Below are 72,089 nucleotides of genomic sequence, written 5' to 3' on the forward strand. Positions count from 1 at the left end.
CCCTTATGTTGTGATTTCATGTACTCACACGTTCCATGACCTTGGAGACTTGCTCCTAAATTTGGTCCTACGGAATTTTACGTGTAAATGAAAATTAAATATAAAATAGACTAGGGAGCCAGATGCGGTTTCCTAACGACCTCAGGGGGGCCAGGCCGGCCAACATGATTTGTACACTGACATAATTTTTTCGAAAGGATACACTTCTATGGTGCATATGCAATTCAAATGCATAGAGAAACACATTTACAATAGATAAATAGATCAGATTGAGTTATTCACAACAGATAGTAATATACGATTATAATATAGACTGTTCATCTTTTTACCGAATTTTATCAATTGGAAAGGCTTTGACATTCTTTTTGACATACAAATTATCTCATTTTATACAAATTCAGACAAAGGTGAAGTCCGTTCTATGTATGGAGAATACACTGCTAACGAACAGAAGTTGGGAATAATTGAGTTCACATGAAAATCACATGTCATTAAGCTTCGTTTTTTCGTGCGGATATTACCAAGAATATTATACAGGGTGGTCCATTGATAGTGACCGGACCTAATATCTAACGAAATATGCATCAAACGAAAAAACTACAAAGAATCAAACTCGTCTAGCTTGAAGGGGGAAATCAGATGGCGCTATGGTTGGCCCGCTAGATGGCGCTGCCATAGGTGAAACAGATATCAACTGGTTTTTTGTAATAGGAACCCTCATTATTATTACATATTCGTGTCGTACGTAAAGAAATATGAATGTTTTAGTTGGACCACTTTTTTCGCTTTGTGATAAATGGCGCTGTAACAGTCACAAACGTGTACGTACAAGGTATCACGTAACATTCTGTCGGTGTCGACGGAATTTGCTTCGTTATACATTACCCACATTAAAATGAAACATCGACCACGACCTGCAACAAGTGATGTTGCCCAAGTATTTGTTTTAGCTGCTGTCGCGGCTAATCTGCACATCAGTAGCAGACAAATTGCGAGAGAATCGGGAATCTCAAAAATGTCGGTGTTGAGAATGCTATATCAACATCGACTGCACCCGTACCATATTTCTATGCACCAGGAATTGCATGGCGACGACTATGAACGTCGTGTAAGAGAAATTACGGAACGATGACAGATTTTTTATACTCGTTTTATTTAGCGACGCGGCGACATTCACCAGCAGTGGTAACATAAACCAGCATAATATGCACAGTTGGGACACGGAAAATCCACGATGGCTGCGACAAGTGGAACATCAGCGACATTGGTGGGTTAATGTATGGTCCGGGATTATGGGAGGAAGGATAATTGGCCCCCATTTTATCGATGGCAATCTGAATAGTGCAATATATGGTCATTTCCTACATAATGTTCTACCGATGTCACTACAAGATGTTTCACTGCATGACAGAATGGCGATATACTTCCAACATGTATGTCCGGCACATAGGTCGCGTGCGGTTGAAGCGGTATTGAGTAGCATATTTCATGACAGGTGGATGGGTCATCGAAGCGCCATACCATGACCCGCACGTTCACCGGATCTGACCGGATTACTTTCTGTGGGGAAACTTGAAGAATATTTGCTATCGTGATCCACCGACAACGCCTGACGACATGCGTCAGCGCACTGTCAATGAATGTGCGAACATTACGGTAGGCGAACTACTCGATGTTAAGAGGAATGTCGATACACGTATTGCCAATTGCACTGAGGTTGATTGACATTATTTTGAGCATTTATTGCATTAATGTGGTATTTCAGGTAATAACGCTGTAACAGCATGCGTTCTCAGAAGTGATATGTTGACAAAGGTACATGTGTCAAATTGTAACAACCTAAATAAAATGTTCAAACGTACCTACGTTCTGTATTTTAATTTAAAAAACCTACCTGTCACCAACTGCTCGCCTAAAATTGTGATCCATATGTTTGTGACTATTGTAGCGCCATCCACCAGAAAGCGAAGAAAGTGGTCCATGTAAAACATTCATATTTCTTGACGTACTACACGAATATGCACTAAAAAGTGGGGTTCCTATTTAAAAAACGCAGTTGGTACCCGTTTTACCTATGGCAACGCCATCTAGCGGGCCAGTCAAAGTGCCATCCGGTTTCCCCTTTCAAGCTAGACAAGTTTCGTTCTTTGTAGTTCTTTCATTTTACGCTTATCTCGTGAGATATTTGGCCCGGTCACGATCAATGGACCACCGTTTATATTACCAAAAATGCGCAGTGTTCAGAAGTGCGGTGAGAATTTCATTTTGCCCTTGCGGCTTCATTCAATAGCCAGCGTTACCAGTTTAGTGGTTTTCCAACCGTATCTAGTATTTTCGAAATGGCGTCTGACTAGAAAATTTTAAGATCAGATTGCTAGTGGGAAATTAATCTTCTTAAAATATTGTCTCGGTAAATTCTAATGTTTTTAATATTATATTAATCTACAAGTTTATTTTGTTCATTCATTAATTTTAGTGTTACATTTTAGTATCTTCATTTTGCTTTTATCATGTTATAGAAAACTTTACTTTCTTACAACTAGTAATACTACAAAATCTGTTAAGGATCATAAGCTTAACAGTGTAAATAACGAGTGCAACAAATTCATAAGTACTTAATTATTATACTTTAATTTTTATTATTTGAACTTGTAAGCGTAATATTCAAATACCTGGAACAAAATGTTAAATCAAAGCCGGCCCGTGTGGCCGAGCGGTTCTAGGAGCTACAGTCTGGAACTGCGCGACCGCTACGATCGCAGGTTCGAATTCTGCCTGGGGCATGGATGTGTGTGATGTCCTTAGGTTAGTTAGGTTTAAGTAGTTCGAAATTCTAGGGGACTGATGACCTCAGAAGTTGAGTCCCATAGTGCTCCGAGCCATTTGAACCATTTGTTAAACCAATTTACAAGTTTGAAACGATGAAATGGTGATTCGACTAACTTTAATAACGGATGATACGCTATAATATTTCCATTATAATCATTTTATTTCCATTGGCGACGATCGAGCAGCTGAACCAAACGCAAATTCGTGAATGCTGCTTGTTATTCATTTTATTTAGTAATTGTTGAGTTCGTCTTAGTAGTAGCCGTATTTGTGCTTCTAATCATTGTGATTGAATATAGTTTTGTGAAGTTAAACCTCAAAACAGTCCTTTTAATGCATTTTAGTATATTTTACTCTCAATCTTGTTGGTAAAAGTCATATACTATTGGCAACACTCTCTGCAGTGACCGTTAGATACGGCACACATCATTTACGTGATGTGCAGCGTTCTCAGTGACGATTGATGTTGGAGATATATTTTGAAGATTTTGTGCATGGGAATCCACCGACAGCATTTCGGTAGCACATCGCCTTCAAGGAAGCGGTTTCATTTTGTTCCCGAAGTAAGTGCACACTATATATCCGGTAGGAATGCTGTTTACATGTCCTAATGTTCGTTTAGCATCTTCCAGGAATCGCGATTGCACACGAAGCACTCATTCTCTATCTCAAACACGATTGGTCACTGTTTATCACACTCTCATCACTCGCTTGTCCTTCGCTATAATAAAACTCCACGTATGACCGTACCTAATTTCTTATTTACAATGGGCTTTCATAATCACAGTGTCTCTGTTCAAGTCATTTTTCTACCAACTTTATTTTAACTACTCCTTCACAGTTCTGAGATATTTTCAGCATTTTAGAGTACGCTTTAGAATCTGGGTTCGGTATTCACATGTTGTGAAATTAGTATTTCAAATAATTATGTAGACATAAGCCAGGTTGACAAAAGTCACGACACCACGTCACCACCTACAGTACGTGAGTGCAAAATAGCAAAGTACCTACATCAAGAAACGATACAATTACGAAACAAACGAATGCCCATAACAAAGGAGCAGAGGAAATAACGTCATTACAAGTTTCACGCCGCCGTCATACATGCCGCTTACCTGTATCTTATTTACGTGTGCTACTAACATCAACTCTGTGTGTAGAGTAGTACACTACGTTCAGTTTTAAACAAAAGAATTAATCGCCTGCTGGCCGCGGCAGGGGTCAAGTACGAGTCGTTCACTTAAGGTGGCCAATAAAATCGATTGGCCCTCAAAATTCTGAGTCCCTCGATACGCACGTTCTGGCAACACTGTGGCACGTGGAAATGTGTGGAGGAAGACTTGTACTTTTCTCAAGAAGCTGCAAGGTGGTGACTGCTCGTTGTCTACTGGTAAACTCGAAATCGCGACATCGTATCCTCTCCATTTCATTTTTTTAATATCATTCCGATTGTCTGTGAAAGTTGTCAGTCTGATAAAAAAATAATTTCCTTCACATTGTAACCCACGTGTAATATCAGAAATCTCCACAATAATTCCGCAAAGCAGGTGACGGTTGTGTCAAGACCAAGTTTACGCTCGGTAATTCGCCCGCCCTACAGCGGCCTCCAGAAGCCGATTACCGGCAGTACGCCACTTGCCAGCTTCGTAAGGCGTCTTACGACGAGGTGAACGCGGCGCTTTGTGAGCCGTTGCGCCATTAAGTGAGTAGACTGTTGTGTCTGGCGCCACCACCTCAAGGGTAGTATCGACTATCCCTCTTGCGATCCCGTTACCAATATCAAATGGTTCAAACGGCTCTGAGCACTATGGGACTTAACTTCTGAGGCCATCAGTCGCATAGAACTTAGAGCTACTCAAACCTAACTAACCTTAGGACATCCATGCCTGAGGCAGGATTCGAACCTGCGATCGTAGCGGTCACGCGTTTCCAGACCGTAGCGCCTAGAACCGCTCGGCCACTCCGGCCGGCGTTGCCAATATCTACGAGGAAGAGTTAGTATCTGTAGGTTGTGTCCTCAGAAGGTCTACGCTTGCCGATATATACATATGGGTTCGCTGGCCCGAGGAGAGAGGACCAAGTTTGGGGATTGGCAGTAGCGTTGCGACGAGTGACGCTCAAGAGGTCCGAGCGGCCGAAGCCATCGGCTACGCAAGGAGGACCTGCGCATCGTAAAGATACTGGAGTACTTCACCGGGGTCACCGTCGACTACAAGCAGCAGGCCGACATCCCGTCGGTTGCTTGGCAACATTTGTGTTGGACGAGCGCTCGTGGTCTGGCTGCCCCTTCTACCTAGCTGTCATCGGTATCACTCAGTAACCGCCTCGACGCACCATGGAAATGCTTGTAATCGGTGATTGGCGTCATTGTCTTCACAACCTCCTTCTTATTTTCTGGTTTGTACCCGACCCTTAGAGTTTCACTCGGTCGGCTCGTTGGCTGTAAATATAGCCCGTAGTATTTTACTAGACCCTAGCTGTCGTTTGAAAATTTGTTCTGGCACTATATTGCCTTTCCTTTATAGTTTATACAATGTCATTAATGTTTCAATGAATCAGCTCCTGTTCGGAAATACAGTTGGAACAGTTGTACCAAGGCACAGGTTGCCGTTAAACAAACCAGAGTCTTGTGGTTAGATTTAGACGTTAACCGGTTCAATTCCTTGACTATAGTTGCGTTAGTTATAATCTGAACTACCTCTTGTACTGAGCTGTGCCTTGCTGTCTTTGAAAGACCGGATTGTTATTGGTGTATTTTTAACTGGATCTTGTGGTTTTGCCGAGTGAGTTCTCTTGTAATAAGTGTTTATAAGTAATGTTTTGAAACGTTCCTTCCGAGCGGCCTTCATAATTGACAAGCAGTGTAACTTTTGAAATATTAATAGCCAATTGTCACCAGGGCTTTATGCAGAATAAGATCGTCAAAAGAGACGGGTTTGGATCCAGTCTCACCTTGGTTGCTGATTAAAAGTAAGAGGTTGCTTGCTTTGAAGCAAGCATTTTCATTGTCATAATTGTATCCGAATCTTTTTAACTTTTAAGCACAGGTGCGCACCTTAACCCCGACATAGAGTTTCCAAATTTAAAATAATTACATCATCTGTTTGACTAATTGAAACACTCTTGTCATCAGTATTCCTTTTATGTTTTCATGTGTTGGAGTAGGGGATTTAATAAGAGAAACTGCGTAAGCGCGGTAGTAAACACCGCTGTTTGGCCAGATAACGGGCGGCCTGCAGGTCCGGTCACTTAGTAATTATTGTCATGTTGTTCTTGTTTTGATTTCTCTTGCAAAAGCTTGTTCATTTCACAAATCTGTTAATTTGTAAAGAAACCAAATTTATGATTATATAATGTTAAATATACTCGTTGTGTGTGAAGGAAGTTACATTGGCGGGTCCTCCCTTCCACGTTTTCCTTAATTCCAGTAAATACCACGTCTCAGTGTGACTGTGTTGATAAACTGTGATTTTATAATCTGAAGTTCTTTTATTTTACAGTTACATATTCCATTCTGGATGCTAAAAACTTATAAACGTTGTTCAGGAGCTGTAGAAGAGAGGTGCGAGTGGGAAAGTCTAACATTTGCCACATACTGTTTACTCCGGGTTTAACAGGATATGAAGGCAGCAGTGCAGGGATTGTGCTGCTGCAGTGGCATCAATCCTTGCAGATAATGCTTTATCACTCTTGATTCATGAGATACGATAGGAACTGAACGGGTAGAGACTGCCCACACACGCAATGTACTCTAATGACGTATGTCTCTGCTTCTCCCTCGGATTTGAAAGATTTACAAAATTCTGGATGATTCATAGACGAGCCAGCGGATGGCATAGTGGAAGAGTACGAGTGGTTTGCAGCATGTGTACCTTTAAAACTGCAGATAGGATACTTTGGAGACGACGAGATGGTGGAGAAGAAGGAGTAGATGCTGCGGCATCGGATCAGTGTGAGCAGCATAGTTGGACCGATGGGGGCCCATGGACGCCAGAGCAGAGCTGGTGTAATGGTGGCAGCAAAGGTGGCGGCGTGGGCGGCGGCGGGGGCGACTAGCGGCGCTCACCAGACCCCCACTAGACTGTTGTTTCTTCACCACCCGCGGCATACGCGCCACGCTTTATTGTGGAAATGGTACCCCTGATGCAGCCACTGTAGAAGAGAGAGAGAATAACGAAAAGTAAGTACATCGTTCCAGACATCGCAGCTGCTGCTGCTGTTACGAAAGAAAACACTGATTATTTGTAAGCAGAATGAATGTGTATTATGCGCCCCGCTCTGGCTCCTTGCCATCTCCCTTACGTCGTCTGGCATCTGCTTATACCGACGAAGCTCTTCCTCCATCTCCTCTACCTTCTGTGACCTTACGTCCATATCACTTATGTCACCTACAACCATATATTACTTTTTATTAAATAAAATAAGCTTATTCACACGTGGAAAACTAAGATTTCTTTTTTTTGTGTACAGAATATGCACCTATAGTAGAGCGGCGACAGTTCCTGCTTATCCCCAACACATGCCCTTCCCTGTTAGTTTTCTTCTACCACAAATGATGTGCACCACATTAAATGTATGATGAAATTTTTGCCAAACAACATATTACATATAGACATACAATGAAGAAGAAGAAAAATACTTATACTACTTACAATGCTGATGTTGCTGCTGCTGCTGCTATTGCTAGCTTCCAGCAGCCAGCTCATCAATTACACATCTGCCATATACTCAAAGAATAAGAGGACTTGTAGTTAATACTACGAAATTCTTAGTGACAAAGCTCTGATTATTTATTTCACTACCTCAGAATCATGTACAATAGCAATGACCCACTGACTGATTGCTAACTAGCATATTATATATATCTTTGCAAACACACACACACGCGGGCCAAATATCTTAAGCGTCAAACGAAAAAACTACATAGAACGAAATTTGTCTAGCTTGAAGGGGGAAGCAAGAGGGCGCTTTGGTTGGCCCGCTAGATGGTGCTGCCATAGGTCACACGGATATGAACTGAAATTTTTTTAATCGGAACCTACATTTTTATTACATATTCGTGTAGTACGTAAAGAAGTGTGAATGTTTTAGCTGGACCACTTTTTTTGCTTTGTGATAAATGCGCTGTAAAAGTCACAAACATATGGATCACAATTTTAGACGAACAGTTGGTAACAGGTAGGTTTTTTAAATTAAAATACGGAACGTAGGTTCGTTAGAACATTTTATTTCGGTTGTACCTTTGTGAACTTATCATTTCTTAGAGCGTATGCTGTTACAGCGTGATTACCTGTAGATACCACATTAATGCAACAAATGCTCAAAATTACGTGTGTCGACCTCAATGCATTTGGCAATACGTGTAACGACATTCCTCTCAACAGCGAGTAGTTCGCCATCCGTAATGTTGGCACATGCGTTGACAGTGCGCTGACACATGTTGCCAGGCGTTGTCGGTGGATCACGATAGCAAATATCGTTCCATTTTCCCCACAGAAAGAAAACCATGGACGTCAGAGCCGGTGAACGTGCGGGCCATGGTATGGTGTTTCGACGACCAATCCACCTGTCATGAAATATGCTGTTCAAAACCGCTTCAACCGCACGCGAGCTATGTGCCGGACATACATCATGTTGGAAGTATATCGCCACTCGGTCATGCAGTGAAACATCTTGTAGAAACATCAGTGGAACATTACGTAGGAAATCAGCATACATTGCACCATTTAGATTGCCATCGATAAAATGGGGATTAATTATCCTTTCTCCCATAACGCCGCACCATATATTAACCCGCCAAGGTAGCTGATGTTCTACTTGTCGCATCCATCGTGGATTTTCCGTTGCCCAGTAATGCATATTATGCCGCTGTACGTTACCGCTGTTGGTAAATGGCCCTTCGTCGCTAAATAGAACTACGTGCAGGAAATCTATCATCGTCCCGTAATTTCTCTTGTGCCCAGTGACAGAAGTGTACACGGCGTTCTAAGTCGTCGCCATGCAATTCCTGGTGCATAGAAATAAGGTACGCGTGCAATCGATGTTGATGTAACATTCTCAACACCGACGTTTTTGAGGGTTCTCGCGTAATTTGTCTGCTACAGATATGAGGATTAGCCGCGACAGAGTCTAAAACAACTATTTGGGCATCATCATTTGTTGCAGGTCTTGGTTGACGTTTTACATGTGGCTGAACATTTCCTGTTTCCTTAAATAAAGTAACTATCCGGCAAACGGACCGGACACTTCGATGATGTCGTGCTGGATACCGAGCAGCATATATAGCACATTCCCGTAGGGCATTTAGCTGACAATAGCCATACCTCAACACGATATCAGCCTTTTCCGCAGGTAGTAAACGATCAATTTTAACACGGGTAATGTATCACGAAGCAAATACCGTGATACCACGTACTTATACGTTTGTGACTATTACAGCGCCATCTATCACAAAGCGAAAAAAGTGGTTCCACTGAAACATTCATATTTCTTTACGTACTGTACGAATATGCAATAAAAATGGGGGTTCCTATCTAAAAAAACGCAGTTGATATCCGTTTGACTTATGGCTGCGTCATCTAGCGGGCCAAGCATAGCGCCATCTGGTTTCTCCCTTCAAACTAGACGAGTTTTGTTCTTTGTAGTTTTTTCGTTTAATACTTATATCGTGAGATATTTGGCGATGCCACTATCAATGGATCACCCTGTATATATGTGATGTTGCTACTGCTGTTGGCGCTCATACATCCCAGCATTAATTTCATCGACAATTTATTTCTCCTGTCCTTGCCGCTACTGTTTGATGCCGCTTATTGCTTCATTTTTCCATATAAACTTGTAGCAAACACACGAGTAAGAAGGTGACCTGAGACACTGGCGAACGATGGCCGAATGATGCCAGGGAGAGAGGATGTAGGATTTCTATATACACAAATTCTGATTACTGATTTTGTGGGAATCAACCAGACTGCAGTATTCTGAGGAGGGATGAAAACCTACGTCTTTGTATTTGCAAAAGTTGGTTCATGCGTAAACAGGAACTTGAAAGATAGCAGCGTGCGTGTCACACAAGTCAGCCCTGTGTGTTGGAATACAGGAGGAAGCTGGCGTAACGTGTTCCCCACTGGACGGCAGATGGCGCGTGCTTCCAGATTGAAGGACTTTTAACAGTTTAATTACGTGTGCTGAGATATGTTGAAGGTATTCCTTGTTCAGTCAGAAGAAAGTGGTCGATTTAGTTACTGCTTTTTGATGTATTTTACAAGACCTGCATCTTCCAAAACAGCAGAGAGTTTCAACTCCAGGAAACTGAATTTTAGAAATAAAAAATACGTCACGGAATTTCCTGTGGGGGAATGCTTCCCCTCCAGCATACTCCCACCAATTTCCATGTGGAGGAGGGAATATCCTAGAAGGGGAAAGGGTTAGTTCATTTATTGATTTAAATAATTAGTCAGTCAAACTGATGGTGTGGGAGGGGGCTACTCGAATAACGAAGGCCTGAACGAGCGATTCTATTGGCGATGATTGAGGGAAAGGGGTAGGGGAAGAGGAGGGGGGAATGGGAGCGGCGGGATTCTCAGAAGGATACATTATATTCAGAGAGTCATAAATCAATAACAGAACAACAACCACTTAGCAGAACAGTATGTGAAGACAATAAGTCAATCAGCTGTCACAGTTTATTTAATTTCCATATCAATTTGATATGAAAAGTGTGCCAGAACATAGTTTATCCCACTACCATGAATTCTTCCTGCCTGTACTATAACTGAAACTTGGCAGCAATGTAGAATGTGTTTGGTAAGGCGTTACTGCCGAGTTACTCCCTGGATGACATATAAATATGCTGAATTATTCACTGGATATTTCTTTTCACTTTGATTGAGTAATCTCACTTACAAACTTCAAAGGTGTGACACTGATGTATCACTTCATGCTTAAAGTCCAGTGGTGGCAACTAATCTCGTCTTTTACGTTGCAGTATATCAGTTGTAGCCATCGTTTAGACAATAAGGAAGTAACGATTGCAGCAGCGCTTCAGTGGCACTGGGGTAACGTCTTTGCTTCTGAAGGATCGGCTGCTATAGATCACAGTTCCTGTCTAGATGATGGCTAGATATTTAGTCGTTTCGCGACAGAACTACAGGCAGTAAATGCATTGCAACTATGAAATGACAGATTTGCAAAGTGTTTCAGTTTCACATAGGACAGAAAATAAATACAGACCCTTTCGAAGTCCAGAGCGACTAATATTTTATTCATTCGTGGTGTTATACGGAGCCTGTTGTTGCAGTACTTTACACTTTATTAAAATACACTTTCGTCAAAAGGTTACCATGGTAAGCTGAATTCTTAGTCGTTGGCGACAAACTCCAGTTGCAATACAAACGACCCTGAGGAGGGTTTCCTAGTGCACAACATCCTTATTAAATCACCAGCTGCAAAATATTATGTTCACTCTGCCCTTTGCTCCAGGGCATGTCTCGTCTTACGGCTCAGCCATTAATTTCGTCTTAAGACGTCATAACTAGACACCAGGAACACTGCTGGATAGGAATTCTCAGCAAAAGAATTAATTATGCTCAAGCTAAAATGCAGTAATAGTCATCCCTTTGACTTTCGTTGCCTTCAGTTATAGCCTATTGTACTCGTTCACCTGTCTTATTAACCTCGTCCACTGAATGCAAATGCCATACTATGGTTCAGCACATATTTCGCTTATCGATACTACCTGAATGTTAAAAGTAACTCATAACAGAAAGGAGAACTTTTCTTGAAACAGTAAAATTCTTTTCTGACATGTTTTCCCAAGCACTCCCTCCACACAGAGTGCCAATGAGCCTAGATTTCAAGCGTTCCGAGCGGCCTTGCTGCCTTTCCACTTGGGACTCTGTTTGCAACTCATGAACAACTTCTGTGTGTTGACTATGCAAAATCCAATATTTAACTGCAGTATAGGAGAACTTCAAATTAGAAAGTGACAGTCGATGGTTTTAATTTATTTATTTACATGACGTCGTTCTCAGGCTTTTACTATTTTCGCAGTTCTTTTATGTTCATGACCATCCCTCACCTCCTATACAAGGTACCTGATACAGCATTTAAATTCGCTAAGCATATGTAGCATTCAGCAACGTGTAACTCTGAGGTGCACCTTCCCACAAAGAAAGAATAGTCCCATACCAATATTGGTGAAAAATAATTGACATTGTAACATACATAGACAATCATACATAAATTCGGGTTGGTGCTACCGGATGAACATGTTATCGATACCTAAGGGAGTCACAGATTTAATGCTTGTTCTAAATCGAAGCCAGGATACGTGACGTTTCATGCTTTTCAGTTTATTTGGTGCTCAGCACGACGAATACTCTCGTTGTTAGTTCTTACTTTTTATATTATTTTTTTATTGATTTTGTGTAAGTGGATACTTATTCAAGTCCTTGTGAGGCTACAGACCTCGAATCTTGTTGGTTCTAAGATTTTTTGAGTAAATAACAACCTGCGTGTGGAATGCTTGTGATAACATATGGTTCTTCATAAAGTAGTGTACATTTGCAGAATTTTTGGCTTGAGTATTATTTACACACTGTCGACAAGTTTTACTGCTAGTATGTGTTCGTCTGTGTGTTAATGGCTGTAGCATTACTACCTTCATTATGACACTTCAGATAACCGGCGAATGGTCGACCAGACGGGAGATCCTAGTCACACGACATTTACATTTTTATTGACACTGCGAGTGATTCCGGCAGTTATTTCTTTCTTTCCAGAATGAGATTTTCACTCTGCAGCGGAGTGTGCGCTGATATGAAACTTCCTGGCAGATTAAAACTGTGTGCCCGACCGAGACTCGAACTCGGGACCTTTGCCTTTCGCGGGAAAGTGCTCTACCAACTGAGCTACCGAAGCACGACTCACGGCCGGTACTCACAGCTTTACTTCTGCCAGTACCTCGTCTCCTACCTTCCAAACTTTACAGAAGCTCTCCTGCGGAACTTTCAGAACTAGCACGCCTGAAAGAAAGGATATTGCGGAGACATGGCTTAGCCACAGCCTGGGGGATGTTTCCAGAATGAGAAGCTGTGAGTACCGGGCGTGAGTCGTGCTTCGGTAGCTCAGTTGGTAGAGCACTTGTCCGCGAAAGGCAAAGGTCCCGAGTTTGAGTCTCGGTAGGGCACACAGTTTTAATCTGCCAGTAAGTTTCACAACAGCGCACACTCCGCTGCAGAGTGAAAATCTCTCAAAGTCCGTCAACTGCACATACGGTTCACGTCCACGCTGTCGCGGCATGCTACCAGTGTTAAAGACTGCGATGGAGCTCCGTATGCCACGGCAAACTGGCTGACACTGACGGCGGCGGTGCAGAAATGCTGCGCAGCTAGCGCCATTCGACGGCCAACACCGCGGTTCCTGGTGTGTCCGCTGTGCCGTGCGTGTGATCATTGCTTGTACAGCCCTCTCGCAGTGTCCGGAGCAAGTATGGTGGGTCTGACACACCTGTGTCAATGTGTTCTTTTTTCCATTTCCAGGAGTGTATTTGCAACGCGTCAACTAATTTTCCCACATTACAGTAGTAATTTAACTTACACAATTTTAATATGACAATTAAAATAATTAAGTTCACTTTAATCATGTCAGCTAACGTCTAAACTAACGCTGATATCGCAACTGTTGTTCATTTATGAAAAGTCGCTCCCTTTGCTTAATCACAACTTTATTAACTCCACACGACCGGTTTCGCCTTTTATATTAGGACATTATCAAGTGTATGAGAAAGTCATACGGCAGCACAACTTTTTGGTACACCCGAAAATGGTCTAATACAAAGGTAGAAAATGGAAAAAATTCTGATTAAGCAACTAGAACGACTTTTCATAATGTTCTTCAGTGCCTCTGTGAAATTAGTGCTTCTGTCATTTATAACTTAATGCATAATTCGTACAGGAAAGTTATTTTCGGTTACAGGTCATTCAATATTTTCTTTAAATTCTATCTCTGTGTTTCATCATCCTGAACAGTATGAAAACAAGAAAATTTTCCTATTTAAGGTAGCTACAACCACTTCGATAAAGTGTAAAGTACTTAATTTTCGTAACGGAATGGCAAATGATTTCAAATTTCAGATACAAAAAGGTTCCTATGTAATTTTAGAATGTGAGTTATGTGCGCGTTGACTCAGTTCTAAATGGTGATTCTGGATTGTTGAGAAAAAAATATGTAATTGAAGAAAAACATCCTTACGCAGCGGGAAGCATTAATGTGCTTTACAAAGGTCCATATATATGTGTATTAGATGTAGTTTTTCAGGCCACTATTAGCTAATGAAGCTTATAGCTTTAAAAAAAAATGATTATCCTAAATTTGCATTTTTAAACTTGTTGCACAGAAATATAGTGCGTGATGTTACACAGTGATGTGCCATTGCATCGTCGCTGTCCACTTGTAGGCCTACTTTAACGTTAACGTCTTCCTATTCTGTTCAGCGGTACATAAATTTAAACTATGCATTTAACTTTATGCAGTAAGTATGTAGTAACTGTTGTGATTAAAAGTGATTGTGTTAGACCAGATTATACATACAAACTTCAGCATTAAACCTTATGACTGTACAACATTGCTAATAAAAAATACTTGTAATTTTCAAAATGTCGAACTGGACTGGAAAGATATGAAGAAAACATTTGTCAAGTCCTATTAAATAAAGGATTCCGATGTAAAGGCCTACAGTTCTCCTACCAAACAATCAATGTATGAAAACGTAACGTCGGTATGAGTTATCGTCGTATACAAGTGAATCAACTCCAGCGATAATAAGTTTTTCGTTACGAAAGCCTGGAATAACAATGACGCAAGTCAATGCATATAAATTGAAATGTAAATGTTCGTTTGTTCGAAATCGTATATTTCCGGAAGTTCTTCACCGAATTACTTTAGAATTTTGACACAAAACGTATTTGTTTCTTCACACGTTGTCAGCAAAAACTTCTTGTTGATGTATTCAGAATCTTAAATCTCCGAAATTGCTTCACTAATGCCTTTGAAAGTTCGAAACGACGTTTCATTCGAACATGCGCGTTTTTGTGTGCAAATATATTCATAATTGTACCATTTGACGGTCTGCTATGTGTTTAAGGACACGAGCAATACGAATGCAGTATTACGTCATAATTTCAAAGTATCAGTTAAGAAACTTCAGATATCTAAGACTTTGAACAAACGAACATTTACATCTACATAAATAAGAGTGTAATGGTCGTGTGTTCAAAACCTCAAGTCTTCGAAAGTTCTTCACCTATAGCTTTCAAACTTTGATACAGCATGGCGTTCCAATACGCGTTTGTTTTTGTATACCTGCTGCAGCGCCGAATATAATACATACAGATATATGTAATAACTATAAGGGAAATCTTATAAAATTGTAAATTTTGGTTTGTTCAGATTTTTAAATCTACGAATGTTCTTCGTCGATTGCTTCGAAATTTTGACACAACGTTGTACTCGTTGTGTATTTATATATCTATAATCTCACGAAGTACTCTATCGATTAACTTAAAAGTTATATATATCACTGTAATGAACATAAGGACATATATAGGCTATATATTTGTAAAATATGTAATGTGTAAATGTATGTATGAAATACACTGGTTGTCTCTCCTAAGAATCGTCAAGCGCAATTTCTGAGATATTTTGGCAGATATTTGAAATTTCGTTTTTGTGTTGTGTAGCTGGAGTCAGCTCAAACAATTAATGCTCATCACGTCAATCTTGCGGAGCCCAATGTCAATACAGATCGTCAAATTGCTTCCCTTAGAAACGTACTTATCTTCAAATAGTAATTTTACGTGCCCATTCGAGAGCGCGCTGACAAATTAGTCTAGGCCGACATCTGTTTTATAGCTATGTAATAAAAGTGACAGTAAAACAAAAAATCTAAACAGCAATCCATCAGCGACCCAGTAATACTGCGATGCTTGGGCAGGCCAGTGCTGTTGCCGCTGGACTCCTGTGTTTAAGTGTCCCTCTTAAAGCTTATCGATAAAAGAAAATACCCCACCGCTCTAATTTGGGGCCGCTCTATAGAATGGTTACATAAAATTCCGCCGTAATAATCATATTGTTTGTAACGGGCAACAAACCGACGTTTTCCGTCAACACTGTGTATCGCATGAAAAACGTGATGCGCAGTATTTGGTTGGGGTGACTCCAGCTATACAATGCAATCACTAAATTTTAAATATATGTCGAAACATCACGAAAATGCAGCTGACGACTTTTAGGAGGGAACTCTGTATGCTACTGAAACGTCGTTAGCAAACAGGAAAATTGCATTGATGGCTTATCGGTTATGATTACGACTACTAAAGAATCTGAATTTGCAATTACAATAAACAAGTCTGAAGGTCAGGAGTAGGAAACGGAGAGAGGGGTGGGAGGAAATGGACATAGAAAGCGGAAAGGGTGAGATAGGCGGAGGAGGGGGGGGGGGGGGGGGAGGTGATGTAGAGAGAGTATGGAGGAGGAGGAGATAGACAAAATGAGGAGGCGGGTGAGGAAATTATCATTTATATGCAATTTCCATTCACATTATAAACGAGGGGTTCTTCTTTTATTTTAATTTTTTTTTCAGTTAACGAGCCTGAGCCACAGCAACACGGAGCCGGGGACGGCTAGTAGAGAAATAAAATAGATCACACTATTTGAAGCAGAATTATTGTAAACTACGGTTTAAACTAATTTTACTACAGAAAAATTCAAATCGGCGAATACACAAGAAATTGCTGAGTCGGGATAGAACGTGCATTCACTCGAGCTGTTTCAAACATGTTGCAGTGACGAAGCTAACGCAGGCGGCGAGATCCTTCCACTCAGCGGGCCTTGCAGCCGTCGCATAGAGCCACCAAAGGCGACCCCCTGAGTCGCTGTGCGAACTTCATCTTAGCACTCCGGAGAGGCTGTGGCCCAATATTTGCATCTGGATATTGGGACCTCGTTTCTGACCGGGGAGGGCTGCCAAACGGGTGCTGCGAAGAGGGCCAGGCGAGGGCTGGGAGCGTAATTTACACGGCGAAGGAGACGATGGCGACAGCAGGCGGCAGAGCTGCGAAGTTCGCCCAGGTGTGGCGATCCGGACCTCACGGTTAGGGTCTCTGCAGGCATCGCATGTGCCCATGTGCGCCACGTCCTGCGAAAATATTTTCTGGCACCTGTCGATATTTTTATGCAATTTTTGTCCTTTGTTTAGAAAAAGAGGTGTAATTACTCTTTGAACAGCCTGCAGTGGTGTTTGTATCAATAAGTTGTTCATACTATCAGTTTTTTTTGTAAATAGAAATTAAAAAGTGCACACCTGAAGGGTCATTGCTGGCCGAAGTGGCCGTGCGATTCTAGGCGCTGCAGTCTGGAACAGCGAGACCACTACGGCCGCAGGTTCGAATCCTGCCTCGGGCATGGATGTGTTTGATGTCCTTAGGTTAGGTAGGTTTAACTAGTTCTAAGTTCTAGGGGCTAATGACCTCAGAAGTTGAGTCCCATAGTGCTCAGAGCCATTTTTTTAATGGCCATTAAGAATGACACACGTAAAGTGTAATGATATGAATATTAACTATAAACACTGGCCTCCGCGGCCATTGTCACATTCTATAAAAGTTTTCTTTGTTTGTGATCGCATTATCAATATATTTAAAAAACCAACGTTAAGGTCACTGTTGCAAAACAGTAAACAAAATCCCCTGAAGAAGTTCACTTCCAACAGGGGCCGGTACTTCGGTAGTTTTATGTATATTGACGATGTGGTCACAAACCCAGAAAAATTTCATTGAAGAATATTATCATTCACCGCCACCAAGCTGGACGTAAGACACTGAGGCAATGCGAGGTATTTATACTGAGTCTACACCTACACCTACACCTACATCTTCATACATACACTATGTTATCAAAAGTATCCGGACACATGGCTGAAGACGACTTACAAGTTCATGCAGCTATCCAACGGTAATGCCGGAACCCAACATTCTGTAGGCCCCATACATAGCCTTGATGACAGCTTCCACTCTCGGAGGCATATGTTCAACCAGGTGCTGGAAGGTTTCTTGGAGGATTCTTCACGAAGTGCTGCTCTGAAGAGAAGTATCGACGTCGGTCTGTGAGGTCTGGCACGAAGTGGGCGTTCCAAAACACTCCAAAGGTGTCCTGCAGGATTCTGGTTATGACTCTGTGAAGGCCAGTCCATTACAGGGATGTTATTGTCGTGTAATCACTCCACCAAAGGCCGTGCATTATGAACAGGTGCTCGATCGTGTTGAAAGATGCAATCGCCATCCCCGAATGGCTCTTCAACAGTGGGAAGCAAGAGAGTACTTAAAACATCAACGTAGGCTTGTGCTGTGATAGTGCTAGGCACATCAACAAGGGGTGCAAGCCTCCTCCATGAAAAACACGACCACACCATAACACCACCTCCTCCGAATTTTTCTGTTGGCACTACACACGTTGTCAGAAGACCTTAACCGGGCGTTTGCCATACCCACACCCTGCCATCGGATAGTCACATTGCGTACCGTGATTCGTCCCTCCACACGTTTTTCCACTGTTCAATCGTCCAATGTTTGCGCTCCTAAATAAAGCGAGGTGTCGTTTGGCATTTACCGGCGTGACGTGTGGCTTATGAACAGCCGCTCAAACATGAAATTCAAGTTCTCTCACCTCGCCCCCCCTCCATCTGTCATAGTACCTGCAGTGGACCCTGATGCAGTTTGGAATTCCCGTGTGGTGTTCTGCATAGATGTCTGCCTATAACTCATTACGACCCTCTTCAACTGTCGGAGGTCTCTGTCAGTCAACAGGCGAGGCCAGCCTGTACGCTGTGCTGTAAATGCCCCTTCACGTTTCTACTTCACTAACAGCTCGGAAACAGTGGACCTAGGGATTTTTAGGAGTGTGTAAATATAGCGTACAGACAAATGACACAATTGACACCCAATCATCTGAGCACGTTCGAAGTCCGTGAGTTCCGCGGAGCGCTCCATTCTGCTTTCTCACGATGTCCAGTGACTACTGAGGTCACTGATATGGAGCACCTGGCAGTAGTTGGCACCACAATATACCTCTTACGATGTTTTTGGGTGTGTCCCGATACTATTGATCACATAGTGTAGGATACCGAATGCGCATAAGTAACATCGCGTACACAAGGTACAAGAGGGCACTGCATTGGCAGAGTTATCATTTGTACTACCATCTACATCTACACGGATACTCTGCAAATCACATTTAAGTGCCTGGCACAGGGTTCATCGAACCACCTTCACAATTCTCAATTATTCCAATCTCGTATAGCGCTCCGAAAGAATGAACACCTATATCTTTCCGTACGAGCTCCGATTTCCCTTATATTATCGTGGTGATCGTTCCACCGTATGTAGGTCAGTATCAACAAAATATTTTCGCATTCGGAGGAGAAAGTTGGCAACTGGAATTTCGTGAGAAGACTCCGTCGCAACGAAAAACGGCTTTTTTTTTTTAATGATTTCCAGCCCAAATGCTGTATCATTTCTGTGACACTCTCGCCCACATTTCGCGATAATACAAAACGTGATGCCTTTCTTTGAACTTTTTCGATGTACTCCGTCAGTCCTAGCTGCAGCAGTATTCTAAAAGAGGACGGACAAGAGTAGTGTAGGCAGTCTCCTTAGTAGGTCTGTTACATTTTCTAAGTGTCCTGCCAATAAAAGGCAGCCTTTGGTTAGCCTTCCCCACAACATTTTCTATGTGTTCTCCCCAATTTAAGTTGTTCGTAATTGTAATACCTAGGTATTTAGTTGAATTTACAGCTTTTGGATTAGACTGATTTATCGTATAACCGAAGTTTAACGAGTTCCTTTTAGCACTCATGTGGATGACCTCACACTTTTCGTTATCATTCAGATATTTTTTCTAAATCGTTTTGCAGTTTGTTTTGATCTTTTGATGACTTCATTAGTCGATAAACGACAGCGTCATATGCAAACAACTGAAGACGGTTGCTCAGATCGTCTCCCAAATCGTTTATATAGATAAGGAACAGCAAAGTGCCTATAACACTACCTTGGGGAACACCTGAAATCACTTCTGCTTCACTCGATGACTTTCCGTCAATTACTACGAACTGTGACCTATCTGACAGGAAATCGCAAATCCAGTCATATAACTGAGACGATATTTCATAAGCAAGTAATGTTACTACGAGCCGCTTGTGTGGTACAGTGTGAAAAGCGTTCCGGAAAACCAGGAATACGGAATCGATCTGAAATCCCTTATCAATAGCACTCAGCACTTCATGTGAATAAAGAGCTAGTTGTGTTTCATAGGAACGATGTTTTCTTAACCCATGTTGACTGTGTGTCAATAGACAGTTTTCTTCGAGGTAATTCATAATTTTTGAACAAAATATATGTTCCAAAATCCTGCTGCATAGGGACGTTAAGGATATGGGCCTGTCTTCTGATCCATAGTAACACACATCATTGGTAGGGACGGGAGCAAACACCTCCAGTTGGCTGCCCCTCATGGCATCCGAGAGGACTCTTTCCACATCTGGAATGACTCCACCCGGTATGCACATTGGTTTTATTACCCTCCGTGTCAGCCAAGCCTCTGAGGAGCCCCATAGCGCGCCTAACGTTGGAGCTCCCAACTACCAATAGTCCGACCCTCTGCGATTACCCGAATCTTGCAGGCTAAGTAGTTTCCTCTGAAACAGGACAGGCGGTTGTATCCGGCTCAGCGACAGTGTCAGCCACAGACAGCACCTGGAACCTGTTTGTTAAACCGCGGAGGCCTTACGTGCGGCCGGCTGGGAAGTCGTTCTTCGCCTGCTTCGCTCCCGGGCGACCTCCCACTCGACCACAGGTCGTGTGACGAGGGCCTCCCGTCGGGTAGACCGTTCGCCTAGTGCCAGTCTTTCAATTTGACGCCACTTCGGCGACTTGCCCGTCGATGGGGATGAAATGATGATGATTAGGACAACACAACACCCAGTCCCTGAGTGGAGAAAATCTCCGACCCAGCCGGGAATCAAACCCGGGCCCTTTGCATTGACAGTCTGTCGAGCTGACCACTCAGCTACCGGGGCGGACTCGACCACAGGTGAGCGGTCAGCATTAGTGCGAGCAGTAACTGGGTTGACCACCGGTGAGGACCGATCGGAGGACTCTGACGCGCTGGACGCTCGCTGGATTCCCACGGCGGCCCACAGCAGTAGTGTCCATCCGCTGCAGTCTCAAGCTGTGTAACCGAAGCCATCACAGCCTGAAGCTGAGAGCGAAGTGTCACCAAATAGGCTCGCATCCGCACACAACTATCGCACTCCCTGTCTATACCAAAGACCGTGGAAAACTAAACTATGCATATAAACGGACTATCGGCACGTGTTGCGCAAGCCTAATATAGACCCTTTACGAAAACGCACCAACTGTGTCTAGTAATACGCAGATATTCCGGAACCTAGCTACCGAAGCACTCAGGTGAAGCTAAATAATTTGCCCCCAATAAGGAACTTGTAATATGTCACTAAATCGGTTTACTTTCTGACGCAAACGAAAACGCGAAAACTGTGGAGATTAGTTTTAAATTTACACGTGGAAACTCAAGAAGCTAAACTACTGAAGCAGACAGATGACATAATAAAACTCCCTCCTGGTTAGGAACTCGTAAAAGTCACAAAAGCGGTTTACATATCTGTTGCTGCGTGACTCAGACGATTATGGCTACAAGATGGAAATTAACAGGCTATGAACTCGTAACGACTGAGAGCTGCGGTGTTTGCTTTCAGTCGTCAGCGCTAGCAGACAAGCAGCACTGCGTAATATACCTGCAGGGGGAATAACGACGTTCGCATCCGTTAGGACAGTACGATGACATTTGGCGGTAGTGGGTTGAGACATCAGATGCCCCACGCAAGTGCCTTTTCTAACACCACACATCGTTTCCAGCAACTCTGTTGGGCTCGTGAATACATTGGTTGGACGCTAGATGACTGGATAACTGTGATCCGGTCAGAAGAGTCTCGATTTAAGTTGGTAAGAGTTGACGGCAGGGTTCGAATGTGGCACAGACTCCACGAAATCATGTACACTTGATGTGAACAAGACACTGTGCAAGCTGGTGGTGGCTCCATATCGGTGTGGGTTATGTTTACATGGCTTATACTGGGCTCTCTAGTCCAACTAAATTGACAGTCGGCAGCAAATGGCTATGTTAGCCTGCTTGGAGACAATTTGCAACCATTAATGACTTTAAATTTTGTATTTCTGGGGATCTACAGCCTTCAGATGCTTAATAAACGTAAATGTGGCCATAGTAGACTACAATGCGGATTTTCATTTAATCGTGCGATTATTTTCTTCTTGTTAACCGTCAATGTCAAGCACAACAAGTTATCATCTTATTGTACATACAGGTAAGTTCAGAAAGATAGAGAAGACCCTTTTGTAAAATAACGAAATATGGTTACATTTTACTTATATTTAAGAGTGAACTGAAAATGACATGAAACACGGGTGTTACAAATGTGGTTGACAATGATGCTCAGTTTAAATTAGCTAATCGCACGATTGAATAAACATTACAGCCTACTGCGGACCATGTTCAGGCTTATTAACGGACTTCATTTACCCAAACATTTATGGATCTTCTGTGGATGTCAATGTGCCATGTCACTCGGCCACACTTGTTGAATATCGCTTTGAAGAACATTCCGAACAGTTCAATGAATGATTTAGGCACCCAGATCGCCCGAAATCGAAGAAAAATTTAACACAATCGAGATGTCAGTTCGTCCACGAAATCCACACTCCACTCCGGCAATACTTTCGCAGTTACGGACAGTTGTAGAGGCGGCATTTCCGCAGAGGACTTCCAACGACTTCTTGATGCCAGGTCGAATTCGTGCACTACTCCGGGCAAAAGAAGGTCCGTCACAGCGTTAGGCGGTATCCCAAGAATTTCGTCACCTCAATGTATAATATATTGTGTGTTGTTATCTCGCTCATTCTGCAGCTCTAAAATCGATCCATGGTCATACATCCAAAGCTGCTTTTACATTCATACACCACAAGCCACAGCATGGTACCTGGTGGAGGATACTTTGTACCACTACTAGTAACGCGCTTTCATATTCCACTCGCAGTTGGACCGGGGCAAAAGAGGAGTGTGTATCAACGGTTTTCACACTGCAACGTGTCTCTCACAGGCATACCGCATAATAGTAGCAGTGTCGCGGTGGTTTCATAACAATAATTGGGTTTATTTACTTCCTGCGTAATGGAACAACTATTTTCCTAGTAGTGACCGCCAGCTAGAAAAGGTCGTTACTACAGAATTCTCGTGGTAAATGCTGGCTGAATTGTACTACGTAACACAACTTATAATAAGCAACGGTTAGTTTGGACATTACTATTGACAAATGCTGATCGCTCCGATTACCTTTTGTTACAAAACGTGAGAATTCAAATGTATAATGCTTTTCTAAAAATACAAATGGGCAAAAATGCTGGAGATATGACAATTACATAATTTCGGTTTCATGCGTACTGCTGATGGGAATGTAGAGCTACCACAGGGCGTCATTTGTTGCACAGCTACTGAAAGCATACTTTCTGAGCCGGTACGTCTCGCTATTAAATTTGTGTGTGTGTGTGTGTGTGTGTGTGTGTGTGTGTGTGTGGAAGTGGTGTGCTTAATCAGTTTTACTGTAATCCAAAGAAAAATTAAACCACTTAATCTAGAAAACCAGTATGTAATGCCTATAACGAAATCAATCCCTCTGAAGTTTACTTAGTCACGTGAGCAGCTAGGTGTGTGGCCTTGTGCAATAAACTGTAACATTTTCTATGCAAATAAACAATGAAATAGATTTTCCTTAGCTCTTGAGTCGCAACGGATCTAATCTTGGTATTCTGTACTCTGCACAGTAAGTAAACAAAATATTCAGTCTTGGCTCAGCGAAGTCCAATGTCGGCATCAGAATAGATAGCTTCATGCAGATAATAGCAGTAGATTAGTTGATAAATGAATACCCTTGCAAATGTTCTGTGATAATTTTGGATGTTGATTCACCGCTGTGCAATGCTGCCCACCTTGAAACTGTCACAAACATTAATACCTTTCTGTTTCTGGCACATTAGCGCTTTTCTGACTCTGAAAAATCATTTCTTTTAAAAAATACTCGTTGGATTTAAACCAACACGACATGGAAGAGGATGCCGTACTGATAACGGGATATGCTAAGACCGAATGCTTCAGTCGAAAATTGTATTCATAATAAAGTTTCTCCTTCACAAAACCTGGTATGAAATTTTTTACATTAACTTCAAAATCAGTGAACATCTGTATTTTTCTACAATTTGCACTTACTGTCGTAATTAAAAATACTTGGATTGTCACATGAGAAAAATTCAGACTTCGTTTGGCAACATAGGTTCAAAATTTAACGTCTCTGTATCAGGATTACAAAACACACAAAATATTACAAATCGGGTATATCTAATCAACCTATATAATCTGATGGAAGATACTTGAACCCTACATTCAAGGGTCGCTACTGCTAGAATTAGTAAAATCCACATTGTGTTGCTGCATACTTAGAACTAAATATACAAAATTTCATTACCTTACAAAACTATGCTTCTTCCATAGGCCAGCAGCTAAATTCTCACACCTAGCCACTAGCTTTAAGTCTTACATCCTACGTTTAACAGAGTGCAACGGCAACTGCTACTGCGCTCCGCGCACTCCTACTTACAATCATTCTGCCACTCAGACAACATCTTTGGTTCAGTGGTGTTACAGATACAACCTCTTCTACATGTTATAACCATTTCATGTAATTTTTCATGAAATATATTACAAGATCGGCCTCCACGTACAAGTGGACCCCCAATAATGTCAAGATCGAGATCGGATTCGAGTCTCTGGTCGCTGCATATCTTTGGCGAGATGGTTTATTGTGAGCCGCGAGGCGAGATAACAACGAAGGAGGAGGTTTCTGAGAATTGGCTCTGGACTGTGCGTGAGGAGCGACGTCGGTGTCGGAGGGCCAGGCCGCTTGGTCAATGGGCCCTGCGGAATCAGTCTGTTCGGGACGGAACGCCGTGGAGTGAAAGATCCTAGTGTGGATGGCCGGTGTTATCCGGATGGCGATCATCGTGTGGTCATTCAAGGGCTGAGAAGTGATTTCTTGGTTCTCCCTTGGATTCCGACGAAGAATTACGATGTCTGGTGTATGAGGTGAACATAAGAATTCTAAAATGGTGCACGTTTGTGGCGCGTATATCAGACTTGTGAGCGGTGTACGCTTTGCTTCGGTACTGTAGTCTCCAGTTTCAGCTCTGCTTGGGAGGAGAGCGTTGATATCGACATTGTTATATATTTAGCTCCTTTAAAGTGAATGACTGTTGGATCGAAGGTGGATCCAATTGAGGGACCGAATCATTGCTTGTCTTATTAAGAAACATAGCTCGGCTCCGAGCTTGTTAACCTGTTATAACGACTGACACTTCGGTAGTGTCCACGAGTGAACTTTGGAGGTATTGTTAAGTGTTTGTAGTAAGGGAACGACTGACTGTGGAGCTTTTCAGTCGGATGCTTATGAATCGTGTTACTAGCAGTTCACTTCTTATGGTATTTTACAGTTCTACTTGTCATGGCGAAATCGCCAATAGTAGTTACATTATTTAGCTTGGGAAGTCATTCTGTGGCTTGGTGTGGTCCTCCCAAGAGTTTAAAATCCCAAATATTTTCTCACTACCTTGATGAGATTGCCTTGTAACAGTTGTTGATTTGTCTGTCCCATCGTATTGCTGTTTGGTGCGGTGCCGTATAGTCGAAGTGTTCAGTAGTAACACATCTACTCCTTCGCCCGTTTTAAGATTTGCGAGCCGCATCCACATCGACGCATAATGCCAGTATGCAATTTGTGTATGTTGGTTGCTCCGTGTTAACGTTTTGTACATCGTGGAAAATCTTTTCCGTGCCGCATGAAGGACAGCACAACGCACAACAGTGCATGACCACAACCACATCAAAAGATATGTATCGCATATTTTTTTAACGAATGTAACCACTGAAGTTAAGAGTTGATTTGTGTGTTTTTTAATTTATTTTGAAAGGAAGAGAGTTACATACCTGTTTAGCTATAACACCTATGATTAATTATTTGCCATAATTCGTTGAGTGTAGTATGCATCACACGTAGGGAGTTTTATGGTATAAAGAGTTTAAAGGGAAGGAAAATATTTTGCGACACGGAGCGCATCGTATAGGCTACGGGATTTGAGTGTACACTGATAGAATTTATTGCATTTAAGTTGTTGTTTTAATTACAATTTCGTGATCAATGTTTTATTGCCTATAGAGATCACAGGTGATTCCTAGGAAAATATTGGTATTGCGATGTGGCGTTAGGATCTTTTATTTAATCTCCGTCTATATAATTTGCATTTTTCCATTGTTTAAAAAGTGATGTTGAGTCTCAGGCGTTGTAAATTGATTTTGAGAGCTATTCTTTGATCTGTTAAAATAATACTTCAGGAACTTTCATTAAGACAACTACACTCCTGGAAATGGAAAAAAGAACACATTGTCACCTGTGTGTCAGACCCACCATACTTGCTCCGGACACTGCGAGAGGGCTGTACAAGCAATGATCACACGCACGGCACAGCGGACACACCAGGAACCACGGTGTTGGCCGTCGAATGGCGCTAGCTGCGCAGCATTTGTGCACCGCCGCCGTCAATGTCAGCCAGTTTGCCGTGGCATACCGAGCTCCATCGCACTCTTTAACACGGGTTGCATGCCGCGACAGCGTGGACGTGAACCGTATGTGCAGTTGTCGGACTTTGAGCGAGGGCGTATAGTGGGCATGCGGGAGGCCGGGTGGACGTACCGCCGAATTGCTCAACACGTGGGGCGTGAGGTTTCCACAGTACATCGATGTTGTCGCCAGTGGTCGGCGGAAGGTGCACGTGCCCGTCGACCTGGGACCGGACCTCAGCGACTCACGGATGCACGCCAAGACCGTAGGATCCTACGCAGTGCCGTAGGGGACCGCACCGCCACTTCCCAGCACATTAGGAACACTGTTGCTCCAGGGGTATCGGCGAGGACCATTCGCAACCGTCTCCATGAAGCTGGGCTACGGTCCCGCACACCGTTAGGCCGTCTTCCGCTCACGCCCCAACATCGTGCAGCCCGCCTCCAGTGGTGTCGCGACAGGCGTGAATGGAGGGACGAATGGAGACTTGTCGTCTTCAGCGATGAGAGTCGCTTCTGCCTTGGTGCCAATGATGGTCGTATGCATGTTTGGCGCCGTGCAGGTGAGCGCCACAATCAGGACTGCATACGACCGAGGCACACAGGGCCAACACCCGGCATCATGGTGTGGGGAGCGATCTCCTACACTGGCCGTACACCTCTGGTGATCGTCGAGGGGACACTGAATAGTGCACGGTACATCCAAACCGTCATCGAACCCAACGTTCTACCATTCCTAGACCGGCAAGGGAACTTGCTGTTCCAACAGGACAATGCACGTCCGCATGTATCCTGTGCCACCCAACGTGCTCTAGAAAGTGTAAGTCAACTACCCTGGCCAGCAAGATCTCCGGATCTGTCCCCCATTGAGGATGTTTGGGACTGGATGAAGCGTCGTCTCACGCGGTCTACACGTCCATCATGAACGCTGGTCCAACTGAGGCGCCAGGTGGAAATGGCATGGCAAGCCGTTCCACAGGACTACATCCAGCATCTCTACGATCGTCTCCATGGGAGAATAGCAGCCTGCATTGCTGCGAAAGGTGGATATACACTGTGCTAGTGCCGACATTGTGCATGCTCTGTTGCCTGTGTCTATGTGCCTGTGGTTCTGTCAGTGTGATCATGTGATGTATCTGACCCCAGGAACGTGTCAATAAAGTTTCCCCTTCCTGGGACAATGAATTCACGGTGTTCTTATTTCAATTTCCAGGAGTGTATATTACGGATCCAGCTGTTCATCATAACAAATGTTCATTTACTAATTTAAAATCAGATAATAAATTTTCAAAATTTTAGAATTAAAAAAAAAATCTCTTATTAGAGAAGCGGTGCCTGCCCGTGCTCCCCACAACTTCCACGTTCTCAAGGTATTAGCCTTCGGGCGTTGTCTGTTTTCCGCGGTCTCTATCCCAGCTAACGCCAGCGGGGCCATGTCACTTTCCAATAAAATGGTGCGACAATCGGAGAAAAATTACCGTAATTTGGTGAACAATGTATGAAATACTTTTCCCGTAAGTTAAGAGAAACGGCAGAGCAAAAATATCTTTCACTAAACATGAGTCCTACAAAGGTTCTTCTTTCACATTACGTAGTTACCTGCTGTGTAGCAAAGAACCAGAATCCTTACACCAAAGCAAAAGAAAAAAAATTCAGCAGTCAAAAACAAAATGATATTTTGCAAGAAAAATTTTTGTGCTCTTCATACGGTTTTAGAAGTTACTGACGCATAATTGAGTCAACAAGTGAAGTCTGTGCCTGTGGATCATTTAACTGACACGTGATTACTTTCTGTGTGCTTTCCAGAACAAGTGATCAACTCATCTAGAAACTTCTGGTACAGAACTTCCAGGAACACATACCACTGAAGAACAAGAGAAATTTATTGATATCGCTTCAGTCTTCACATTGAAATAGAAGTTCGTTTCCTAATCACTGCTTGGGTTTTAGACCTTGGTGAAGCAGGAATATCGGCAAGCTGGTATCAAGGCCCTATGAGTTTTGATATTTGTGCAACAACACACTAATGTGAGGAAGGTAAATCGTCGATGGATGCAGGGAAACAGATGCTAGTCGCCATTTCCAATGTTATGCCAAGATTTAAAATTCTGAAGTCGAAGAAGCAAGCTCATCATTCCTGTTGATTTCGTTGGAAGAAATAACATGTAATAATATTAAACGTTCATTGTATGTTTGTCAACAGTAATAGATAAATTAATAAAAAACTTAATTCCAATCACTTCACACTTCTAATCTTATAACATATGAAAAACAGCCAGAGATGTTTATATTTAAGTCACGGGAGACTTTCACCCAAAATGTTTGAAAATAAATCTTCTACTTTCCTGTGTAGATCCCTAATTTCTCTTCTCTCGTCTTCGCGCTTCTTACTCAAAGGCGGCAGCAGAATCACTCTGCAATCTGCTGTTAATGCCTATTCTCTAAAATTTCTATGCGGTTTTTCTCGAAAAGAATATCATTTTGCTTGCAGGGATTCCCGTTTTTCAGAAATCGTCTATTTAATATTACGGTTTTGGTCGAAAGTACAGCACACCTCTGTATATCTTCTAAAGTTTTCTTTCATACGACGTGGTAGGGGTCCAAAACACTCAAGCAGTACTAAAGAATGGGTCGCACAAGTGTTCTGCACCTGGTCTTCTAAAATCCGTACATTAAGTAACAGAACCCAGTACGTTGTCCTCGATTGTGAGTGTTCATCGGAGGTGAGGGTATCATCTGTAGTGCCCCAGGGAAGTGTGGTTGGTCCGATGTTGGTTTCTATCTACATAAATGATCTTTTGGATAGGGTGGATAGCAATGTGCGGCTGTGGACTAATGTTTCTGTGGTGTACGGGAAGGTGTCGTCGTTGAGTGACTGTAGGAGGATACAAGATTACTTGGACAGGATTTGTGATTGGTGTAGAGAATGGCAGCTAATTCTAAACAAAGATAATTGTAAATTAAAGCAGATGAATAGGAAAAAGAATCATGTAATGTTTGAATACTCCGATAGCAGTGTAGCGCTTGGCACAGTCACGTCGATTAAATATTTGGGTGTAACATTGCAGAGTGATATGAGTGGGACAAGCATGTACTGGCAGTTGTGGGGAAGGTGGATGGTCGCCTTCGGTTCATTGGTAGAATTTTGGGAAGATGTGGTTCATCTGTAAAGGAGACCGCTTATAGACCGCTGGTGCGACCTATTCTTGAGTACTTCTTTAGCGTTTGGGATCCCTATAAAGTCGGATTGAGGGAGGACATAGAAGCAATGCAGAGATTTGTTACTGGTAGGTTTGATCGTCAGGCGAGTGTTACGGAAATGCTTCAGGAACTCGGGTGTGAGTCTCTCGAGGAAAGGAGGCGTTAATTTCGTAAATCGCTACTGAGGAAATGTAGAGAACCAGCATTTGAGGCTGACTGCAGTACAATTTTACTGCCGCCAACTTATATTTCGGGGAAAGACCACAAAGATAAAATAAGAGAGATTAGGGCTCGTACAGAGGCATATACTCAGTCATTTTTCCCTCGTTCTGTTTGGGAGTGGAACAGGGAGAGAAGGTGCTAGTTGTGGTACGAGGTACCCTCCGCCACGCACCGTATGGTGGATTGCGTAGTATGTATCTAGATATAGACGTAGAACCGATGTCGACCATTCGCCTTCTATATTACCATCCTTACATGCTGGTTCAGTTTCAAATTATTTAGCAACGTCACTCCTAGATATAACTGGTGTAACGGGTATAAATGCCGATATTTATGTATATGCTACCTTAATATGCACAGAGAGATCAGAATGTTGGGTGCTTTTCCCCCACATCGAACAGTCTTCCCACAAAAATATCACGAACTTAAAGACCTCATGTTTCCTGCACGGTCTTAAATTAATCACTGAGTATAAAATAACCAATTTTTACACACGTGTCCACTCTTCAATACCAGACCTGCTGCCCAAGCGAAAATATGCATTAATGGATTTCTCCAGCCTCGTGTTCTTCTACTTATTATCAAACCTAAAAACATATTACTTGTACTAGCTACAATTGTTGTTGTTGTGGTCTTCAGTCCTGAGACTGGTTTTATGCAGCTCTCCATGCTACTCTATCCTGTGCAAGCCTCTTCATCTCTCAGTACCTACCGCAACCCACATCCTTTTGAATTTGCTTAGTGTATTCATCTCTTGGTCTCCCTCTACGATTTTTACCCTCCACGCTGCCCTCCAATACTAAATTTGTGATCCATTGATGCCTCAGAACATGTCCTACCAACCGATCCCTTCTTCTAGTCAAGTTGTGCCACAACCTTCTCTTCTCCCAGATTCTATTCAATATCTCCTCATTAGTTATGTGATCTACCCATCTAATCTACAACATTCTTCTGTAGCACCACATTTCAAAAGCTTCTATTCTCTTCTTGTCCATACTATTTATCGTCCATGTTTCACTTCCATACACGGCTACACTCCATACAAATACTTTCAGGTACGACTTCCTGACACTTACATCTATACTCGATGATAACAAACTTATATTCTTCAGAAACGCTTTCCTTGCCATCGCCAGTCTACGTTTTATATCCTCTCTACTTTGACCATCATCAGTCTTTTTGCTCCTCAAGTAGAAAATCTCCCTTACTACTTTAAGTGTCTCATTTCCTAATGTAATTCCCTCAGCATCACCCGACTTAATTCGGCTACATTCCATTATCCTCGTTTTGCTTTTGTTGATGTTCCTTATTTCAAGACACTATCCAGTCCGTTCAACTGCTCTTCCAAGTCCTTTACTGTCTCTGACAGAATTACAATGTCATCGGCGAATCTCAAAGTTATTATTTCTTCTCCATGGATTTTAATACATACTCCGAATTTTTCTTTTGTTTCCTTTACTGCTTGCTTAATATACAGATCGAATAACATCGGAGATAGGCTACAACCCTGTCTCGCTCCCTTCCCAAACACTGCTTTCCTTTCATTCCCCTCGATTCTTATAACTGCCATCTGGTTTCTCTACAAATTGTAAATAGCCTTTCGCTCCCTGTATTTTACGCCTGACACCTTCGGAATGTGAAAGAGAATATTCCAGTGAACATTGTCAAAAGCTTCCTCTAAGCCTACAAATGCTAGAAACGTAGGTTTTCCCTTCCTTAATCTAGCTTCTAAGATGGGTGGTAGGGTCAGTATTACCTCACGTGTTCTAACATTTCTACGGAACCCAAACTGATCTTCCCCGAGGTCGGCTTCTACTAGTTTTTCCATTCTTCTGTAAAGATTTCGTGTTAGTATTTTGCAGCTGTGGCTTATTAAACTGATAGTTCGGTGATTTTCACATCTGTCAACACCTGCTTTCTTTGGGATTGGAATTAATATATTCTTCTTGAAGTCTGAGGGTATTTCGCCTGTTTCATGCATTTTGCTCACCAGATGGTAGAGTTTTGTCAGGACTGGCTCTTCCAAGGCCGTCAGTAGTTCCAATGGAATGTTGTCTACTCCGGGGGCCTTGCTTCGACTCAGGTCTTTCAGTGCTCTGTCAAACTCTTCACGCAGGATCTTATCTCCAATTTCATATTCATCTACATCCTCTTCCATTTCTATAATATTATCCTCAAGTACATCGCCCTTGTATAGACCTTCTATATACTCCTTCCACCTTTCTGCTTTCTCTTCTTTGCTTAGAACTGGGTCCCTATCTGAGCTCTTGATGTTCAGGGAAGTGGTTCTCATATCTCAAAAGGTCTCTTTAATTTTCTTGTAGGCAGTATCTATCTTACCCCTAGTGAAATAAGCCTCTACATCCTTACATTTATCGTCTAGCCATCCCTGTTTAGCCATTTTGCACTTCCTATCGATCTCATTTTTGAAACGTTTGTGTTCTTTTTTGCCTGCTTCATATACTGCATTTTTGTATTTTCTCCTTTCATAAGTTAAATTTAATATATCTTCTGTTACCCAAGGATTTCTACTAGCCCTCGTCTTTTTACTTACTTGTTCCTCTGCTGCCTTCACTACGTCGTTCCTCAAAGTTACCCATTCTTCTTCTACTGTATTTCTTTCCCCATTCCTGTCAAGTGTTGCCTTATGCTCCCCCTGAAACTCTGTACAACCTCTGGTTTAGTTAGTTTATCCAGGTCCCATATCCTTAAATTCCCAGCTTTTTGCAGTTTCTTCAGTTTTAATCTACAGGTCCTAACCAATAGATTGGGGCCAGAGTCCATATCTGCCCCTGGAAAAGTATTACAATATAAAACCTGGTTCCTAAATCTCTGTCTTACCATAGATAATCTATCTGAAACCTGTTAGTATCTCTTATTAGCCTGCAAATGACCTAAATATTGATGTAATGTTGTCGAGTACACCGTCTGCAGTCATCAACAGATATATTGGAACTTATACCTCTTACATCTTGTGTAATCGAGGTGACTGTGCAATCACTAAAACCGTTCTTAAACACCAACAAATGGTTCTCCCTACTGATCTGCATTACCTTACATTTTTTAATGTGTTTCAGTGTTTAGAGCAAATTGACTGTCGGGGAATACAGGATGACTTAGGTTCATATTTGCTGTGAAGAATGGCAGCTTGCTCTAAACGTGGACATAAAGTTGTTAATGCTGATGAGTAGGAAAAACTGTCCTGTAATGTTGGAAACCAATATTAGTTATGAAGTGTTCGACACAGTCACACCGATTAATTATCCGGATTGAACATTCCAAAGTGGCATGAAATGAAACGAATTAATAATATGCTTCGTGAACTCAAATGGGTATCCCTGGAGGGGAGAAGAATTTCTTTTCACGTGACGCTATTGACTAAATAGATCCTCCCCTTCTTCGGCGGCGGTGCAGTAACGTTCTTATATTTTCAGTAGCGAAAAAGACAAAATTGATGCTGCAAAGAGAGAAGGAGCTTTATTGGAAGGTTTCACCTTTCTGAAGCATCTTCAGAACTTGTTGCACGCTGTAAGGTGAATGCCATATTGGTTCCACGATGATTCATTTGGTTATATAAATGCTCTTACTTTGTGGTCAGCATGAAGCAACCGTAGTATATTGTAAGCAGGAAAAAACACTCCAGGATGTAAAGACAGCAGAAGCTTTATAGTCGGATTTCGGTATTTTAAGGCGTCTTCAGAATATGATGAAGCCTCGGAAAAGCGGAAAAGCGTTACTGAACCTTCTGCTGCCTTTGCAACTAAGGCTCATTTCTTCTGCTGAAAACATATCGCGATTGCTGCACCATCGCCAAAGAGTGGTAAGATTTATTTAACCAACTCCTTCGTCGGACACTCAAAATACGAGGGCTGTCCAGAAAGTAAGTTACGATTGATCGCGAAATAAAAATCACAGTGAAAATCATAAATGTTTCATTTGTAACAATTAGCTACACCTTTCAGCTACTTCTCTACGTAGTCGCCGTTCTGACTCAGACATTCGTCGTAGCGTTGTACCAACTTTCCAATACCCTCATCATAGAAGGCAGCCGCCAGTACTTTTCGCCAATTCTATACGCTGGTCTAAAGCTCGTTGTCTGTGCCAAAATGTTGTCTTCATAGCCAGCGGTTCGTTTGAGCAGAGATGAAACTCAGTGGGAGACAATTACGGGCTGTATTGTGGGTAACCAAATATTTCCAATTGAAACGATGCGGGAACATCTTCATTGCCCCTGCAGAATGAGGCTGAGAATTGTCTTGAAGAAGAAACCGCACGACAGTTATGTAATGTTGGTTGCATAGCTTCAGGAGAAAATTCTCACCAGGACCTCGTACTTGGCGGGAGATACTATTTTCTATAACATCCATACGCTCTCACTAAGAGCTCAGGAATGAAAAGAGCGACATAATTCTACCTAGAGTCATACTAGGGACACTGCCCAACAAATCTTTGCAAAGCTTTATTGGATTTTCATAGCCGTTTCCATTTCGCGACCGATCGTAACTTACTTTCTGGACAGCCTTCGTACTATCCACCTTCCAGCGTACTACCTGAACAAGTTCTGAAGACCCTTCAAGAAGGCAAAACGCGTGAATAAAACTTCTACTGTCTTCGCAACCTAATCTGATTTTTCCTACAAAGAACAGTATTGAGCAAGTGTAGTGAACTAGTATTTTTGGCTGCCTGGAGAATTATTCTATAACACTGAAGGAAATCTCGCATAAAGAAGGCAAGAGAAATTGGTGCTACTACAGAAGCATGTAGATCCGACACATTTGAGATTAGAATAGGAAAAGGAATAATTGGTAATGCAAACGTACCCTCCGCAATGCACCTTATGGAGGATTACCATGCATGTATATAGATGTAAATTGTAGAATATCTATGAAATGGTTTCGCCCTCGTCTGGTGCTATATCAGATCAATGCTTTACTTGTTCAAAGAATTCTCCTTGCCGAAGGAACTACCCTTCCGAATCATCGAGAGCTGAATGTAAGAGTCGTGGGTTATTGGGCCGCTATTACTGGTATGAAAAATACTTGTATATTTTCTGTACTATAAATTTATAGATTACAGAGCACAACAATGTCGTCCTTTTTTTTGCAGGTTTTATTTGGTAAATCCAGATTTCGGCTAGTGCCTAGCCATTATCAACGCATTATTTTCTAGTCTCGATGCATGTCAGTTCTCTCTTGTTCCGGCGCGAGTCACCGTTGTTTTAATATTGTGACTGACTCCCGAACAACAGGGAACTGACATGCATCGAGACTAGAAAATACTGCACTTGTAATGGCTAGACGCTATCCGAAATCTGGATTTGCTAAAATAAAAAATAAAACAAAAAAAGACTACTGATTTCTGCGCTCTATAATTTATAAATAATCACAGTCGCTGAGTTCACCCGCTTTCCTAATGGAAGGTAACCTGATTTTCTGTGCTGTGGCTTCATGTGTACTTACTGTAGCTCTTTCCCCTTCGCTGGATAGGACGTGAAGGCGTTATCATGTAGCCTGCACGTTAGTTTGATCTGACGCTAGTGTAGATTCAAAGATGCACAAGTTCCGAAGACCCATCGTTATTGAAAATATGGTATTCTTTCAGTATATGCAGTGTTACCAGAGGAATTCTTCTATCTGTCCAGAAGCCAATCATCAGCAACTGCACACGTGTATTGTAGCACACGGTGGGCATTTCGAGCACTTGATCATATTCAACGATTTTTTTTATGGGACCAAACTGCTGATGTCAGCGGTCCCTAAGCTTATGCACTGCTTAATCTAACATAAACTAACTTATGCTAAGGACGACACACACACCCAGGCCCGAGGGAGGACTCGAACCTCCGACATGGGAATCCGCGTGGACCGTGAAAAGATGCCTTAGACCGCGAGGCTACCCCGCGCTGTCAAGGAATTTTAAGGAAGTAATTATGACCATAAACAGTGCTACTGTAGTTTCCTTTTTGTTGCTGTATTTGATGGAACATTGCAGTTTAAGTGTATTTTTTGGTATTAAGGTTATTAATTAACTTTTTTATAGCTGAAAGCCATGTTTTACAGATACATTCAATTATGGATGTGCGCCTTTCCATCTAGTCTCTGCTAGAAAGTATACCAAAACTGCTACTATAGTTAACTGCTAAATGATTATTAGTTGACACGTCCTTTGCTCCACATTGTGTGTTGGTCCAGTCACATGCTGCCAAGTGCGATTACTATCAGCTTTTAATTAAACGTGTACAGCTATTCCACTTCAGCGCCAGAATTCTGTATAACGACACGAACGTTTATGTAAGACTGAAATTGTTTTTGTGTTGAAAACAGTTAAATCCTCAGTTGTAAATACTGTTCACATGAGACTACTATCAGTTTCATGTTGAAAACAGTTAAATGGTTCAAATGGCTCTGAGCACATGGGACTTAACTTCTAAGGTCATCAGTCCCCTAGAACTTGGAACTACTTAAACCTAACTAACCTAAGGACATCACACACATCCATGCCCGAGGCAGGATTCGAACCTGCGACCGTAGCGGTCGCGCGGTTCCAGACTGTAGCGCCTAGAACCGCTCGGCTGAAAACAGTTAAATTGAAAGTAATTATTACTATAATTTCACCGAAATTCCTAAGCCGCTTTTGACGAGTGAAATACCGTTAGACTTTCCTGCTTTAGAATTGTCATAATAACTGCAGAAATTAGTACAGTTCCCTTTGACAAGTCTAAATTGATACGGGTACATCTGTAAGTAACAATGAAAGCAGACTGTACGTCAACTAGCAAGAACGTTCTCTCATTCCATTTCGGAAAAACAACTGCGTTACCTTAAACGCTTCAGAAAAATCTAACATGGCCATCACACTGTAGTTGGCGAACATGCTTTGTCACTGGGAATGAATTCTGTTCTTTACTCGTTTTAGATTTTCTTGCATAGTTACTTCGAAATGTAATAAGTATAGAAACCGGGAGGACAAAATTATTTTGCTCCTTTTCTGTTCCAAGTCAAATAATGTTTCCGTTACATTATCGCTTCTTCTTGATCAATGGACTCGTAATACTAAATCCCCGTTTTGAAACAGTTATATAATCGAACCAGTATAATGGTACTTTACGTCCGTCGCTAGTACTCTTCCATATAGTACTGCTCTCCGGCATACAGAATATTTCTGTACCTTGGAGAAGAACATTAAAGAAACGAATGGCTGTATCGTGATATCATTTGACGATCAAAGCTACTGTAAATAGCTGTATTTCAGTAGAATTATCGCTTTCAGGCTTCTACTGTTGAAACGAGCATTCGTTGAGTTACGAGCTGCTGCACGAGCGCTGTATTGGCTGCATGGATATTGGTTGCCGTTTATGGCATCAGACTGTGCTTCGCAGCAAATAACTTCTCCAGGCAGATTTACAGTGTATACGTGCCGCGTGTGCTGTTTACTAGCTTCCTGCAAGTAGTGTGTCACTTCTGTTGCTACATTATAGTGTGTGTGTGTGTGTGTGTGTGTGTGTGTGTGTGTGTGTGTGTGGGAGGGGGGGGGGAGGGGAGGGGGTATACACTGAGGACGTCATTTGTCGGCTTACACAAAGATCAGACGTGTAAACTTGTTGTGCAATGCTGTCGCTGCTACAGCAAATACAACAAGTTAAACACACAATACAAATACTTGCCATGAAGGTTCAGTAATGGCGTCTGTTAACGACGATACAAAATTAGCGCTCTTGCTGCAAACAGTTAATTCGTTGGACAGTCCCTGCTGGCAAAACTACAAGCTTTCTCCGTATAAATCATTATTACAAACAATATTTTGTCTTTATGATACCTCTTCGGATTGTTTTTCTCCTTACTGTATATATTTATAGGATCATAACATAAACACCACCCCACATCCGAAAAGCTCATTCGTAGGAAGGACATCAGTGTCTTCAAGCCATCATGTTGATGTTATAGATTTCTATTTAAGATAGCCTGTTATCCACTCATAATTTTTTAGAGAATAGTATCAAACAACTAGCAATGGTAGTGACTTTAACCTATAAGTTAAAAAATTTTATATGCCACTTTACGTCGTACACACAAATTAGTCAAACTGGCACTAACGTTTTTTTATTCCATGCGTCCTCATCAGACATGGGAGTGTGACAGCTGGATCCGTTACAAAGAGACAAAACAATTTTTAAAACAAGAAGATATGTCTGTTTTACAACCTTTCAGGGTGCTCAATCGTGAAAATTTTGCGTGTATCGAGATTTATGTTTGATAGCTAACGAATCTAATGACTACCGGAGCATATAACACTGAAGAAGTAATACAATGTAACATATAATTATGATCAACATGTTCAAATTAATCATAGATGAGGAGCTGCTTCGTAAGAAGCTGAACATTTGCCTGTAGTAATGAATGTTCGAACATTTCCCAGAATACATCTATTTGTGTGGCGTAAGTATTGAAAGCCTACTTATTGAAGTGGAATTTAGGGTCAGTCCCCACTTTGTCATGAAGGGTAACCGTCCCACCATCCCACGCACGCCCCTCTCCCCCCCCCCCCCCCCCACACACCTCCACCCCTATCAGTCGTCCCGCATCCTCACTATTCCCACTTCCCCCTCATCCTTTATTCCCCCTACCCACCTCGTCCTCCCTCCCCAGCGTGCGTTTTTCATCTGTGTTTTTTGTGATGGGGCTTCCACTTTATTATTCAAACAATTTACGAGATGTTGCTACTATGGGCATTGACCACCAATTTATCAGTATTTATATTATTTACTGCTCTAGGCGATTGCGTCAAGGGACGCGTGTGAACCGAGAAAGGTCCTGCTAATCGACTGATGAGCCCCTGACTTCACCAGTGAGATGAAACTTCCATATGGTGGAACTAGCTCTAAACGCGACGCAAGGCTGAAGGTTTGAATCCTGGTGAATGCACATTACGCCTTTCTCCAGTGTGTCGAAGTTAGCGATGCACCTTTTATTCTTCTTATTCCCTGGGATTTGACACTGAGTGTAATTTCCTTTCTACAGTGCTTTAAGATGGCACAGGGCACGCAAAGTGTCACCATTAAGTAAATGGAATTATCTGTGGGGTTGATATGTGAGTTATTTAGTTCTTTTTGTAAATGATAATAGATATTGTGTGAGGTGTAACTTTCTCTCTCTCTCTCTCTCTCTCTCTCTCTGAATAAGTCTATTCCATAGTGGCTTCATAAGGTGGAGGGATTGGAGATTGCTAGCAAGGATGGTTGTAAATTAGTTTAGAGGTAACACTGCTCTAAAAAAAATTACGCAATAATTACATAGATCAGTTCCAATACACAATTTTTTTATTTAATAAATGACATCGGAAAACTAGCAACTGTCAAAAAATATAATAAAACTCAGCAGTAGAAAAAAACTTAGTGTAAACTGTGTATATGTGTATGTGATATTATATTACAATTCATTTGAAGCTACATACAGAAAGTAACAGATGCCTCTTTCACGACAATGTCTATCATGGCATGGTCCTTTCTACATCGAGATTGATAGAACTACGTTGATTCTGTTAATATACCATAAAATATACGCATATATCAGTAACCCAGACGGTCTTTTAATTGTCTGCAGCATATTGCCACAGTATTTTAAGTGGCTTAACAATAGGTAAATTCTAGACCCAAAGATCTTCTACAGCCATGATGTTATGGTCTGTGTTTTTCATGTAATGCACATATTCATCATCAGCACACTTGTGTGAGATTCTTATACTCCTCCCCCACTAAAAAAGAGAATAACCAAACGGAGAGTACCAAATGCTAACAAAATACTGTTTATGCAGTAACACTATAAAAAGCTTGACAAGCTATTTCAGACACATTACACACTTTTATTTCGCATTCATTCACTCCCTTGAAAGTTCTCTCTAAATAATAAAAATATAACTGACGCACTGATTGTAAGAATCGAGCTGTAACAATAAATGAACTGTCGTAATGTGGAGGCAAAGCTGAATTGTAATAAAAATTAAGTGGCGTAATGAAAAGGGGAATATTTCATACTTAAAAGTTATCAATCTGACTGCAAGACTTGTGAAAAGTATAAACTGCCCGAATAATGAACTATGACAAAACCTACGATCGTTAGTTTTACAAAACTGATCTCAGCTCCAAGAACTGAACGTAATACACCACACAGAATATATAATGGTCTCTGAATGACGTAAGTTGGTATTGACTGAATTAAAAATAAAAGAACTTCAAAATATTTAGTCCTTTCCTCTATTCTGCACAGATCTAGATAACACGTCGCAGCACTGCTCTGTCTTCCGATCCGCTATGCTAAAGCTGAAGATTATTGTATCTACACACAGACAAATCGAAGTATTTTCCGAACAGGCTTGGTTCCTTTTCTACTCCTGAAATATCCATGATCAGTTAAAAAGTGTAAGAGAAAGGTAGGTGAAAAATGAAGTGTGGGCATAAATGGCAACACTAAGTTCTTTCGTATGCTGTGAAAAAGTGCTCATGGCTGATTTTAAGTTTACTGAACGTCTTGAGATCCAAACAAGAAATTTTCCTATCTTTGAAATCTGGAACTGTCAATACAGTAACCAAGTTAGACCGATGGCGCAGCAGTAATAAAAAAAAGTAACACCATTGTAATAATTACCTCTAATATTCCACTTCTGGTACATGCTTAGTTCCATTGAACATTTTACAAAGTCGCTACTTGCTCACGGTCGAATCAGATACCAAAATTATACATGACACCTTTCATTTACTCCAGTAAACAGTGCGACTACTAAAGCGTCATCGCTAATGACATACACTCTTGGAAATGGGAAAAAGAACACATTGACACCGGTGTGTCAGACCCACCATACTTGCTCCGGACACTGCGAGAGGGCTGTACAAGCAATGATCACACGCACGCCACAGCAGACACACCAGGAACCGCGGTGTTGACCGTCGAATGGCGCTAGCTGCGCAGCATTTGTGCACCGCCGCCGTCAGTGTCAGCCAGTTTACCGAGGCATACGGAGCTCCATCGCAGTCTTTAACACTGGTAGCATGCCGCGACACCGTGGACGTGAACCGTATGTGCAGTTGATGGACTTTGAGCGAGGGCCTATAGTGGGCATGCGGGAGGCCGGGTGGACGTAGCGCCGAATTGCTCAACACGTGCGGCGTGAGGTCTCCACAGTACATCGATGTTGTCGCCAGTGGTCGGCGGAAGGTGCACGTGCCCGTCGACCTGGGACCGGACCGCAGCGACGCACGGATGCACGCCAAGACCGTAGGATCCTACGCAGTGCCTTAGGGGACCGCACCGCCACTTCCCAGCAAATTAGGGACACTGTTGCTCCTGGGGTATCGGCGAGGACCATTCGCAACCGTCTCCATGAAGCTGGGCTACGGTCCCGCACACCGTTAGGCCGTCTTCCGCTCACGCCCCAACATCGTGCAGCCCGCCTCCAGTGGTGTCGCGACAGGCGTGAATGGAGGGACGAATGGAGACGTGTCGTCTTCAGCGATGAGAGTCGCTTCTGCCTTGGTGCCAATAATGGTCGTATGCGTGTTTGGCGCCGTGCAGGTGAGCGCCACAATCAGGACTGCATACGACCGAGGCACACAGGGCCACACCCGGCATCATGGTGTGGGGAGCGATCCCCTACACTGGCCGTACACCTCTGGTGATCGTCGAGGGGACACTGAATAGTGCACAGTACATCCAAACCGTCATCGAACCCATCGTTCTACCATTCCTAGACCGTCAAGGGAACTTGCTGTTCCAACAGGACAATGCACGTCCGCATGTGTCCCGTGCCACCCAACGTGCTCTAGAAGGTGTAAGTCAACTACCCTGGCCAGCAAGATCTCCGGATCTGTCCCCCATTGAGCATGTTTGGGACTGGATGAAGCGTCGTCTCACGCGGTCTGCATGTCCAGCGCGAACGCTGGTCCAACTGAGGCGCCAGGTGGAAATGGCATTGCAAGCCGTTCCACAGGACTACATCCAGCATCTCTACGATCGTCTCCATGGGAGAATAGCAGCCTGCATTGCTGCGAAAGGTGGATATACACTGTACTAGTGCCGACATTGTGCATGCTCTGTTGCCTGTGTGTATGTGCCTGTGGTTCTGTCAGTGTGATCATGTGATGTATCTGACCCCAGGAATATATCAATAAAGTTTCGCCTTCGTGGGACAATGAATTCACGGTGTTCTTATTTCAATTTCCAGGAGTGTACTTATCGTCATGCTGAGGCTGGCTGATTATCAGCAATGCCACTTTACGAGCTACAAGCCCCCATATTAAACATTACAACAGTGCACCATGTGTTGAGCATTGTACAGACATGTAATTGTGAACTGCAACTGTCCGTGCTGCGCTAGGTTGCATACTTCAGCTTATTTTAAGTGGCACCCAATTCTATGCGAAATATATTAATTTTTTGTCGCAAACCTGCAGCCTATACTGTTTGCAACCCATTCATCTCGCCTTTAACAAGACGGATGACCTTATTTTCGACGGTTTTTATGCCATGGAGACTATTGGCTCTGTATCTAAATGTGTCAAACACACCTGGACAATACCTTACCACGTTACATGAGTCGCAGTTTCTCACCCAGTAAATGAAGCTCTCTCTATCCATACAAGGCAACTTTGGTTCTTCAAAATCCGCTTCCACAAAACCACACTGTGTGCCGTCTGTTGTTAACACCGGTAGGGCAAGTAGAAACTTACGTTCCGCATGTATTTTATCAGTAAATTTTCTGAGAGCTCACAAGTATTACGTTTTTATAACTTGACGTATGACGCTGCAATGCGGCCGATCCTCCGGCAAGTTGAACTTCTATTTGTTCACGACTAGATAGCAGTGCGCTTTATAGAGTCACACAGTGTTTGATGTTTACTGATGACCTGATGATGGCAGTTAAAATTTGCTCTCCATAGATGTAATTACTACGAATTGAGTAAATAAAGCTTTTTTAACGAGAAGTTTATATTTATCATAAACTAGTTTCCTCTACTGTATTACAAACTTTGACACATCCACAGGAACAAATTCCACATGCGAGAAACTAGAATTTGGATTCGCGATCAGCAATGGATTAATTTAATATCAGTGTGTTTTCGAAGACTTTTCATGGTGACGGCAAAAATCGTAATGCTCATTAATATGTTCTTTTTAATTACACGCCACCAAAGATATTTTACGACTGGTCAAATAAATGTAGACTTTTATCCAGAGGCTCTAATGGAATTTATTAATGGGAATGAGTAATGCGTTCAACATGAAATTGTAGATATTGCTGGAGATCCCTTTAATGCTTAATATATACACTGAAGAGCCAAAGTAACTGGTAGGCCTGCCTAATATTGTGTAGGGCCCACGCGAGCATGCAGAAGTGCCACAACGCGACGTCATGTACTCGACTAATGACTGAAGTAGTGCAGGAAGGAACTGGCACCTCATGAATCCTGCGAGGCTCTCCATAAATCTGTAAGAACACGACAGGGTGGAGATGCATTCTCAACAGCACGTCACAAGGAGCCCAGATATGTTCAATAATGTCTGGGGAGTCTGGTGGCCATCGGAAGCGTTTAAACTCAGAAGAGTGTTACTACAGCCACTTTGCAGCAATTCTGGATGTGTGGGGTGTTGCATTATCCTGTAGAAATTAACCAAGTACGTCGGAATGTGACAAGTTTTTAAATCGCACACCACCCATTCTGATCACAGCTACATACACCTGGAAACTATGTCGATGATTTGTCATTGTCGACTCAACGTGCAGCAGGTACATACTTCTGATTATTTTGTATGTACTTAATTAAATTCATACAAATGCGATTAGTCGAGTTTGTGACTTTTTATTGGGTTGAGTTCGTTGATCTTTCGGTGAGTGTGGCTTGGGTGGCTGTGAACTGGACTCTGGGTCAGTATTGCGAAGTTAGTGATTTCTCCCACTAAATTTGGTCGTTTTGAGTGCCTATCGAGTGCGCAGATTTTGCCTCTACTGGCATGGTGGATATTATAATGATTTGGGTAGTTTATGGTAAAATAAGTTTTTAAAATCACTTGGTCCATTCTACGTGCACCAAGCTACACTATTTAATTTACTAACGTCTAGCGGCTCTTAAATTTATATCACGAAGACATTTACAATACACGATATTTTGTCTTCGTTTCCGTATTGTTTTGTGGCCGTATTGTTATGCACCCATCTTGTTACGCGCTCTACTATTAATAAATCTGCAATTGCTTGCACAGTGCATATCTGTAGTGCCGGTGATAATGTGGTGTTATTGAATCACTTCCTGTTGTTTGGGTGCTAAACATATGTAAAGTAAGGGGACAGTATACCCAGAAATTTCGTGCATCATCGCTACGCGAAAGTAAATTTTCCGACTGGCTCGAAAGAATTCAAGGCGATGACACATGAGTATATTGTAGATTTTGCCGTAATGTTTTGATAGCCTGTTCTGACGCAATAATAAGCCACAGTGGAATAAATAAAAAAAAACATAATAAAGCGGTAACACCATTGTCAACAAACAAAAACACCTTTCAATACCGTGTAAGAGTTTTCAGCAGTTAATCAAGCTGAGGGTTCCCTTGCATTATTTGCTGCCACCATCGTCCGATCATGTCATGTCATCTCTTAACTGAATTTTGCAAGAGTAAATTCGCAGACATTAATATAGCCAGAAAACTTAAAATACGTAGAACGAAATATAGCGTAGCTATAAAACATGTAGTAAGGCGGTATTCTGTGGAAAATTTGCGGGACGATATCGGTGACAGCATGTAAATCATTATAATTAATGAATCAACAGATATTAGCGTGACGAAACTTCTGGAGAAGCAATAATATACTACAGTGCCGCAACCAATGCGATCACTTCAATGTTTTTAAAAGAAGCCAATCTCGAACATTATATTGCACAGTCATAGTGTAACAGCAATTAAAGGCACGCCTCAAGAACTGAAATTAGATCTAAACAAGCTGCTAGGCATAGGCATAGACAATACGAATGTATTGTCAGTTAAATTTTGAAAAAAAATGTAATTCTGGATCCGATTATTGTAAAATGTGTAATCTATTCAATTCAACTTGCTACTTCTGCTGCAAGTGTGACGCTCCAGGAAATCTGGACTTCTTACTTAGGGAAACATGTAATTGGTTTTTGCACTCTTCAATTCGCCAACAGTTGAATAACGATATTTTTCAGACTGTGAAAGGATCAGAACCCCTTAAAATTCCACGCTCATGTGACACGCGATGGTTGTCAGTGGAGCGTGCGGTAGCAAGAACTAAAGACCAGTGGTTAGAGCTTAGAACGCACATTGAAATAACGCGAATCAAAGATAATGGAGAAATGCTTTATTCAGTGTTTTCTGATGAACACAGGCGTATTTAAATATTTTCCAAGGCGATTCTTTCAAATTTCCATCTGCTTAATAACATTTTGAACCCAACACAGAGGATCCGTGAAAGCTGTTAAATAACCATGTTGTACTAACTGAATCATTAATAAGAAAGTTTTTGCCCTACATTTCATATGCAAAGAAAATTAAATTTAGGCTTTGAAATCCACTTACATCCCGAAACATGTCTATGATATTAGTTCGAAAATAAGATTAATAACTTGAGATAATCTTAATTGCATCCAGAGCAAGAAAATCTCCTACTTCTGAGATACATCCAGTTTGTGTACCAATTAATAATTCAGTTGTTACAACAACCTCCTGACAACAATGAAATTTTGAGAAGAGTTCACTTCTTTCAGTTGCAAAACTCTTTGTGTCGTTAAAGGATTATTCACTCCTCTCCTTGAATCGCGTAATGTTGATCCTGGCACTATAACAAAAACGGATTTTCAATGACAAAATTCATCTCTGGTCAAATGGTCCCAAACAGACGCTGTTAACTTCTTGTGTGAAGTGCTTCAACATAGAGATGCAAATGACGTCAACCCTTTTCACGAATTGACAACTTTTGCACTGTACCATCGTAGACTGCCGAAGTGGAAAGACTTTTTAGCCAGATGAACATTTTAAAACTAAAGCGAGAAATAAAATTAATCCGAAATGATGAATTCGCATTTGTCGGTTCGAGAAGCAATCGGAAGGAAGAAACAATGTTGCCACAATAATGATCTGCCAACAGAAGTGCTGACACATGTAGGAACTTACAACTTTGTAACATGGGCAGCCACAGCCGTTGCAATTCATGGTGACTTGAAATTGAATGAAACTGAGGACAGCTGTTGACCGATGTTTATTGACCCTGCCGGTTTCGGTGCGTTAAAGCACCATAATAGGGTGTAAGTGGTGTCACGTAAATTTGCACGTACAGATGCTCCCAACTTTCGTAGTCAGAGAATCCACTAGTGTTTTACCCTATCGACTACTGACTACTCTGGATGGAGTGGCCGAGCGGTTCTAAGCGCTTCAGTCTGGAACCACGCGACCGCTACGGTCGCAGGTTCGAAATCTGCCTCGGACTTGGATGTGTGTGATGTCCTTAGGTTAGTTAGATTTAAGTAGTTCTAAGTTCTAGGGGACTGATGACCTCAGTTGTTAAGTCCCATAGTGCTCAGAGCCATTTGAACCATTTTGAACTACTGACTACAGTTGATGCATCCCCTGCTGTATTCATCCCAATGTTTCGCCGATTTTTATTCGGTGAGCATTTCCCCTCTTTATGGGGCTGGATTCTCTGACTACGAACGTTGGGGTGTCTCCAAGTGCTAATTTATGTGACACCACTTACACCTGAAGATGTTGGTTTAATGCAGCGAAACCGATCGTGTTAATAGACCATCAATTAACAGCTGTTTGCGGTTTCACTCAGTTTCATGTGACCTGATAGGAACTGGTAACGACATGTAAGGCATCTGAACATACTTTATCTGCTACTACCTCTGCCTATGGTGTTGAACCTTTTGTCGAGGAAGATGTTGATAACGCTGAGTTCTTCATTTTCTCTTAGGTAAGTTTGCTATGCCACTTTTCATAATATTGTTCTAGCTTTAAACATAGGGATAAACTGAACTTTCTCGTACTTTTGGTTACCCAACATACTCAGTACTTAAAAAATTACAGTCTAATGGTTTTGTTAAGGGCACGATAAAAAGGTAGTAGTTTATAATGGTTTTGAATAAGTTCTTTTAGTGGGAAATCTCATTCCACTTTTGGCAACAAAAATACTCTGAGCACTCGATCCTCTCTGCCTGCTCCATAAAGAACAGCGAGAAGTAATATTCAGCGTAAATGATGTAATGTAATATCAGTCTTCGGGTCTGTTCCGTTTAGAATTTTTTTTTAAACTAGCTTTCTTCTCATCCATGCATGTGTTGCCGTGAATTTCATACTTTTATACCGCGTTATTTACCTAAAATCGGTAAATAATTTTTTAATGTGTTAAGGCACTCATCAATAACAACTTTTACTGTGGGACCAACTACAAAATAGCGAAAAGCAGGTTCGTTTGTATGTAACTTACACAGGTACTAGGTGATTTCAAGTTTGGCTCATAATAAAACAAAAGCTTAATATTAATAAGTTTTATTTTAAATGATTATTGGCCCTTTTAAATAACCCTGTAATATAGTTCCGAAGAGTTATTTTAGTTGATGGTAACTTTTTGATGTGGTTATGTATGATTCTCTAATTCGCCTACAAGTTGTAGTTTTTGTTTGTCTTTGTTACAGAACTGGAACCAGTATCAACGGGAGTGCCTAGTACATCGACTACTTGCGCCGAAAATACTTTTGATATCTCTTATGTGGTAGGAAAAGTACTCAGTGACGAGTAAAAGTATGTACATCTGACGGAGTCTTCAGAACAACCTCGTAATTAAGAATATCCGGAGTAGACAGAGGTTAGACAAAAAAGAAAGTTTCGTTTTGATTGACCAAAGGATTACTCTTACACAGTATATAGCCAACAACAGTACGGTGCATATTTTTTGCCTTGTATACTATTTTCTGTTGCAGATAAGGGGAGCAAGCATTCTGTGGTCTAAGATCATTAGTCACTCCTCCACTTTAAATACAAAAACTCAATAGAAATTTTCAGAATCCATTCTGCTACAGATTATCACAAAATGGCAGTTTTAAAAAGCACACATTTCAAAAGTTCTTTTGAAAAACCCTGAAAAAATTATAAATAATTTAATCGAAATTGGGCAACAGAAAATGATTAATTCAACAGAGAGCGGCTGATTCCTATAGTAAAGACGATCATATTTTATGGTCGAGAAAACATACCATTAAGAGGCCACTGAGATGATGGTACACTGAGTGATGAAATCGGTGATCCGTCACTCCAAAAACATTTAGAGACAGCGCCAAAAAAATTCTACTAATCTGAGAAAAACAACTCAGAATCAGCTGATTGATTGTTGCCATTCTGTCATTACGAAAAAGGCATTCGACAAAGACAAAGAAGCAAAATATTATGCTGCCCTTGGTGACGCAACAACAGATGTCAATGGTACAGAACAACTCAGTGTATGTACCAGGTATATGAATGTACAAAGATACTCAATACGAGAAGACTTCATACGCTTTCTATCTGTAACTGACATGACTGGTGCTGCATTAAGCGATCAAATTGTTCAAAAATTAAATCAAGTCGGCCTACAAGTTAATAATTATAGAGGTCAGGATTATGATGGAGATGCCAACATGTATGGATAGATCAGTGGCATACAGTCCCGAATAAAGCAGCTGCTACCGCTAGCGACTTACACGATTGTGCAACATATAAACTAAACCTGGCTATTGTGAGGGCGTGCAGTTGGCCTGGTATTCGCCATAAGGTGGGAGTTGTAAGTTGTGTTACCAATTTTGTGTGCGAGTCAGTAAAAAGGTTGGAACTTACCAAGTGAGCTATCCTTGAAAAATACCCACAGGCGAAGAGAGTTAAGTTACAAAGTTTTAGTGATACACGCTGGCTTGAAAGGCTTGATGCTCTCCTTCAGTTCAAAGAGCTCTGTGTCTCTATCGTACGATTAGTTGAAGAAATGGACAGAACTTCTCCGTCAACGGAAAGTGTAAGTCTTTGGCTTCTATTCAACGATATGATTTTGTCAGAACTTTGACGGTAACAGCAGCTACATCTGAAATTACTGTTTCACTCTCACGGCAATTCCAGGCTATTACACTAGATCTCAACCTTTGCTATGAGGTGGTAGGCATTATAATAAGAACATTGGAACGATACAGCGAAACGAAATATGAAGCAATTTTCCAAGCGACGAGTCATATTGAAGAACCTTCGGACATCCTAGTGCAGGCATCCAGAATCGCCAAATGTTCTGCTTATCACTCGAATATAGAAGCAACTGATCCTAAGTAACACTACAGGGCCGGCCGCGGTGGCTGTGCGGTTCTGTCGCTGCAGTCCGGAACCGCGGGGCTGCTGCGGTCGCAGGTTCGAATCCTGCCTCGGGCATGGGTGTGTGATGTCCTTAGGTTAGTTAGGTTTAAGTAGTTCTAAGTTCTAGGGGACTTATGACCTAAGACGTTGAGTCCCATAGTGTTCAGAGCCATTTGAACCATTTTTTTTTAACACTACAGGAAAAATAAACTTTAATACATACACACGCTTTTTCTTCATGCAGCATTTCTTCCATTTCTGTTCTTTGGAGTTTGAGAATAATGTCATGTAGTGTTTTGTTTCAGATTGAATGTTTGCCTTCCTTTCATCGATTTTGTAGTGGGACAGTTGAAGAATCGCTTTTCGAGAGCAGAGCACTCTTCAGTTCTCGGCCTCTTCACCCTTATACCAAGTGCCATCGTGAAAACAGAAAATCTGAACTCGTTAGTGGCAGCTGCACGTGTTTACAGCTGCGTCTTGCCTCATCCTCTCTCGGCATCGGAAGAAATAACTCTTTGGAAGAAGCTCTGGAGAGACAGAGAAAATGCCCCCCGAAACCGCAGAAGAGGCACATCCAGAGACAAATGAATTTTTCCTGAATTTAAAAATTCTTTTACAAATTCTCGCTACATTACCAGTATCCACTTGTTGTGCGAAATCTAGCTTCCCTTCGCTTCAACTGGTAAAGACATACCTTCGTACGCCAATGACGGATGGCAGATTGAATGGTTTTGCTGCCATATATATTCATAGAGATATATCTGGCAGCCAACAACCTGTCCAAGTCATTGAAGAATTGCAAGAAGTTATCCGAGGAGACTCTATATGCGTTAAATGAGCAAAGCAAAATTATGTGTTTTTTTTTATTATATTAACGTTTACGTTGAGAAAGCCTACGCTCATTTGGGTCAACCCCATCCTAAAACAAAATCCTGGAATCGCAAGTGAGACAGGGCGTAGTACATGATTGCTTATAATAACGTTACTGACGTGTTAGGGTCCTAATATTGAATGGTTCCACGTACATTACGGTATTGTCAATTTTTATTTACAGTGTATGTGCGTTGATATTTATTTAATTTATTTAACTGTTATCTACACTGAAGAGCCAAAGAAACTGGAACACCTACGGCATGCAGAACTACCGCAACACGAAATGGCATGGACTCGACTAATGTCTGAAGGGAATTGACACCATGAACCCTGCAGGTCTGTCCATAAATCCGTAAGAGTACGAGGGGATGGAGATCTCCTCTGAACAGCACGTTGCAAGGTATCCCAGATATGCTCAATAACGTTCATGTCTGAGGATTGTGTCTGCCAGAGGAAGTAAACTCAGAATAGTGTTCCTGGAGCCACCCTGTAGCAATTCTGGACATGTAGGGTGTCCCATTGTCCTGCTGGAGCTGCCCAAGTCCGTCGGAATGCACAATGGACATGAAAGCATGTAGGTGATCAAACAGGATGCTTACGTACGTCACCTGTCAGAGACGCATGTAGATGTATCACGATTCCCGTATCACTTCAACTACACTCTCCCCACACCAATGCAGAGCCTCCACCAGCTTCAACAGTCCCCTGCTAACACGCAGGATCCATGCATTCATGATGTTGTCTCCTTACCCGTACACGTCCATCTGCTCGATACAATTTGAAACGTGACCCGTCCGTGTTTCCAGTCGTTAACAGTCTAATGTCGGTGTCGACGGGCCCAGGTGAGGCGTAAAGCTTTGTGTCGTGCAGTCATCAATAGTACACTGGTGGGCCTTCCGCTCCGAAAGCCCATATCGATGATGGTTCGGACGCTAACACTCGTTGATGGCCCACCATTGAAATATGCAGCAATATGCGGAAGGATTGCACCTCTGTCACATTGAACGATTCTCTTCAGTCGTCGTCATTCCGTTCTTGCAGGATCTTTTTCCGGCTGCCTCGATATCGGAGATTTGACGTTTTATCTGGCTCCTGATATTCACGTACACTCGCGGAATGGTCGTAAGGGAAGATCCCCACTTCATCGCTAACTTGTAGATGCTGTGACCCGTCGACTATAACATCATGTTCTAACTCACTTACATCTTGCTAACCTGCCATTGTAGCAGTAGTAGCCGATATAACAACTACACAAGATACTTGGTGTCTTACATAGGCGTTGCCGACCGCAGAGCCGAATTCTGCCTGTTTACACGTCTCTGTATTTGAATACTAGTTTCTTTGGCGCTTAAGTGTAGTACATTCCTGATTGTCAACATGATAATTAAATTATTGTTACATGATTTTTAATTGCTGTAGTACTGTGACGACTTTGGTGGGGAGGAAGCCTTTCGAAATTGTATGTGCTAGTTTTGTTGTCCCCCAAAAAATTTAGCCTATGCACTCTTTTACAACTCGTAACTAAATAACTCTCATGTCAGGTGTGATGGATTGAAAAATGGATGAAGGGAGGCTGAATCGTTTACATATAGTGCGGCGCTAGTTGATGACAGACCTGTTTTGTGTCTTCTTAATATAGAAATTCCGCTAGTCTATACCACTCCTATGGCCTCAGTTCGAGGATAAAAGGTGCTTGTTTGATAGATGTCATCTTGCCTTGCTACTGTCTGTGTTACGGTGATGTTGCATCTTGGCCTTGATGTACATTGTGTTGAGAGACTTGGTTTTGGCACTCGTTATTTGTCCTTGGAATTGCCTTGTTAGTATACTATATGTTGCTTGTGCTTAACACTGGTCTCTTTCATGTGCAACCTGAGATGTTTTTATATTCTGTATTTGAATAGAGCTCTCAGGTTGTAGCGAAAGGACTGGACGTAAAGGCGCCCCGCCAGCTACCGAAACCGACGACAAACAGGGGAGGTTCAAATGGCTCTGAGCACTATGGGACATAACATCTATGGTCATCAGTCCTCTAGAACTTAGAACTACTTAAACCTAACTAACCTAAGCACAACACACAACACCCAGCCATCACGAGGCAGTGAAAATCCCTGACCCCGCCGGGAATCGAACCCGGGAACCCGGGCGCGGGAAGCGAGAACGCTACCGCACGACCACGAGATGTGGGCAACAGGGGAGGGATAGGCTTCTTATTGCTTATGACAATGGTCAATTTGTACTGTTGACTGGGAAATATTAGGTTTTTTGACCACAGCAGATTTGGGAATTGGCAAGATTAAATAATGATTGAAGCAGAAGAAATGAATTACAATTTGTACTGCGATCCAGAAATGTCAACCAGTACACCACGACAACTCTGGGGTTGACAGTATTACACGAACTACCTACGTTTAATGTGCTCCGCAAGACAAACATAAAATCATATCTCCTGCTTATTTTCCCATACATTGTCACTATTGCTTGGGCTTTCGACATCTAAATCTACATCTACATGATTACTCTGTAATTCACATTTAAGTGCCTGGGAGAGGGTTCATCGAACCATTTTCATACTACCCCTCTAGCATTCCACTCTCGAATGGTACTCGGGGAAAAAGTAACACCTAAATCTTTCCGTTCGAGCTCTGATTTCTCTTATTTTATTATGATGAACATTTCTCCCTCCGAAGGTGGGTGTCAACAAAATTTTTTCGCAATCTGAAGAGAAAGTTGGTGATTTAAATTTCTTAAATAGATTTCGCAGCAAAGAAAACCGCCTTTGCTTCAGTGACTGCCACCCCAACTCGCGTATCATATCGGTGACACTCTCACCCTATTGCACGATAACACGAAACGAGCTGCCGTTCTTCGGCATTGGAATAACAACCCAGCGCTAGACGTAATGGGGAAGTCCTGTACCATAGAAGATATTATAGATCTTATAATTGCATTTTTCCCTGAGATATTCTTTATCTACGATAATGAATGAAGCAGAAGAAATGAATGAAGATTTGTGCTGGGATGCTATTCCAAAGTCGGAGAGCCCTGTCAATAGTGACAATGTAAGGGAAAATAAGCAGAAGATATAATTTGAAGTTTGTGTTGGAGAGGGCATTCAACTTCGGTAGTACATGCATAATTGTTAACCAGAGTGCTGTGGTGGTGTTATGGTTAGCATTTCTGCATAACAAGTAAGAAGACCTAGGTTCGTGTTCCACCTGCTGATTACGTTTTAATTCATTTCTTCTCATTCAGTTATTATCATAGGTAAAGAAGAGACTTTAATGTCACAGGGGAAAGTGTAATTGTAAAAGCTATAAGATTAAATAACTTTTCAGGTCTGGTACCGGCTTCTTACTCATTCAAATGTATGGGATAAGAGTCACGTTCTCCTGAAATTTAAATTAGTTTTGCTGCAGTGCTGATTTGTAAACGTAGGTAATTTTTTCTGTAAAATAATTGTTTTTAATGGTTTTCTATCTTTATGGAACTGCTTCGCAAAAATGTTGTTATTTGTTGGTGTGTATTAAAGGCGAACAGTGTATATGTCACGGAACTCAATCGTTCCACGTTTTATCTATCCTATGGACCCGTACCAAGTTCCAAAGGAACTGTCCAGAATGCCCACAAGAGCCATTCCTGGAGATCAAGAAAATCCATCGGCCCTGCAAGAGAATGAGAAAACATCGAAAGATTTCCGAAATCTCCTAGACAGTCTGTGTGACAAGTGGCTCGTGAAACAGGAATTCCAAAACTGAGTGTCCATCGCATTTTGGAGCGTCTCGAAAAGGAAAATTTTATTCCTTGATTACTCCACGCTGTGAATGAAGATGAAAATGATAGCAGAATTAAATTTTGTAAGTATTATGAAGCAAGATGTCGTTACTGGCTAGCTCATAATACTCACGTGACAATGGTACACGAAGTGAATGTACCATTACTTGCAGTGTGGTTTTGTTTATCAGCATTTATTTTGATCGGACTTTCCTTTTTTGAGCATGCAGTGACTGTTGAAAATTATCTGAATCTATTACAGGAAAGCGCTGCGCCAAGCATCGAAAGGATTACTTCTGACGGAGAATGGTATTTCCAGGAGGGGAGAGCATGTCCCCACTATCATCGCGATGTAAAGGCCTACTTCGATAAACACCTACCGGACAATTTGTATAGGACGAAGAGCTAGTACTGAGTGCTCAACACGCTCACCAGATTTGACCTCTAAGATTCTTGTTTCTTTGGGGGTATGTGAATTACAATTTTTATAGCAGAAGACTAGGTATTGTGCCAAAATACCAATTGAAAACGTGTAGTAACATATTGGATTCTATTGGTCAGCTTTATCAGCTCTGTCTGGGCCACAGCGACCAATAATTTGAATACTTTCTAAAATGACTGGTGTGTACATTTGTTCACATTATTTTGAATTTTCAAATTTTTTCCGTATCTTAATAAATATTACTATAACAGCGTAAAAAGAGACTATACATTTGCTTGGGACACCCAGTATATGCCTAACTGCTGTTCTGACATCTCCAAACTGTATCTATCAATATCGCCCTTAAATACGTACCACCTCAACAGACTGATCAAACTTCTTCTGAACTCACAGTTAGAGGAGTGCCAGTATTGGTACGTGTGTAACAGAATTTGCCAGTATGTTCCAAAACGACATGCATGAAAACGAGAGTTTTCTCTTGCTCGTGACTCGGGTTCTACTAGCGATAGAGAGGTAATGAAACATCCCCTTAAAAAAATTAGTGAATTACTGTGCTGATAAATCTCTTACATTATTTGATTTTCAATCAGCTGAGAAGAAGTGAACATACTCAGACATTTTGCTCTTTACCTATTCTCATCATCACTAAACTGGCACACAATATTTTTAGTGCAACGCAATCTGACTTTTAAAAATCCCTACAAAAGAATGGGCTTGACTAACAATAATCACTTACCTCACAAAAATCTTCGCTACTCGAACTACTGCAATACACTCAGCGCCACTACTGCGAGCTAAATAAAAGATTGACACTACTGAAGGCACTAACTACTGATAGGAATAGTTAGCAAATGAAAGATTTTGATAGAGAACAAACAATGTATTTACCTTAATAGTGTTCAAAAGTCATAATATATGTCTATCAATTCATGGCATACAGTCTTACAAATGTACTGTTTCTGTCCAAAACTCCGCCATCTCTCTCCCCACATCCACCACTGCTGGCGGCTCACCTCCAACTGCGCAACGCTTACGCGCTGTTAGCATCCAGCTGCCGCTGCCCATCACTACAATGGCAGACAACAATGCAAACCAGCCACAGACTGCACAAGGCACAGCCAGTGATTTTTATACAGAGCGCTACGTGGCGGCGGCTTTACCAATAAAACAACCTAAACAGCCTACTTACAGTACGATCAATTGTTTTTGATAGCCCTTGGGCTGGGGACCTTCTGCGTAACCAACACAAGGATCATTTTAGCGTCACTATTCTACAGTACAGGGTCAAAGTAAAAATATTACACGCTTTTTCCCAGCTGAGGCAAATAAAGTACATTTTTTCGTTCCTTTTGCATCTGATCTGGTCTACAGTGGGCACCATTAGTCCACGGAGAATTCCTTAGAAAACCTGAAAAAAGCGTTCTAGTAATTTCCTGTACCGAAGCCGGGCCACAGATCACAAGAAGGCTACGCGCAGAACAGTGCTGAAATTTTTGAACATACTACTATCCGTCGTTATCGAGAAACACTCAAAAAAGTGTTCCTTTTTAGTATTTTTTATAGCCTGACGGCTTCGAATTTATATCCGTTTTCAGGATACAGACACCCTACATCCTATTTGAGTTTCCCCACATATTTTGGCTTGCGAACATATTCAAGCTTTGTATGGAGGGAGTGGCGGAAACAGTGGCAGTGGGAAAGAGACCGATACGTAATAAATAACGGAAGATCGTAGAGAGTGTTTGTGGTATAGACAGAACGAAGGAGACAAAGACAGTTTACGAGAAATAAAGGGACGCAGTGGCAGTGGAATATAGTTGGCAGTGGCAGAAGAGTGCTAGGAAGAGTGAAGGAGACAGTTCCAGAAAGGAGGAATAATGAGAAGGAGAAAGTGGAAATGGGTGAGAACCAGTGATAACGAGAGACACAGTATGATGAGACACAGTATGTCAATGAGAATGAGAAAAAGACATGTAGTGATAGTGAGAAGAGAAAGCAGCAGCGATAAGGAATGAATGAGGCAGTTGCAAAAAGAGGGAGCAAGAGGGAGACAGTGAAAGTGATAGTAACATGTAATAGCAGTAAAGAAAGAGGGAGACTGGGGCTGTGACACAGGAGATGGTGAACATTAGAGAGAGAAATAATGACAATGAGTTGTCCGAATGAGTGAGTTAGAATGGGCAAGTGGGAGTGGATGTTATGACCGACTTACAGCAGTGGGTAAGTGGGTGTGAGCGAGTTGTTACAGCTATGAGATGTAGTGGAAGTGAGAGGTGAGTTGCCTGTTAAAGGGAGTGCAAATATGTTGCATGCCAAAAAACTTGGTAAAATTTTTAAAGGTGCTGAGGAAGCAACAATGAGGCACTTTGTATTCAACTCTCTGTTACTCTTGTAATCAACAGTAAATAACTATTATCAAGGAAAAACACTTCCTAATGTTCCGCAAAATTATATTTATGTAGTCATGAACCGGCTTTCGGTTTCTCAGGTTATTTTCAAGTGATGATTTGAGAAGCCGAAAGCCTGTTAGTGACCAGATAAATATAGTTCTGCACACCATTGGGACGTGTTTTTCTTTATAATGTTATTGTCATCTCCTGACGACAGTGACGGGAACCTCAGTTAATGTTAAGCAGGAAATTATTCGCTTGTTATGTGCTTCGATAGCAGTATTGATCCAATGGTCGTAGATTTGATCAACTTTCTCTGCAGGGGCTTCAATCTCAGAGAGCAACCATTTAACAGAATTCCTCCCATCATAGGATTTAAAAAATTATTGTGATATGAATAATATCAATATACTGACCGATACAGGCAGCAAATGAAACGTGTTGCTTAGTTAGTGGAGTGTTGTCTGCGTGGCTACTTTACTATCACGCGGTACTATTACTTCAGTGACGAGTGCTGTTGGAGGATCTTCCATTACTCAACCTCGAAACGCAGATGCACATTTCTACTCAGCTGATATGACTAAGCTACAGTTCGTCAACTGTAAGTATTGGAATCTTGAGGCGTTGCTACCGTTTCGGCTACATTAAGTTCATTGACACGGTGATTGAATGCTAAATTTGAGGCTGTAGAAAGTTTAATTCTTTTATCGGCACATGATCTTATCAATAGCAGTGCTTTTGGCAATTTATAAGCAGTAAAAGAAACATGAAGTTATAATAGTCATCGTTGTATTTATTCGTGAGAGACCGATTAATAACTGCGCCAGTGCTATTGCTGACATTATTTATATTTCTTTAAGACTGTAAGAAAGTTACTTCCACGAGGCGAAGTGCCAGTACTATTATTTGCATAATCATTCTGTTTTTATTACTATGATCAATGGTTTAGTGAATACATATCACAGTGTAGTTATTTATTTTACGTAACTTTTCTTAGTGTGCAGTTTTTATATCGGTGTATGAAGCTGAGATAAACATTTCCACATTGACTGATCATTTTCCGTTCAATTGTTTGGTTATGGCGCCCTTAGCGGTGAACTTTACTCTTAATATCGTCTGCTGTTAACTCTAGTTATACTGGTAATTTAACTTTTTAACAGGATTTCCGTTGTTGGATTTCTGTTTATTGCAGTGTTTCATTCCAGACAATCTGTTAGAACTGAATCAATACTTAACTTTAGCGCTCGGGAATTTACGACATCAATTATATTTAAAATAAATACAAGCACAAAGTTTAAGTTAATGAGCTGGCACAACTCGTTTCTTACTTTATTAAAACGTGTGTACATCAGATTCAGTACCATAAAACGTGCCTTATTTATCACTATTTAAGAAGAAAAGTCTGACATACAAAGAAAGTGGGCATTTTTACACATGGAAACAAATTTTTCATCCGATGAAACGAAATACGTGTAAAATGAGTTCGCTACAGTGTTCTGATCTGATCCCTTCTAGAGATGCTTCAAGTTCTGTACAAAATATCCACACGAAATAATCCACAGAAGGAAACGATTCATTCAAGAAATTTTCTCTGGCCTGAGGAAGACGCAATTCTTCACAGTTATCACCGCTGTTCAACCAACCAACGTACTCTGGTAGTGTAGAAACGTAATGGATCAGCAACAAATTTTAGAAAATTGCCTTACACGATTTCGAATGCTTTAAAAACAGAACTTTCTCCACTTTTATAATTAAGATTCGTTACTGAATCTTTCTAGGAGCTAATGTAAAATATCATACGATCGTTTATTAGATCTCTTCTACTTCAGTTTTCGCTCCCTAACGTATGTTGTTTACTGTGAATATCAAAACTTTATTTATTCGTTCTTATGCGGAAAAACTTGGGAAAAGGGGATCAGTGAATTCATAAATTCTTCTTAGAATAAATCATTTAAGTTTCCCTTGACTCCTGTTTTAGTTCGCCTAGAATGGTCAGAAAAATAAATTAATGCCACCTTGAATGGACCTGTGAGTACTTAGAACTGAATCATATTAAAAGGGTAATATGATTAGGGTATGAAGAAAAGTATGGTTTATAAATTTATTGTCGCTTATCATTTATAATCTTTTGTGTAGGCTTACGAGTTTACAGCGACATGCCGCTTCATCGTAGCTTTTTACAGGTCACGGTTGTTTAGTAGGCGAACGGTTATATATGTTGTCGGCCTGCATTGCTGAGACAGTCAGTATATAGAATATCCTTCACTTTTTATAGGAATAAATGAACAAAACTTTCCTTTTGAACGACGGCGAAACATAGTCAACAGACAGGCCCATTTACTGTCCACAAGTCTTATACCTCATAATCTTTCATGCTTTGGAGATTTCATGGCTAATAAAGAGCCAATGGCTTATAAAGAGCCCAGTTTCTTACGTGAATTTAAGGGCAATTTCCACTCTTTGACTCATTACATCATTGTCTTTACACTGGTATGCCGCTAGAGATGAAACTACTCATTTCTCGCCACCAGTTAATTGTGGTACATATTAAACAGTCCGTCGACTTTCTTAATTGTAATACTATGGTTGCTTAAATGGAGAGAGCCATGATAATGCTATGTGCTAAGTTTATATTTCCTGAGTTTGGCAATGTAAAGTACAGTGGCGCTTCTTCTGTTGGAAATTGTTTGACAATGTTTTTATGAACATCTGCTCAAACTTTCGATGATAGACGCTCAAAGCATTTAATATTATGATCCAGGTAAAATCCACCCGCAACGGCCTGATATCAAATCACAGTACAGACACAACGGTTTATTATAGTGATATGTTAGTACTTGGCCCTGCGTATTGATCTGACTGCTATGTAGTTAGTTGTTCCCTAAGCAAAGTCTAACGTTCCATATCTCTCAGTTTTTGTAATGTCCAAAGAATGAAGGGCTTTCTGCTTTCGTAATTATTTTTCCATATTAATATAAAATTATTCACTAAATAAAGTTCAGCTAAATAAGGACGCTGAGATACTTACACTAAAGTGTATAGCTACCACCGAGGACGATGAAAACTGCAGGACCATAAGTTCGAATATATTCAGAAGCTTTTCACAGAACGCGAACTGCACCGCCATTTTCCAGCCTTTCATTAAGAATTTTAGTTCAAAATAACATTCAGTGTAATAAAAGGCTTGGCGTGGAGCAATATAATACACTGTCCAGTCACATTAATGTGAACCCTTTTCAAAAGCATGAATAATCACATTTTGCGGCGTGGAACGCTCTCACACTCGCAGGATGAGAGTGCGGTGCAGTTACCTACGCGATGTGAAGCCATGCCGACTGCACTGGCGTGTCCAACTACACTAGGTTTCTCTGTTTAGGATCCATGGCGCAAACAGACCGATCGGGGTCATCCTATAGATTCGCGATTGGGTTTAAATTTAGAGACTTTTGGTCGGCAGGGGAGTACGGTAAACTGATCTTGGTACTCTTTGAACCACATATATTTACTGCTAGCTGGTGAAATGTCACACTGCCATCCTGGTGGACACCAGTGAGTCGCCGATAAACAAACTGCATTTAGGAGTGGACATGTTCCCCAAGTATAGACGCATACTCGTCTAGATCAATTGTTTCTTCCAGAATGACGAGATTACCCAGGAATTACCACGAAAACGTATTCCAGACCATAACACTCCTTCTCCAGGCCTGGTCCTTCCGACGATTGTTTCAGCGTGTTTGTGGTTCAGACATTCAACACCGTACACGACAATGGTCATCTGTCATTCGAAAAGGCCACTTATCGCCACTCAGCGGTAATGTCGTGCATACTCCAGCCCTCGTCGCCAATGAATACCAGACTGCGTGAACCAGGCCCCTCTGCGTAAGCCCATACACAGCATCGTTTGCTGAACGGTCGTAGAAGACACTATTTGTAGCCTCTTGGTTCACCTGGGTTGTCACTTGCTCAAGAGTTGAACGTCTATTCACCCGTATGCATTTCCGCAGCCGTCGTTCACACCTATCATCTATGGACCGTGGTGTACAACATTAGTCTCAGCACTGGTTTTGGATAAAGCCATTTTGCCATCCACGGTTTACTTCAACCACGGTGGCACGTGAAGTCTTTGTAAACTTAGCTTTTTCTGGATTGGTTAGCCCGAAGGGCAACGATCATGCCCTATTGGGTGTCTAATAAATCGCATAACTAAGGCGAGTCGACTATTCTCCGTGTGCCCTCCCCCCTCCCCCCCTCCCCCCCTCCCCCCCCTCCCCCCCCCCTCCCCCGTACTGCTAGTGCTGCCACCTGCCGTCTGTGAATGGTTATTGCGTTCTGACGTCGAAAGCAGGCGATGGTCACATCAGTGTGATTTGACCGTCTAATATCACGTCAGTCATTAAGGTATATAAGCGTAAGACTGACTATACATAATTTAATTTCATAATGTCATTCTGCATCTACACCCACATGACTGCCCTCCAGTTCACACTTAAGTGCCGGGCAGTGGGTTCACTGAACCACATTTAGACTATTCCACTATCGTTCCACTCTCTAAGAACATGGAACAACACTTCCTTCCGACCTTGGATTTCTCTTATTGTACAGCGCTGATTATTGCTTCTTATGAAGTTCCCGACAGAAAAATATTTTCGCAAACGCAGGAAAAAGTTAGTTACTGAAATTTCATGAAAAGATCTGTCAGCAACGGACAAGTCTTCGTTATAAGTCTTTGTTTTAATGACTGCCACCACAACTCCCTTAACATATTCGTGACACTCTCTCTCCTACTCCTTGATAATACGCAACGAGTTGTTCTAATTTGGATACTGTCCTTCATAAATCCCGTCTGGTAAGGATCCCATACCGTTCAACAATACGCTAGCAGAGAATGGTTCAAAATTGGTTCAAATGGCTCTGAGCACTACGGGACTTACCATCTAAGGTCATCAGTCCCCTAGAACGTAGAACTACTTAAACCTTACTAACCTAAAGACATCACACACATCCATGCACGAGACAGGATTCGAACCTGGAACCGTAGCAGCCCCGCGGTTCCGGACTGAAGCGCCTAGAACCGCTCGGCCGCCGCGGCGGACTCTAGCAGAAACGGTCAAGGGAAGTGCCAGAAGTCTCTTTAGTAGACCTATCGCACCTTCGAACTGTCCCGTCAATAAAAAGCAGTCTTTGGATTGTCTTCCCTACAACAATTTCTAAGCGTCTGCTACAATTTTTTATTTGTTCGTAATTGTAGTTCCCATGTAGTTAGGTGAACTGACAGTATTTATATTTGCGTGATTTATTGTCTAATAGAAATTTAACGGTTTTATTTTAGCACTCATGTGGATGACCTCACACCACTCCTTATTTGGAGTCAGTTGCCACTTTTCGCGCCACCGAGATACCCAAGTCATTTTAAAATAATTTGTGGTCTTCTAGCGACTTCGATAGACGGTAAAGTTATTTTGTTAGTTAGATGTTCCACAGATCATTTCCCCGATTCTTTTTCCGACATTATGTGGAGGAAGTAAGTTTACAGGACATGTATACATGATTAGTTTAAACATTAATGAATACATTATTATTTGTAGTCTCCTCGTCCAACTACACTTAATTTTTTTCTGGCTTCTAGATTTTAAGTTGGAATTCGTCAATGGAGTTAAAGGGCTTGTCCAGGAGAAATGATTTACAATTGGTTTAAAACTTGGTTCAGACAGTTAACGTTTTGAAATGATAAAAAGTTTTTGTTTTTGCATACTAAACTCCTCTCAGGGCCACTGAATGCTGTAAAAATGACTAATAAGGGCCATTTTTACATCTAGTGTTCTAGTTACGTGCATCACTGTTCTTTTCAGATTGTGTTGGATTATTTTCGATCAATTTTACTAGCGAATATGCATATTGTAAAGGCGCAATTGAAATGCCTAGCTCCTTGAGTAGGTACCCACACAACTTCCGCAGAGTACACCACATATTATCCTTACGGCTCGCTTTTGAGCAACCGTAGAAAATTATTCTGAATGTAAATATGCATAATATACCCGAAGGTTGATACGTTTATGTCTAAGATCAGCAATTATATGAAGAGCAAAGGTAGCTAACCTTAATTATCGCTGAAGCTCAGTAATATGCTTCTGCCAAATTAAATTTTCAGCAATATGTACACCAAAGAAGTGGGTGGTTTCAACGCCACTTACTGATTCTTGCTCATGTGCTACATCAGTTGTTGGTAAGACATTATTCAATGTACAGAGCTGAATGTAGCGTGCTTTTAAAATATAGGGAAGGTCTATTTTCAGAGAACCACTTAATAACTCTTTGGAAAATATAATTTACAGACTCTTCTCTTGCTTTCTCTCTGAAAATAGTTCAAATGGCTCTGAGCACTATGGGACTTAACTTCTGAGGTCATCAGTCCCCTAGAACTTTGAACTACTTAAACCTAACTGACCTGAGGACATCACACACATCCATGCCCGAGACAGGACTCGAACCTGCGACCGTAGCGGCCAAGCGGTTCCAGACTGTAGCGCCTAGGACCGCTTGGTCACCACGCCCGGTTCTTTCTCTCTAATGGGATTTGTTATAATACTAGTATCGTCTGCAAAAAGTACCATGTTTGCTTGTTAAATTACGTACCACATAACATACAATAAGCTAAACTAGTATTTTTTGCTGAAGATACTAGCGTCTAGCCGGCACGGTAGCTCAGCGTATTCGGCCACAGGGTTACGCACCCTCTGTAATAAAAAAAACTGAGTCAATCGATCAAAACGAACATAAATGGATGTCTTACGACGTCTGCCCCGAGTAGATGCAACTAACAAAAGCGAACAATAAGAGATTTAAAAAAAAATTGTGTGAAAATCCGTTAAGTTGGAAAAACGAAGAAAAAAAAGGGGGTAGCGTCTTTGATTCATAATCAAAACGTCTTCGGTCCCGGGTACGATCCCCGCCACTACTTAAATTTTGATAAATAATCAGCATTGGCGGCCGAAGACTTCCGGCATAAGAAGTCAGCCGGATAGAGGCGGAAGAATCAGCAATTATCAACGACATGAGGATGCAGAAGGCAATAGAAGCCACTGCATTAAAGACACGTAACGTGTATCCACAGGACATGTGGCCTGTAGTTGAAGAAGTGTCATGATTATCTCTCCATTGGCAAAAGATTCCGGAAAAGTCCCCCATTCGGATCTGCGGGAGGTTACCATGAGAAAAAGATTGAATAATCAACGAAAGGATAATGTTCTACGAGGCGGAGCGTGGAATGTCAGAAGTTTGAACGTGGTAGGGAAACTAGAAAATCTGAAAAGGGAAATGCAAATGCTCAATCTAGATATAGTAGGGGTCAATGAAGTGAAGTGGAAGGAAGACAAGGATTTCTGGTCAGATGAGTATCGGGTAATATCAACAGCAGTAGAAAATAGTATAACAGGAGTAGGATTCGTTATGAATTGGAATGTAGGGCAGAGGGTGTGTTGCTGTGAACAGTTCAGTGACCGGGTTGTTCTAATCAGAATCGACAGCAGACCAACAGCGACAATGATAGTTCAGGTATACATGCCGACGTCGCAAGCTGAAGATGGACAGATGGAGAAAGCGTATGAGGATATTGAAAGGGTAATGCAGTATGTAAAGGGGGTCGAAAATCTAATAGTCATGGGCGACTGCAATGTAATTGTAGAGGAAGGAGTAGAAGAAAAGGTTACAGGAAAATATGGGCTTGGGACAAGGAATGGAAGAGGAGAAAGACTAATTGAGTTCTGTAACACGTTTCAGCTAGTAATAGCGAATACCCTGTTCAAGAATTACAAGAGGAGGAGGTATACTTGGAAAAGGCCGGGAGATACGGGAAGATTTCAATTAGATTACATCGTGGTCAGACAGAGATCCCAAAATCAGATACTGGATTGTAAGGCGTACCCAGGAGCAGATATAGACTCAGGTCACAATATAGTAGTGACGAAGAGTAGGCTGAAGTTCTAAACATTAGTCAGGAAGAATCAATGCGCAAAGAAGTGGGACACGGAAGTTCTAAGGAATGACGAGATAAGTTTGAAGTTCTCTAACGCTATAGATACAGCAATAAGTAATAGCGCAGTAGGCAGCACAGTTGAAGTTGGAAAGGAAAACATGGGTACAAAGAAGGTAGCTGCGAAGAAACCATGGGAAACAGAAGAAAGGAGGAAGTACAAACATGTTCCGGGAAAATCAGGAATACAGAAATACAAGTCGATGAGGAATGAAATAAATGGGAAGTGCAGGGAAGCTAAGACGAAATGGCTGCAGGAAAAAATGTGAAGACATGTGAAGATATGATTGTCGGAAGGACAGATTCAGCATACAGGAAAATCAAAACAACCTTTGGTGACATTAAAAGCAACGGTGGTAACATTAAGAGTGCAACGGGAATTCCACTGTAAATACAGAGGAGAGAGCAGATAGGTGGAAAGAATACACTGAAATCCTCTTTGAGGGTGAAGATTTGTCTGATGTGATAGAAGAAGAAACAGGAGTCGATTTAGAAGAGATAGGGGATCCAGTATTAGGATCGGAATTTAAAAGAGCTTTGGAGGACTTACGGTCAAATAAGGCAGAAGGGATTGATAACATTCCATCAGAATTTCTAAAATCATTAGGGGAAGTGGCAACAAAACGACTATTCACGTTGGTGTGTAGAATATATGAGTCTGGCGACATACCATCTGACTTTCGGAAAAGCATCATCCACACAATTCCGAAGACGGCAAGAGATGACAAGTGCGAGAATTATCGCACAATCAGCTTAACAGCTCATGTATCGAAGCTGCTTACAAGAATAATATACAGAAAAATTGAAAAGAAAATTGATAATGCGCTAGGTGACGAACAGTTTGGCTTTTTGGAAAAGTAAAGACACGAGAGAGGCAATTCTGACGTTATGGCTAATAATGGAAGCAAGGCTAAAGAAAAATCAAGACACGTTCATTGGATTTGTCGACGTGGAAAAAGCGTTCGACAATATAATATGGTGCAAGCTGTTCGAGATTCTGAAAAAAGTTGGGGTAAGCTATAGGGAGAGACGGGTCACATACAATAAGTACAACAACCAAGAGGGAATAATAAGAGTGGACGATCAAAAACGAAGTGCTCGTATTAAGAAAGGGTGTAAGACAAGGCTGTAGCCTTTCGCCCCTACTCTTCAATCTGTACATCGAGGAAGCAATGATGGAAATAAAAGAAAGGTTCAGGAGTGGAATTAAAATACAAGGTGAAAGGATATCCATGATACGATTCGCTGATGACATTGCTATTCTGAGTGAAAGTGAAGAAGAATTAAATGATCTGCTGAACGGAATGAATAGTCTAATGAGTACACAGTATGGTTTGAGAGTAAATAGGAGAAAGACGAAGGTAATGAGAAGTAGTAGAAATGAGAACAGCGAAAAACTTAACATCAGGATTGATGGTCACGAAGTCAAAGAAGTTAAGGAACTCTGCTACCTAGGCAGTAAAATAACCAATGACGGACGGAGCAAGGAGGTCATCAAAAGCAGACTCGCTATGGCAAAAAAAGGCATTTCTGGCCAAGAGAAGTCTACTAATATCAAATACCGGCCTTAATTTGAGGAAGAAATTTCTGACGATGTACGTCTGGAGTACAGCATTGTATGGTAGTGAAACATGGACTGTGGGAAAACCGGAACGGAAGAGAATCGAAGCATTTGAGATGTGGTGCTATAGACGAATGTTGAAAATTAGGTAGACTGATAAGGTAAGGAATGAGGAGGTTCTACGCAGAATCGGAGAGGAAAGTAATATGTGGAAAACACTGATAAGGAGAAGGGACAGGATGATAGGACATCTGCTAAGACATGAGGGAATGACTTCCATGGTACTAGAGAGAACTGTAGAGGGCAAAAACTGTAGAGGAAGACAGAGATTGGAATACGTCAAGCAAATAATTGAGAACGTAGGTTGCAAGTGGTACTCTGAGATGAAGATGTTAGCACAGGAAAGTAATTCGTGGCGGGCCGCATCAAACCAGTCAGTAGACTGATGACAAAAAATGATCAGCAACAGCAGAGGTCCTATACTACTTCCTTTGTCAACGTCAGATGTCACTTGAGTCACACTCAATGGCTTTCCGTCAATTAGTACATATTCGTGTCCTTTCTGACAGGAAGTCTCGAATCCAGTCAAACAACTGAGATGATTTTCCTTAGGCACACAATATCATAAGAAGTTTCTTCGGAGGCATGGTGTCAAAAGCAAATCTATGATTATGGAATCATACTTCGTGTGACTAAAGAGGTAATTGTGTTTCACAATAACGATAAGTAACGATACTTTCTGAGTTACTGTTGACTGCGTTTCAACAGACCGTTTTCTTCGCGGTAGTTCATAATGTTCGAATACAGGAACTGTTCAAAAATCCTGTCGCCAATCAACGTCAGTGGTATGGATCTGTAATCCTTCAGATTACTCCTGCTTCCTTCCTTGAGTGTTGTGGTGAGCTCTGCCATTTTCCAGTCTTTAGTTACTCATCTTTCTTCGAGCGAATAGTTGTATATGATTGATAAGTATTGTGTCAGCATACTCTGAAAGGAACGTAACTGGTATAGAGTTTGTACTGGGGCCTTGCCTTTATTAAATGATGGAAGTCTAGGTCTAAACTCCTCATGTAAGCAGTAGTTCTTCATTCGAATTTTAGAATATGTGCTTCATCTTCTGTTGAAACGGAACTTCTTAAAACCATGTATAGTAACTGCTTTAGTAACTCTCCCGTTGGTAATATTAACATTGGAATGTTGCACTGAAGTTACTGATTGTGTTTGGTCATTGAATTTTCTGCCAGACTTCGAGCAAGAGTTTGCTTGTGGAAGCTGTTATGTTTCTCGCATTGAAGTCCTTTCTAGGTTTCGAGCTTCTATAATATTAGAGATTCTGTGTTCTTTTAAATTTACCATTCTTTTTCCGTTCTTCTGTAACAGTATTCTGACCTTTTCAGTGTAGCATCGATTATCAGTACCAACAACATTTTAGCACTTTATTAAGTGTAAAATCTGTCAATTTACGCTTTGAATCCACGCTACATCTGAACTTAACTCACATAGCTAGTATGAAAGGAGTGAAGTCTGTCTTTTAGGAAGGCGTCAAGCGAATTCTTCTCTAGGTTTTAGATATATATACTTTGCTTTTATTTTTGGCGGATTGATCAGTCTCGCCACAACGATATTATGGTCACTAATCCCGGTATCTGTCATGATGCTCCTTGTTTACTGAAAATTATTTGATGCTAAGAAGCCAAGTATGTTTTCGAAACCATTTACAATCTGAATGGGATGGTGAAACAGCAGAAAATAATTGTTATGTGAAGCATTTAATACCTTTTAGGTCGACGTTTTATTCCTACCACCGACTTTAAACATGTTTATCTTCAACATATGTTTATCAGGTTGAAGTCACGGTCGGACAACTGCAGCTGAAAAACTTGTACATAATGTGAACCATTTAAAATCAGATATTGTAAAATATTCTTTATTAAAATTAAGTGAAAGTCCCAATCCGTACTAGCCTTTTATAGTGTTTTTACTGCATGACGACCGGTTTCATACCCTGAAGGTACGTCTTCAGGTCATGTTAAACTAACGCTTCCACTGCCATGAATTCCAAGGCGCAATTCCAAGTAAGAACATATCTCTCCTTGATAAAACCTTGGACGAAACGGCATTTGGGCATCCCATGCGAACCAACCAAGGTTTTACCGAGGAATGACATATTTTTTACCAGCACATGTGCCTTGTAAATTGTGGCACATGATGTATTAGTTTTACATGACCTTGTGATCCAAAGCGACACATCCAAAATGAGCCGCTATATGCAGTTGGCTGCACCTTTTCCGCATCTGGAATGACTCCTCCTGATTTGCACAAAGCGATGACATTGGATTTCTTCCCTCTTTGGTAGTCATATCTCTAAGGGGCGCCATTACGTGCCTAACAGTATAGCTCTCATCTTGCAATAATCACATCTTGTCTGAAAGCCCAGATCTTGTGGGCCTGGGGGGTTCTGCGGAAACAGGTCAAGCTGCCTCAGGATCGTTGTCAGCCCCGAAGACTATCTTTACAGTAGCAGTGGCGTCCAGACGCCACATGGCTGCCGGGGCATTGACGCTCTGATGTCGCTACACACCAAGTTCACGCCGGGTACTTCCCCAACTCTTCTGGATACTGAATCACATTATTACAATGTATCTTTATAGAACATTTTTATAACAAATTAGTACAGAGATATCACCGTATTTGTGAATTCATCCGATCGCTCTGCAGTATATTTCACATATTCCCCTTTAATTATATTAACGAAAAGAGTGAGCTTAACACACTAACAATCGTCATTGGTACAGGGACATATTATCAATCATCATCACGACACTCATATTTCTGAGAAGGGCGCCAAATTACCAATTTTACACGCGCTCATACATACAAGCAAAATTAAATTAGTTTGTTTAATATGATAAGCAATGCGATTCGATAAAATGAGCATCTAATTTCTAACATTCCACTGCGATTTTAATAAGCGTTGGGAACTATGTGTTTATCTAAGCGACTTTAAAATTTAAAATCGCTGAAAACAAATGCTGCAGCGTATTTATTAAAGCAACTGTTGTCATATTTCTACCTAGCTCTACGAATTCATAAGTTCCAGAACGGAAATTAAGCAACATTCGCTAAATAAATCTCTTGCTTTGAATGCTGTGAAAAAATTACAGTAATTTTATGAAATATTAATAAAACAAGATATCGTCCCAACTCTTGTATTGAGAGAGAGTAGTCTAATTTGATCTGTAATCGCTTTGCAAGGATATCGTATGGCCACTTATTGTGTACCGTCAATTTCCTGTCTTTCTCTGGAGTAGCGTTAGCGTCTTATTTCACCGCTGGTCTTTTAATAACTATAGAAATCTCTATTTACAATCTGCAAACTTTAGTACAGCACGCAGCTTATTGAAGACTAGTCCCGTCAGTTTTACTGATGAAAATTGGAGACAGTTACAACGTAGACGTAATTACATAAAGCAATATGGTTCTGGAAATATTCTTTGTTCGTTTTCACGCGATATGAGTATTCAGCTGTGTGTAATCCGTACTCGAACATTCAAATCACGTTCATCCTTTAATACACACATAAAAAAAGTGTTTCATCACCTCCGTTCCGAGAGTTCCGGAACCCGCACAGTAAATTGGAATACATATCAACAGAAACTTCATTTCCGCCCTTTTTATTCCTCATGAATACCACACATTGCATGTTGTATGACCATACAGCGAGACCTTCGGAGGTGGTAGTTCAAATTGCAGTACACACCCAGTCGCACGTCTTCTAGCACTGATGCATGCCTGTATTCGTCATGGCATATTAACCACAAGTTCATCAACGCACTGTTGGTCTATATTCTCCCACTCCTCAACGGCGATTCGGCGTAGATCCCTAAGAGTAGATGGTTGGTCACGTCGTCCATTAACCGCCCTTTTCAATCTCTCCCAGGCATGTACGATAGGGTTCATATCTGGAGAACATGTTGGCTACTCTCGTAGAGCGAAATCGTTACCCTGAAGGAAGTCACTCACAAGAGGTTCACAATGGGGGCGCGAATTGTCGTCCATGAAGACGAATGTGTCGCCGATATACTGCCGAAAAGGCTGCACTATCGGTCGGAGGACGGCATTCACGTATCGTACATTACGGCGCCTTCCATGACCACCAATGGCGTACGTCGGTCCAATAAAATGCCACCCCAAAACAGCAGGGAACCTCCACCTCTCTGCACTACACCTAGGCAGTATGTATAAGGCGTTCAGCCTGACCGGGTTGCCTCCAAACACGTCTCCAATGACTGTCTGGTTGAAGGCATATGCGACACTCATCGGTGAAGATAATGTAATGCCAATCCTGAGCAGTCCATTGGGCATGTTGTTGGCCCCATCTATACCGAGCTGCATGGTGTCGTGGTTGCAAAGATGGACCTCGCATGGAACTTGGGAGTGAAGTTGCGTATCATGCAGCCTATTACGCACGGTTTGAGTCTTAACGCGACGTCGTGTGGCTCCACGAAAAGCATTATTCAACATGATGGCGTTGCTGTCATGGTTCCTCCGAGCCATAATTCGTAGGTAGCGGCCATCCACTGCAAGAGTAGCCCTTCGGCGTCCTGAGCGTCATCGACAGTTCCTGTCTCTCTGTATATCCTCCATATCCGAACAACATCTCTTTGGTTCACTCCAAGACTCCTGGACACTTCCCTCGTTTGACAGCCTTCCTGGCAGAAAGTAACAACGCGGACGCAATCGAACCGCAGTATTGATCGTCTACTCATGGCTGAACTACAAAAGCCCTGTACTTCATTCCTGATGAAATCACTGAAACTGATGAGCTGTCGGACCCCCTCCGTCTTATCACCGCTGCTCATGCAAGGTTTTTACATCTTTGGGCCGGTTTAGTTGACATCTCTTAACAGTCAAAGGGACTGTGCCTGTGATACATTATCCACAATCAACGTCTAACTGGACGAGTTCTGGGAACAGGGTTGATGCAAAACTTTTTTTGATCTGTGTATATTATGAAGTTCTTCTTAGAATGTAATTATGAGATTGTTATTAGGAAATCTGTATAAAATGTACGCCGCGCCTGTACAGCATCAGCCACTAGAGGCGACGATCCCCCTGATGCTTTCACACGTGCTAAACGATCGCGTTTCGAAACGGGCCGCCCTTCTTCTAATCACCAGGCTCCTTGAATCTCAGATTAAAAAACTACACTAAAAAAACCATCTGTCAAGGGTTCATTAAACTGCTTCCTCTACGAGGTAATTAAATTTTGTTAGATTATTTCAAAGTCCCTGAATTATCTTGTATTTGCCTTTCGCACATGAATCTCAGACTGCTCGTCCTGCTTAAGTCTCGCCGTACGAAAGGGCAAAAGCCATAGAGAATTTGAAGGCCATAGAGAATTTGGAATGGTTATGTACGAGTTTGGTGGACCCGTGTTCCTGAACTGGCCGCTCTTAACTGCCGCTATGTCTTTGCCACCTTGACTTCTGGGCTTGCTCCCACGACAGTGGAACACTATGAGCCAGTAAAGTATCTAGGATTAATATGCCGAGCAAAACACTGATATAACGCATTAAAGCCATCCCAAGTTGTT

Source organism: Schistocerca gregaria, chromosome 3, assembly GCF_023897955.1.
Source record: "Schistocerca gregaria isolate iqSchGreg1 chromosome 3, iqSchGreg1.2, whole genome shotgun sequence".
Classification (NCBI taxonomy): domain Eukaryota; kingdom Metazoa; phylum Arthropoda; class Insecta; order Orthoptera; family Acrididae; genus Schistocerca; species Schistocerca gregaria.